General features: G+C 37.3%; 1 protein-coding gene and 1 pseudogene across 1 annotated transcript; one reads left to right on the forward strand and one right to left on the reverse strand.

The window, feature by feature from the left end:
* Positions 1-10,852: 10,852 nt before the first annotated feature.
* On the forward strand, positions 10,853-36,159 carry LOC129877224 (protein RAE1-like). Its single transcript, XM_055952712.1, has 11 exons — positions 10,853-11,012; positions 11,268-11,354; positions 12,011-12,088; positions 12,170-12,360; positions 15,325-15,466; positions 29,006-29,086; positions 30,205-30,333; positions 30,841-30,918; positions 35,276-35,347; positions 35,673-35,753; positions 35,888-36,159. Exons 1-11 carry the CDS (start codon positions 10,956-10,958, stop codon positions 35,936-35,938), a joined length of 1,047 nt encoding a protein of 348 aa, XP_055808687.1. The 5' UTR covers positions 10,853-10,955; the 3' UTR covers positions 35,939-36,159.
* Positions 36,160-67,561: 31,402 nt separating this feature from the next.
* Positions 67,562-67,683, reverse strand: LOC129877937 (5S ribosomal RNA; annotated as a pseudogene).
* Between the last annotated feature and the right edge of the window lie 4,406 nt (positions 67,684-72,089).

The following is a 72,089-nucleotide window of genomic DNA, read 5'->3' on the forward strand; positions in this document are numbered from 1 at the left end:
CCATGAATGTTTTTTTATACTTGATTTGTATGGTTTGGTGGTTGCTAATTTGTAAGTCAAGCCAATACTGCATGAACGGGTGAAAAAAGCGCAAATGTTAGATGAGAAACTCATAAAATTGACCAAAAAAGTTCAAAATGGGGAAAATAAAGATTTTACATTAAAGGAGGATGGTGTCTTGTTATATCAAAATAGGTTATGCATTCCTAATGATGACAAATTGAGGAGAGAAATCTTGAATGAAGCACATACATCACCATATGTAATGCATCCTAGAAGTACGAAGATGTACCAGACCATCAAAGAACACTATTGGTGGAATGGTATGAAGAAAGACATTGCAGAGTTCATTTCAAAATGTTTGGTTCGCCAACAAGTAAAGACAGAACATCAGGTTCCAGTTGGGTTGCTACAACCCAAGTCGATACCGAAATGGAAATGGGACAGAATAACTATGGACTTTGTTTCTACACTTCCTCTAACCCAAAGAAATCATGATGCAATATGTGTGATAGTGGATAGATTAACAAAGAGTGCTCATTTCTTGGTAGTCAAAATGGATTACCTACTTGTGTGGTTAGCAGAATTGTACATTAATGAGATTGTAAGACTGAATAGAATTCTTGTTTCCATTGTATCTGACTGAGATCCAAGATTTACATCTAGATTTTGGGGTAGCTTGCAGGAAGCCTTGGGTACTAAGTTGAAGTTTAGCACTTTATTCCATCCCCAAATAGATGGACAGTCAGAAAGAGTGATACAAATTTTGGAGGATATGCTTCGAGTTTGCGTTATTGAATTGAGGATAGTTGGGACAAACACTTGGCTTTGATAGAATTTGCTTACAATAATAGCTTTCAGGAAAGTATTGGAATGCCTCCCTATGAAGTCTTATACGGAAGGAAATGTCGGACCCCTCTTTGTTGGAGTGAAGTTAGTGAACGAAAGCTTATTGGTCCTCAAATTGTGCAAAAACAGAAGACAAGGTAAAAGTGATCAGGGATCATCTAAAGATTGCTTCTGATAGACAAAATTTATATGCTGATATGAAAAGGCGTGATATTGAGCATCAAGCTAGCGATAAAGTATTCTTAAAGGTTTCTCCATGGAAAGAGATTATGAGATTTAGCCAAAAAGGAAAACTTCATCCTCGATTTATCAAACTTATGAGATACTAGAAAGAGTGGGATCAGTTGCATATAAATTATCTTTGCCGCCTGAGTTGGACAAGATCCACAATGTCTTCCACGTTTTGATACTCAGAAGATATCATTCTTATTCATCTCATGTTCTTTCAGTGGAATCTATTGAGGTTAATCCAGATTTGATGTATAATGAAGAACCCATCCTGATTTAAGCTCGTGATATGAAGAAACTTAGAAACAAGAGAATTCCCTTAGTAAAGGTACTTTAGAGGAACCATTCTGGAAAATAAGCCACCTGGGAGCGAGAAGAAGACATGAGGACCCAATATCCATACTTGTTCCGGGACAAAAAAAAAGGTAAATTTGGAGACAATTTCTTAAGGGGGAGAGAGTTGTAATTTCCCTAATTATTTAAGTTAATTTTCACATGTAAAGTAGATATTTCTTGATGATATGATCAACTACTACTTACCGATTCCTTGACTCGGATTTTTTTACGTGAGGAAAAAACTTAATTTCATTAAATCATGACAGTATTATGATAGATTGTCTTAGGGCAGTTTAGTAACTATCCATGGCATTATAAATAAGCATATCTTCTAATAATGGTAATCAAAGTGTGATTGATTTTTTTTTAAAAAAAAAGACAAAGTTGGGCAGCCATTAAATTTTCAGCAACTTTAATGATGGATATCACTTCTATATTATATCTTGATGAAGCTCCACTAAGAAGTTTGGTTATTTTAGACTAAGGGACATTTATAAGTCTTTGACAATGAGTTATTTCACAAAAATCACAAGAAAATCAGGTACTACATAGCTGAAACTCAAGATACTCCTTAACCATCGATAAGTGATCAAATCCGTTTTTGAAACTATGTAGCTAATAGTATTTCATGCATATCTTATTGTGTAGACCTTTTATTTTAGTAAGTAAATATGTTTTGAAAATATAACACATGTATCTAAGACTCTTATGTTTATGTTGGAGCATAGATCTATTGTTATTAAGTCGAAAAGGGAGGATGAATCATAGGATAAGTTCTGTCTAGATTCTTCATTTAAAAATCTCTCATGTATAACTGTTAGTATTTTGATGATATATTTTTATACAAAATGATTTTTGCGGTTTCTTTTTTTGGGTTGCAAACTTAAGACATAGATCTAAAAGTTTCATGAAGGGCATAAAGTCCAGCTTTGTTTTTTTCATTTTCAAAATTTAGATACAACCTGAGATACTTGGCTTGCTAAATTTACTGTTTTGGTAACATAATTTATTTGAAAATATTCTAGGCTTATTTTTAATGATAAAGCTAATTTTATGTCAATATTTTGGAGATTATAGAAATTAAAGAGGGAATTTAATGGTATTTTAAAGGTTGTTTATATCGTGTACAAATTGAGAAACTTGAGACATTGGTTGATCTACGGTTTGAACTCTTGAAGTCGTGTTGGACTGTTATATGCTAAAAGGCTGAGGTTTGTGTATAAATTTGTACTTGTACTCTTATTACCTGCTGGTATATTTGAAAGCCTATCTTGGTATGTTGGTTATTTCTTTTTATTTTGTATTGTCGTGTTCGTATCTTGAGGACTTATAAGACACTTTGTTAACTTGCCCACTTGTATGGATTGCTCGATCACTTGACATTCTTGTAGACTTTATCCTTCTTGTGGCTGTGAATTTGTCATTATTGGCATGTCTCTTGATTCGGACCCTTTTCCATCTTGATTATGGATTTTTGGTTGGTCTTAAGTATGGAAGTTGTCCATTATGAGTGCGAACTAGAAAGCCATTTTTAATATGGTTCTTAGTTCTCTTGATTGTTGGGTCTTTACCCTTCTTGATATAGGGCTCCGGTCCTTCTTGATACTTGATCATATTGGGTGTGATGGCATGATGCTTCAAGAGGTGGTCTGGGTTGTTTGTTGATGTAAAAAATGGCAAGGTTATAGCCTATGCTTCTAGGCAATTGAAGGTGCACGAGCGTAACCACCCTACCCATGATCTTGAATTAGCGGCCTTTGTGTTTGCTCTAAAAATTTAGCAGCATTACCTCTATAGGGTACATGTGGATGTATTTACCGATCACAAAAGTCTCCAATCTGTGTTCACCCAAAAGGAACTCAACTAAGGAAAATGAGGTGGCTTGAACTCTTCAAGGACTATGACATGAGTGTGTATTATCATCTGAGTAAAGCCAATGTTGTTGCTGATGCACTTAGTAGTATGTCTATGGGGAGTGTGGCTCATGTTGATGAAGGGAAGAGAGAGTTGGTAAGGGATGTTCACCGATTGGAGAGATTTAGGGTGAAGTTGAATGGTTCTGATGATGGTTGTGTATTTGTGCAAAATGAGTCTGAATCATCTTGGATAGTATATATGAAGTCAAAACAAGACCTTGACCCGACATTGGTGGAGTTAAAGAAATTGGTGAAAGAAAAAATGTAGAAATCTTTTCACAAGGTGGAGATGGGGTACTTCACTACCAAGATCAGTTATGTGTTCCGGATGTGGATGGCCTAAGGAATTTGATATTGAAGAAGGTTCATAACTCTTCATATTTTATTCACCCCGATTCGACTAAAATGTACCTAGACTTAAAGGATATTTATTGGTGGATGGCATGAAAAGGGACATAGAAAAGTTTGTGGCCGAATACCCAAATTGTCAACAAGTCAAGGCCGAACACCAAAGGCCGGGTGATATAGCTCAAGATATTGAAATCCCCACTTAGAAGTGGGAAGATGTGAACATGGACTTTGTAGTAGGTTTGCCTCGAACTCAGAAGCATCATGACTCGATTTGGGTGATTGTTGATAGAATAACAAAGTCGGCTCACTTTCTACTAATCAAGACATCTTATAATGTTGAGGATTATGCTAAGTTGTACATTTGAGAATTGGTAAGGTTGCATGGTATTCCTTTATCGATTATTTTGGATTGTAGTACCCAATTCACTTCTCATTTTTGGAAATCATTTCAATGGGGACCTGGTACCAAAGTGAAGCTAAGTACCATATTTCTTTCTCAAATCAATAGATAAGTCAAACGGATAATTTAAACACTAGAGGATATGTTAAGGGCTTGTGAGTTGGAGTTCAAAGGGAGCTAGGATGACCACCTACCGCTTATTGAGTTCTCGTATAACAATAGCTACCACTCAAGCTTTGAGATGGCACTATTTGAGGCTTTGTATGGGAAATAATGTAGGTCTCTAGTTGGTTGGTTCGAAATGGGTGAGATGACCTTATTGGGTCCTGATTTGGTGCTTGATGCTTTGGAAAAGGTTAAAGTCATTAGAGAAAGGCTGAAGATGGCTCAAATTCACCAAAAGTCCTATTATGATACTAGGAGAAGGGACCTTGAGTTTAGTTTGAATGATTGGGTATACTTGAAGGTTTCACCCATGAAGGGTGTAATTTGGTTTGGTAAAAAGGGAAAGTTGATCCCTAGGTATGTGGAGCCTTATAAGATCTTGAGATGTGTTGGTAAGGTTGCGTATGAGTTGGAATTTCCATTAGAAATGGGTATGGTTCATATGGTATTCCATGTGTCTAAATGTGTAGGTGATCCAAGTTCCATTGTGCCTTTAGAAATGGTGAATTTTGAAGAAAACTTGACCTATGAAGAGGTCCCAATTGAAATTTTGGACCTACAAGTCAAGAGATTGAGGAACAATGAAGTTGCATCCATCAAAGTCCTTTGGAGGAATCAATAAGTTGAAAGTGCGACGTGGGAAGCAAAAGCGGATATGATAAAGCGATACCCTCATCTCTTTCACTCTACTCAAGCCTAAGGTACTAAGTTATTCATGCTCAATTGTTCAAAACTCCTCCATTTCAGTTGCCTAAGTCTTTCATATGCATGCATATTTATGAAGTTGGTTTTGAACTCATGTTTTATGTAAGTATGAAAGTCTCATGGTTTATGCATGTTTATGTGTCATTTCATTCATGTTGGGTTGCTAGACCTAGTTCTATGTCCTCTCTATGCTAGTCGAATCTCATTCGAGGATGAATGTTCCTAAAAGGGAGATATTGTAAGACCCCGTAAGTCGAAAAGTCAAAGCAAAGGACAAATCCTCAAGGAAATGGACTGTATCAGTTTCTATGACTCAACCCACGAGTCGTAGGACTAACTCATAGAAGTAATGCTGAGGTTTGGAATTTGACTAAGGAAGTAAGTTTACGATCCAAGTTATGACTCATAGAAGGGTTTATGAGTCGTAGAAGTGACTCGTATAAAAACTTCAAAGGCCTAGTTTTGCAGGTTTTTCCGACCCTGCAATATGAATAGGTCTTACAACCCGTACACAAGATGATGACTCGTAGAAGAAAATCGTAGAGAAAGATCAGAGGCTCAGGTTTTTAGAGATTTTTCACTCTGCAGGATGAGTCATTGAGACATTTACGGCTCGAAAGGACCAATCGTAGGGTCTGCCGGCTCAGGTTAAAGAGGGGTATTCTAAGGGCCAATCGGAGGGTATGTCGGCTTAGTTTAAAGAGGGGTATTCTGGTCCTTTCCTATCTTTTATCTGTAAAGTGTGGTCGTTTTGGGACTAAATCTACCCTATCTAATGACCCTAAGCCTTCCCAATCCCCTTATTTCTCATATTAACTCACCTACGCAAAACCCTTTCCTCTCAAGATTTCTCTCAAGGCTTCCTCCTTCACCAAGCTGATTTCTAGGGTTCCTCAAGAGCTAGTTCCTCTTCCAATTTGAAGGTATAATTCACCAAGTTATGTAGGTCTTATCCATGGTTTCTTTCATCCATGCAGCCCAAAACCTTTTCAACTCAAATATTTGATTTCAAGTAAGAATTTCTTAGGGTTTACTCTGCCTTCTATTTAATAGCATGAATCATGAATAAACCATTGATCATTGGTCTATTTTGATGTAATGTGATTTTAAATGCATGGATTGATTGATTACAAGTATCTTGTCTATTAGTTTCTTAAAGATTTTCTTGAGATTTATGGTGGGTTATTCAAAGTATGATTTTAAATTGATGAATTCCATAGTGTTTATACATGATTTCCATTACTCGCATGTTGAAAGTTGAATTGACTCGAACCCAACTAGTTTCACTCCATTTTCATGAAAGAATAATTTTAAAGTTATGGACTCCAACTCAATGTTTATGAAAGTTAATAACTATGATGTTATGGGAGTCTTTGAATGAAAGAATGAATGTTGGTGTGAGACATTCTCACCCAAGTTAATAGATTCTTTATGCGATAAGGAAAATTCTTGCATACTTGAATCACTAAAGGTTTTAAGGAGCTATTCTACTGAATGATGATTTGATGTCTCAAATTATAAGTATGTTTATGTTACTATGATATACTATTCCATGGAATTTGACTTAGCACCGAATGAGGCTTGAGGTGGGGTTCGGTAAGGGAATCCTAGTAGCAATCTCTTGTGTCATTAACTATGTGCCAATATAAGAGCCCTTGTAGGCTAGGCTAGTGTATCCACAAATGACCATTAAATGTTAAATAAATAAATGTTGACGGAGTTCTACTTGGCAAGTAGTCTCCCCTTCCAATGTAGGGAATTACGTTGGGTTCTATGTTATAACTCACATGGTCTTAATGTCGGTTATAGTCATCTTCCCACAAATGAATACTTCAAATGCTATTTACTTGATTACTCTTGCATGCACTTACTCATGTACTTTACTCTATAATGCCTTAATGTTTTTCATTGTATTTCATGACTACATATATACTTAGTACATTCAAATTACTAACATATACTTTTGCCTACATGTTATCACCATGTAGGGACTGGTGTTCCTCCTCGTTTTCCTCTACGTGGCTAGTTGAGATTTCTCTTGAAGGCTACTTTTGGTGAGTTTCCATATTTCAGGAACGATACCTCTTTATCTTTCTAGCTTATGATATGTTGAGATCTTTAGAGATTTATTATGACATTTCATTCTATTTTGATTGAGGTGAGCTAGGGACTTGTCTTAGCCCTCGCCAAATCTAAAAGATAGAGGTATTGTTGGACATATGTAAGTTGGAGGTTGACTATTATGAGCCTGTTTGGATGGATTTATTTTAAGTAACTTATAAGTTAAAAACTGCTGATAAGTTAAAAAAAAATAAGTAGGTGCAGCCCAACTTATTTTTTTTGACTTATAAGTTATTTTCAACTTATAAGATGTTAAAATAAGTCCATTCAAACAAACCTAATTATGTATTAAGGCTTATTTTAAGCATAAAATGACTTTAAGTTGGCCAGCCAAACACTCAAAAAAGCTGAATACAGCTTATAAGTAACTTATAAGCCAAACCAAACGGGTTCTATTATTCTTATTATGATGTTTTTCCTTAGTCCCTCTTCCCCCTTTTTCTTTCGCTTGTTATTGATTTTCATTACCTTGAAATGCTAAATGAATGCTAAAAGGCTTGGGTGAGGTACTGTAACACCCCCCAAATTTTTCACTAAGATTCGGACTGCTCTTCGTGTACGTATAGGATCGTACTAGACGATTGTAAAGTGCATGCATGAGTTAGGACTAATTCCTAAGAAATTAGAGAGTATTGGATGTGATTTAGGGTCATGGGGGACCTCTCGAACCAAGCCAAGTCCAAAGAACTCGTCTTGGCTATGTTTCCGAATGAGTTTGTATAAGGGTTGACTTCCAACGACCTTATCTTTTTGAATGTAACGAACTGGGTGGCCCATGACCTATTAAATTAAAGGTCTTTGAGTCTTCTTTCCAACGCCACCAAGATTGCATTTTTTGGAGTTCGGAGTCAAATGTTATGACTATCTTACGACGGACTAGTGCTGCAGGAATTTCAGGCTTAGACCATAACTGAGGAAAACCTGGGCTTGGTGCCGCAGTGGCGCGACGTGCCATTATAGCGCCAGGAACAAGCCTCAGTAGTTTGGTCCTTGGTGCGATGCGCCACTATTAGATGTGCAGGGTTTTTAAGCCCATTTTCCAGAACCCAGAAAATTTAGGCTTGGCGCTGCAAGGGCGCGACGCGCCACTATAGCACCAGGAGCAAGTCTCAGTAGTTTGGTCCTTGGCGCGACGCGCCACTATTAGATGTGTAGGGTTTTAAGCCTATATTTGACTTGGCGTTGTAGTAGCGCAGCGCGCCGCTATAGCGCCAGGAGGGTTTTAGCCCGATTTTCTAGATTTTTTGAGAAAGGGCAAATTGGACTTTTTCCTAATTAGATATACTCTAGCCTTGAACGATCTAGACCATAATTTTCAGCCTTGTGCCTCTCTCTAAAATCCCTAGACTCCACTCTCTTCTCTCTCAATCCATCTCCAACAAGAAATTGCCTTCAAAAATGTCAAGAATTCAAGCTTTCCATTGAAGACCTAACATCAAGGTTCCTTTAAAATCTTCACCAAGGTATGTAAGGCTACTCAAAGCATGGGTTGAGTCCACCCATTTGCCATACACCTTCTTTGAGGTTAAATGTTCATAAAAATGGAGTTTCTTGATAGGCTTATGTCCAAATGAGTCTTTTTATCTATTAATTTGATTCTTTTTATGTTGATGTTGTTGAGTCAAGAAATTTCTAAATTCTTCATGTTAGTATGAGTTGATGGATATGATTTGTTAAACATACTTTGTTGAATTTCTTAAATATGTTGATTATTTTAATTATGTTAATTTTCTTAAATATGTTGATTATCTTAAATTGTCTATTTAGAACTTTGGAGTCTTGATGAGTCCCGGAAAGATTTACTAAATGAATAGGGGAATGATTGGATAGGATTGTATGATGTTATAAATGCATATTTAAACTACTCTTGAAAGATACGATAGAGATTGATCGGATAGTATGATTGGAAGAGGTTTGATTGTGATAGAATTGATGATATGACAAGGTTCCAAATGAGACTTGTCGATATGATTAGATTGAGTTGATTGGATGGAGTTTTATGAGCATTGAGTCTTGGAAGGAGTATCGAGCACCGAATTGGGTAAGAGTAAGTAATAACTCGAATCCAATAACTACGTCGGCAAACATAGAAGGGGATTGAACCGTTAAAGTTGGATGCTTCCCAAATTATTGTTCTGACATGATAGGACTTGGTTGGATATGGATCCATGATTGGTTGATTCGTTCATACCCTGGCAAGGTATGAACGGATCTGGTACCAACATCGGCTTATTGTACTATCACTGGCTCATAAGTGATGGTTGTCGAATAAGAGAAACTCCTATATAGGTCTTGATAGTACTCTGAGTCAGATTGGGTTGAGTCGGATGTGATTGGTCTCGTCTAAACCATATCCTTGTTTAGACTTAGGACACTTGATTGAGTTGTTCTTTCTCCTGAGTTGAGATTTCGAGTTGATTTGATTCTTCCTTGATGTTTGTATCATTCGACCATTTTACATACTCGTACATTCCATGTGCTGAAGCCATTTGGCCTGCATCATTTCATGATGCAGAGACAGGTACTAGAGATCATCAACCGATGCACCGTTGAAGATCTATTCAGTTCCATCTAGTTGGTGAGTCCTCTCAATTTCCGGAGGATACCGAGATTTATCTTTATAGCTTTGTTTTGTTTTCTTTATTTTGATTTTTTGGTAGCCATGGACTTGTCATCGGCACCTCCTGGATCGTTGATAGAGGCTTCATAGACTAGAGTGTGGAAATATTGAATTGTTCATTTTGACTAGTTTTACTTTAGCTAGTTATTTATTGGGTATTTATTTGGCCTTTGGCCCTAAATTATGAATAGAATTCTTATGATTGAGTCTTCCGCTGATAGAATGTGAATGAATGAAAGTGTGACTGGACTAGGTGGTTCGCTTGAAGGTCAGAAATGACTTTCGAGTGTCGGCCATATCTAGGGTATCCTCCCGGGGCGTGACAGGTACCTCCGGGTTCCTCATTCACCGTGTCACGTCTAGGCCTTGAGCTTGGATCTTGACAACTACTTTTGGTGAGTTTCCATGTTTCGGAAACAATACTCCTTATCTTCTAGATTATGATATGTTAAAACTTTTTGACATTGTTATGGCATCTCATTCTATTTTGATTGAAGGTGAGCTAGAGACTTGTCTTAGCCCCCGCCAAGTCTAAATGATAGAGGTATTGTTGGACATATGTAAATTGAAATTTGACTATTATGGTTTTGCTATGACATTTTCCCATAGTCCACCTTTCCCCTTTTTCTTCTGTTTGTTATTGATTCTCATTATTATGAAAGGCTAAATGAATGCTAAGAAGCTTGAGTGAGGTACCTCCGGGTTCCTCATTCGCTGTGTCACATCTAGGCCCTAGGCTTGGATCGTGACAAAAATTGAACTCCAACTTAAGTAAATATAGCACGAGGGCCATAAGCAAACAAATTAAAAATGTAAAAAAATAAATAAATACATATTGATGTTGAGAGAAAATTTTAGAATTTTTACTATATATTATATGATTGCTTAGTTTTTTCTCCTTACTATATATTTTAGAACTGTTAATTATTAATTTTTATAATACTTTTTATCATATATTTTTCACACTTGTCAAATATTTAATTTTTAAAATATTTTTTATTATATATTTTTTAATTTTTATTTTTTAAAATATTTATAAAAATAATCAAGTTATTTAATGAAAATAATAAATGACAAGTAGGAAAAATGGAAATTATGATTTTAAAGTAATAAAACTTTAGGAGAGCAAAAATAGGAGAGGAGTCATAAGAGTCGGCAAAAACATTTTGTCCGCTTAAAGTATACGCTAATTTTCTGAATATAAGCTTAGACAGTTTTGTGTTTGTTGTTGGTTGTAACTTGTAGCTGAGCATAAACAGCTTCAATGTCGATATTCGGTGCCACTGCTGCCGCGAACACAAATCCCAATAAGTCTGTCGAGGTATTCTTTCATCAATTTTGGTTGATTTACTCCAAGTTTTTATCTGCTTTTCCAAGTTTCCCTTTGATTCCGATTTTTTTCCATGTTATTTGAAGTTTTTGTTTGAAGTTTCTAGATATGTGTATACGATTAGTACTGAAAATCAGTTTTCTTTTGGGGACGGAGGGAATGCAATTAGCTGTTAAAGTTAAATGCGAAATTTGAGAGTATTGTTTTTGCTCATGCTTGAAATTGTATATAACATTTTGGGTTAAGGTTCAACAAGCTCCTGCTGATTCTGTATCAAGCCTCTGCTTCAGTCCCAAGGCTAATCTTCTCGTTGCTACTTCATGGGATAACCAGGTTGGTTTGTTTTCTGTTGATTTAAAAACCTTCATGGGTCTTTTTACTTTTTGAGTAGGGAGAACTGTGAAATTTAGATTTTCCTTAAAAGATAAAATTATTTAGTACTGGAAACAAATGAACTTGAATAGACCGGAAACTATATAAATGATTCATATAGTTGAACTGAACTGATTGGGATTGATGCGTAGTTGATTGGTATTTCTTTTTCAGCATGAGAAATGTTTGATAGGCTCTCCAATCATCAATCCCTGTTTGTAGTCTGTCCAAATAGGTTGTTTACATAATATTAGAAAAGCTTATACATCTTTTAAATCTCTTACTTGTGTAGATAACTCTACTTGTGGATCTAATATGGAGGAGTATGTGATAATTAAGGGTGACAGGAAATCATGGTGCAGGGTTGTAGTACAGAGACAGACATTTATTTTTAGAAGTTCTCTTTTTATCTGTTGAATGGATATAGGCATGGAGGGATGGACAAGGTAGTTACACAACATATTGGGTTTTATTAGTAATATACATATGCCAGTAAAGATTTTTGGACTGGGAAGAGGGGGCGAAACAATGTTAAGATACCGCCTCTCTTCTATTTCTAGATGGTTTTGTTTGTTAGGTGGAACTGGAAATCAATCTTATTATGTGAGCTTTTCTAGGTGCGATGCTGGGAAGTGATGGGAAGTGGAGCCAACGTTGGAACTGTACCCAAGGCCTCTATATCACATGAACAGCCGGTAATATATGGGCATTTTGCTGGTAAATTTAGTCTTTTTTTCTTTATGACTTGGATTTATTATACAATCTATTTCTGGCAGGTTCTATGCTCAACTTGGAAGGATGATGGGACAACTGTCTTCTCTGGAGGTTGTGACAAGCAAGTGAAAATGTGGCCGCTATCTGGTAGTCAACCTGTAACTGTAGCCATGCATGACGCTCCTGTCAAGGAATTGGCTTGGATCGCAGAGATGAATCTCTTGGTCACAGGAAGCTGGGATAAGACTCTGAGGTAAGTGGAACGTGAAGTAGAATTTGCTGCATATTGCATTTCTCAAAAATATGTGTCTTAGGGGCCATTGTTTCAAGAGGCCTGAATCTTAATACACATCTGAATGTCTGATGTTGTCTTTAGATAGGATATGGAATGAATCCATTCTTGGGGTCAAATAAAGACAAAAAAGGGTATGTTTAAGAGTGCTTGTCTTTTCAGCATCTGAATGTGCGAAAATATATTTCTGTTTAAACATAATGAATATATAATTCAAATAAAAATGTAATTAAATATTATATCTACAAATATCCAAAAAATTCTTAACTTAAAAAAGCTTAAGTTATCATTTAAAATAAATTGTAATATTTGAGGGTAGAAATGAAATACTATCGCCACTTGAGAATTGCAGTAACCCAGATTTGATTTGAAAATATGAACTGTATAAAATCAAGTACATATGAATTTCACTGCTTGAGAAATGCAGCAACCCAAATCTGGTTTGAAAAAATCAACTATATATAGTCAAGAAAAGATGAATTTAGGCAACCAAAGCTTCTCAGTCCATGGTCAATTAACAAAAATTACATATTACATTTTTAACTGGAATTAAGGACGGAGGCTTATGCAGTTAAACCAATTATCCTGGTCATATGTCACTCCTCACTCACCAGGAAACATAAAACTTCTCAACAAACCCGAAATACTCACAATTACATTTGCAACATATTCGAAGCTTGCAAGATAAATTGAAGGGAAAGTTAAACAATTCTGCAACAGTAGATTCGAGAATTGCTTAGCTGTTGCCACCTCCAAAGAAATATCTCAAAGAATACTCGAAGCAAAACTTTTGTACCTCTCTTCTTTGTATTGAACTATAACCTACCCCATCCAAACCCGCTATTTTCTTGAAACTGATCAAACCCACTATTTTTACCAGTGCCTCCTATTTTAGCCACCGGTCTTCTCAAATCATATTTCAAAAGGGGTCTTGTTAAACCCTTATCTCAAAACTCTGAACTATCATTAAAATACAGAATCAAGGCTGGAGAATCCTGAATACCCAGCCAGGACTTTATATCCTGTCAGTTTAAGAGGAAAAGATTGGGTTGGCTGGTAGATATTTGGAAGAGAGAGATGGCGTAGCGTGAGTTTTGTGAAAAGAAAAAGCAAGCCCAACTTTGAGTGAGATGGCGAAGCGCAGTGTTGTGAAAAAGCGCCGAAGCGCTCGCTTTAAGCGTGAAGCGAAGCGAGGCGAGGCCCTAGCGCTTCAATACCGTGAAGCGAAGCGATTTCAGAAAAGCGTGCGCTTCATGGGAGAAGCGAGAAGCACGCTTCATGTAGAAGCGAGAAAAAAGCTCGCTTATTTGGAAAAAGCGGGTACTGGAAAAAATAATCTCAGTATTAAAAAATTTATAGAGAAAATCATTCATATTTTTCCTCATAATTGTATATTAAGAAAAATTATAAAGTTAACTTAGTGCTACTGCCAGGAAGGTCTAAAAGCGAAAGCATGAATCACTTGTCTGCCACAAAGTCCAAAAGGTTACACTTAGAGGATTGATAATTATGTATAGATTAATTTATTACTTTGGTCACTTCCATTTCATTTTTGTTTGAAACTATTTTTTTATTATTCAATCCAGATATAATATTAATATTTAATTAGAAAGCTAATCAAAATTACTTATAAGAATACTACTGATCTGCTCACTTTATATTACTTTTTCCATTTCATTTTATTTGACACTATTTTTCTTATTCTTCCGTCCAGATATAATATTAACATTTTTATAATTTCTTAATTAAAAGCTTTTATTTCTACACAAATACTATGATATGTTTACACTCACAGTTTCTAAAGGTTCGATTTGGTACTCCTTCCGTTTCAATTTGATTGTTTGGTTTTGACTTGATACAGAGTATTAAAAAAAACTTCTGAACCTTGTGATCTTAAACTAAAGATATATTAATTGTATTTAAATATTTTTTAATCTTGTGGTTTTAAGGGGAGTACTTTAAGGGGCAAGGAAAAAAGAGTAGCTACAGATTCAAGTTCAAGTTCAAATAGAAGTAGAACTCTTGTTGATGAGTCCTCCGATGAGGAAGAAGATGAGGACCAAGTAGAACCCTTGTTGATGGCACTTCAAGAGTTTGAGGATCTTGTTGAAGAATAGGATGTTAATCTCTTTGTGATTTGGTTATGCATTTGCTTTATATGTTGTTACTTATGAGGATTATTGACTATCCATTTACTTTTTAATCCAAGTCTTTTGAGTTTTTGATTATTTATCTATGCATATTTTTTATTTTTTATTTTTATACTAAATAGCACTTTTTCTGAAAAAAGCATGCGCTTCGCTTCACGCTTCTTGCTTCTGTGAAGCGAGCCCCCATCGCTTTTTTCCACTTCTCACTTCTCAAAACACTGGCCAAGCGTGAGTTTTGCAAAACAAAAAAAGCGAGCCAGACTTTGAGAGAGAATTTTTAGGGTCTGAATGGTGTTAAAACTTTGGGACATATCTCATTTATTCAGATCAATTAAGATGTTTTAAAAATAAAAAACAAACAAATGCACTTAATGAGTTGAGACTCAATGATTCAGATTCATATCCTTATTAAGTGAAAACAAATGAAGCTTTAGTACAACCAACTTCATTATTTTGTGGGTGACTGGAAAACTAGAGTTTCAAACCATTGTTTTGTTAGTCAAAAGAATGATTCATGTAGTAAACATATTGGCGTTAATTTACTCAAAATAATGCATCTTCCTAGGGTGGCGGTTTCATTTCAGTTCCTGCATACTCTTAAGTCATTACTCTCTTATATGTAGTCAATCAAGTGTCATCTTTCTCTAAGGTTCTATTTTTTGGGGGTTCACATGCTAAGATTCTTTTTTTAAAAAAAATATGTTGATCAACGCCAAGATTCTGTAATAAACTTTGTATTTAGCCTTTTGTAATCCTGGGCACAATTTTTTGGCAGGTACTGGGATTTGAGACAGCAAAATCCAGCATACATCCAACAACTTCCTGAGCGCTGCTACGCACTTACAGTGAAATATCCTTTGATGGTTGCTGGCACAGCTGATAGAAATCTTATAGTTTACAATTTGCAGAATCCTCAGGTATTACTCCTCATTTTTTATGGAATTATTCAAGTCATTGGAAAGATTTTAGCGGTTAGATTTCGTACTTGTGAGCAATTTGGTTAATCTTTATCTTAGTTAATTAGTATTGTTGGCTGGAAATACATACTATGACACATACTGTACTACTAACTGATGTCTCTTCCATGTGAACTTTTTTCTATAGTGTAGTGGATATTTTTTCTGATGGTACCTTTTTATTTTTGTCCACAACTCCTAAATAAGCAATTTGATGTTTATAAGACTGTTTTATGAAGTTTCTTTATTAGAGATTAAATACTTTCGTGCAACCATTTTTGTGCATCAATGTCATGTTTTTTTTTGATATAGAAATCAACAACATACCCAGTGAAATCTCACAAGTGGGGTCTGGAGAGGATAAGAGGATAAGATGTACGCAGACCTTACCACTATCTCATTAAGATAGAGAGGTTATTTCCGAAAGACCATCGGCTCAAAAATCACAGTCTCAAGTAAAAGAGAAAAACAATATATATAGCATAATGGCAAAAAAAAATGAAAAGCGATGCAAATTTACAAGACAAGAATAATAACGATAGCAAAGTAGTATGATAATCAAAGGCAATAATAACACAACTATAAAGGCACGCCTAGACGTACGACCACTCTAAACCGACACACGGCAAGACACCATTCTACCTAAACCGACACACGGCAAGACACCATTCTACCTAAACCGACACACGGCAAGACACCATTCTATCCCTACTAGCCTTCTACCCTAATCCGCGACCTCCATTCCTTGCTATCTAAGGTCATGTCCTCAGTGATATGGAGTAGCATCATATCTTGTCTAATCACCTCTCTTCAATACTTTTTCGGTCTAACCTTACCCCTCCGCATAACCCCACATCCAACCGCTCGCACCTCCTAACTAGGGCGTCGACACCCCTCTTCTGCACATGCCCAAACCATCTCAGTCTCGATTCTCTCATCTTGTCTGCCACAGATGCCACTCCTACCTTCTCCCGAATAACCTCATTCCTAATCTTATCACTCCTAGTGTGTCCACACATCCATCTCAGTATCCTCATCTCCGCAACATGCATATTTTGAACATGAGAGTTCTTTACTGGCCAGCACTCCACTCCATATAACAATGTTGGTCTAACCACCATTCTGTAAAACTTACCTTTAAGTTTAGGTGGTACTTTCTTATCACACAAGACTCTAGAGGCAAGCCTCCATTTCATCCACGCTGCCTCAATGCGGTACGTGACATCATCATTGATGTCCCCACTACTCTGGATGATGTATCCAAAATATTTAAAGCTTTCTGTCTTGGGGATAGGTTGGGTGGCAAGCCTCACTTCCATGTCCTCTTCATCCGTTGCACCACTAAATTTGCACTCCAAGTATTCTATTTTGGTCCTGCTCAATCTGAACCCTTTGGACTCCAGCGTTTGTCTCTAAACCTCCAACCTATCATTAACTTTGTCCCGAGTCTCATCAATCAATATTATGTCATCCGCAAATAGCATGCACCATGGAACCTCCTCTTGAATAGAACGTGTCAGCTCATCCATCACCAAGGCAAAAAGAAAAGGGCTCAGCATAGATCTCTGATGTAGTCCCATCTCAACAGGAAAATGCTCTGAGTCACCTCCCACTATCCTAACTCGAGTCTTGGCTCCAGCATACATGTTCTTTATTGCCTTAATATACACCATCGGAACACCTTTAGCCTCCATACACTTCTCCCGAGTCTCATCAATCAATATTATGTCGTCCGCAAATAGCATGCACCATGGAACCTCCTCTTGAGTAGAACGTGTCAGCTCATCCATCACCAAGGCAAACAGAAAATGGCTCACCATAGATCCTTGATGTAGTCCCATCTCAACAGGAAAATGCTCTGAGTCACCTCCCACCATCCTAACCTGAGTCTTGGCTCCAACATACATGTCCTTTATTGCCTTAATATATACCATCGGGACACCTTTAGCCTCCAGACACTTCCAGAGAACATCCCTCGAAACTGTCATAAGCCTTTTCAAGGTCAATGAAAACCATATGGAGATTCCTTTTTCTTTCTCTAAATTTCTCCACCAGTCTCTGCATAAGATGAATTGCTTTAGTAGTCGACTGCCTCGGCATAAATCCGAATTGGTTCTCTGAGATTGACATCCTCTCCTCACCCTCATCTCCACCACTCTCTCCCAAATCTTCATAGTGTGGCTTAGTAATTTGATACCCCTATAATTATTATAGTTTTGGATGTCACTTGTACAATGGAACCATAGTACTCCACCTCCATTCATCGAGCATCTTAGCAGTCTTCAAAATAACATTAAACAACTTAGTCAACCACTCCAAACCTGTCTTGTCAATGCTCTTCCAAAAGTCCACCAGAATCTCATTGGGCCAGTCGCTCTTCCCCTCCTCATCATGCTAATAGCACGTCTAACCTCCTCCATCCTAAAATGCCTGCGGTACCCAAAGTCTCAAAGACTATGAGAGTACGTCAAATCACCCAGTAGAATGTCTCTGTCTCTGTCTCCTTTCTCGTTTAGGAGTCTGTGGAAGTAAGCTTGCCACCTTTGCTTCATAGAGGTCTCATCCATTAACACTTCACCTTCCTCGTCCTTGATGCACTTTACTAGTTCTAGGACGTGGGCTTTTCTCTCTCTCGCTTTGGCGAGCCTATACAGTTTCTTATCCCCACCTTTTTCCCCTAATCGACATATAAGCATTCAAAAGCTGTCGTCCTAGCACTGGTGACCGCCGACTTCGCCTTCTTATAGATATCTTTAAGCCTACTCTTCTCCTCCTCATCCACGCACTCCAACCACTCCGTATAGGCAACCTTCTTGGCTTTCACTTTGCCTTGTACTTCTCCATTCCACCACCAATCTCCTTGACGACCACCAAAGATTCCTCTCGATACCCCTAGAACCTCGGTAGCTGCTTTTCTAATGCAACAGTTGTCATGTCCCACATGTTTTCACATCTCCACTACTACTCTAGGCCCCTAAACCAGTCAACTTCTCACCCATCTCCCGAGAAAGGGCGGGAGTTAGCACCCCCCCCAATTTAATCCTCGGTCAGTCATAAAGGGTCTTCTTTCTCATATCCCTCTTAATCTTCAAGTCCATCACCAAAAGCTTACGTTGGGTAGTAGTATTCTCACTCGGAATAACCTTGCAATCCTCACAAAGGCCTCTATCACCCTTCCGGAGGAGTAAATAGTCATTCTGAGTCCTAGCTACCGTGCTACTAAAGGTGACCAATTGATTATCCCTCTTCAGAAAACACGAGTTAGCAATAACCAACTCAAAAGCTTTAGCGAACTCCAGGAGCGATACCCCGCCGCCATTCCTTTCTCCAAAACTAAAGCCTCCATGGACATCATCAAAACCATCAGAAGTTTTACCGATATGACTATTGAAATCTCCATCAATGAAAATCTTTTCGGTACTAGGTATACCTCTCACTACCTCATCCAACTCCCAAAAGAGTCTTTGACCTCTTCATCCAGGCCCACATGGGGTGCATATGCGCTAACAACGTTTATAACAAGCCTGCCTATAACTAGCTTAATAAACATCATCCTATCACTGATCCTCTTTACCTCCACCACACACTCCCTAAGGTCTGCATCGACTAGAATACCTACTCCATTCCTATCTCTTGAGCCTCCTGGGTACAATAATTTAAATCCGTCCACAACCTGAGCTTTGGAACCTACTCATCTAGTCTCCTGAACATAGGCTATATGAATCTTTCTCCTCTTAAGGCTATTCACTAGCTCTATGGACTTCCCTGTAAGCGACCGTATATTCCACGATCCTACTCTCAACTTATGAAAACACGTCTCCCTCTTACCATTATTTCCCCTCACCTTCAACCCCAATTGAGGACATGACCCTAGTCCACCATCAGTAACCAAAGCCACTCACTGAAACAATATGAGCTACAAAGTAAAGAGCCTCCTGAGTACCATAATTTAAATCTGTCCACAACCCGAGCTTTGGAACCTAGTCATCTAGTCTCCTGAACACAGGCTATATGAATCTTTCTCCTCTTAAGACTCTTCACTAGCTCTATGGACTTCTCTGTCAGCGACCCTATGTTCCACGATCCTACTCTCAACTTATGAAAACACGTCTTCCTCTTACCATTATTTCCCCTCACCTTCAACCCCAATTGAGGACATGACCCTAGTCCACCATCAGTAACCAAAGCCACTAAAACAATATGAGCTACAAAGTGAAATTGATCACAAATAAATCCAGAAAATACAAGCAACAAGATAAAATGACACTATATAATGTATAATAGCAAGACAACACACACTAGCTAATAGGCAAATCAAGAACACTAAACACTAAGTGAAGAAGGAAATTGAAGAAAATAACTAAACACTAATGGTAAGAACTAAGAAAGAAGAATAATAATCAAACTATCAAAAAGTGATACTAAAATATAAATGGGAGCACAAATAATCAGTTGAGGAGAGGAAAGATAAAACCTGGCCTGGAAAATATGTGATGGAGATTTTGCAATTTGCCGGAAAAGTTGCCGGAAATCAATAGATCTAGGTCATATCTGAAGGTATTTCGCCGGAAAACGAGCAAAAGAAAGAAAGAAGAAAAAAAGGAAAAAAAAGAATTCCTCCGGAGAGATGGGTCTCGTCGGAAAAGCTGAGGAAGAAGAAGAAAAACAAGAAAGAAAGAGAAAACAAAAGCACTAACAACTGGGTCTCAAGAAACAAGAAAGAAAGAGAAAACTCGAATTTAGCCGGCCGCCGGAGAAGATCGGAGAAAACCAATATTGATGGAAAAACGATTTTGTTCAACACTCATCACCACTCTGTTATGGACAGTCGTTAATACTTACTGAGTACTTTTATGTGTGCAAATTTTGATCTAGGTATCAGCTTCTTTCCTTCGGCTAGAAAAAAAGAAAAAAAAAACTACAACAATCACTTCTTTTGATATAGAAATCAATTATTTTTTTAAAAAAGCCAGTGTATCCTAAAGATGCAGTGGTTAAAAAGCCAAATTGAAGCCCCTATGTAAAGCTTAGAGAGCTAATCAAATCCAAAAGATCATCTATACCATTTACATATGTGAATTTACACCAGAAATACATCCACTAAAAAATTGGTGTTCAAGGGGGAGTGGGGATCTAAATTACTCCATTGTAAGATCTCTGATTGTCCTTCAGGAAGGTCCATAGAATGTTGCCTGGAATAGTATGACACTTATTCTTCTAATCGATTTGCTCACCTTTCAACCACACCAACTTACGTGCATCTCTATGAGTGTAAGCATAACCCACTCTAGGCATGTAGACTCGAGAAGATGTCCCAGACAAGGTATCTAAGACGGTCTTTGCAACAAGACACAACGGAAGGAGATTCTTGGAGTCTCATCTCTACGTTACATGTGTAACACCCATTCAACAGGAAAACCCTTCTTCTTTTTAGATTCTCTGAGTAAAGAAAGCCCCAGGCAAAGCTGTCCAACTGAAGCAAGCTACTTTGTCAGGTCTTTTGTTTCTTTGCGAATTCTTAATCAAGTGCCTAGAGTTATTCAAGTTTTATTGGCAGGCCTACGCAGTGAGAAGATCTCTTTTCCACCGGTCCATCTCATGTTATCGTATGTCCATATGCATTGTTTTACCTCCTGAAAACTGCTTGACAATGCCATTAATCTTTCCACCTCCCAATCTTGGCAATTCCACCACAAATCTTCCAGCTTCCACTACTACAACCTGCAAATTGTAGAATCAGGATAAGAGATAAACTGTAAATGTCAGGGAATTCATTTTTAGTGGAGTCTGACCTATATCCGAAGATATTAACTGAACTAAAAGTACCTTCCAGCAATTGCGGTTTATTGCTACAGTTATTTCGTCTGTTCTTTATGATTTTACTGGAGAGACTAGTTTGTCAACTCTTGGTCTTTCTACAATTTTGGCAGCCAACTATTTTCTACTTTTCGTGGGCCTAAAGTAGTAGTAGAGGCCAGGTCACTCTATGGATAGAGTGATAAAACTAGTAATGTATGATATAATATGTAAAATAAATTGTTAATATATCCAGACCTTCTACGTATGATGAAAGATTGTCATATTAGTAAAACCTTTTTAGGAAGCATTTTCACTTCAAAAAATTTGAAGTTGAAGGCTTGCAATGTCCAAAATAAACATTTAGAATGTTAATTAACATTTTCATAGGTTTTGGTCCATGTTTCTCTTTTTACTCTTAGCACTCACTATTTTTTTTAAAAGAGTTAAGATAGACTAAGTTGCTCGGACTCTTCACTTTCGGTGTTGCACCCATGGGTCGTGTCGATATGATGGGGGTGTAGGTGTGAGATCCGTACTCAATCTGGTCAGCTGGATTTGGATACTTTGACCAAATTCAAGGAAGAAATTTTGGACAGATTCAATGATTGATGTGAATCAAAACAAAAACTAAGGTGATATTGAAGAAAATAGAATACCTTGTATATATAAATTTTTATTGCACTCCCTTTCCTTTTATCTCCTTCCAGGATTCTCCTCTTGATCAATTAACTCCTCAAGTTTTCCACATAATTTCTTATAATTTAGGTTTCATAACTCTATTTTTGGATATTTGAATTATTTTTATCCAAATCTCCGCACTCGTATCCATACATGGACCCATATCCCCGAATCTTAAAATTTAGATCATAGAGAATCTGACCTCTAGATCCGCACCCGTATCGGACACCCGCACTCGAGTCTGAGCAACTTAGAAGATAGGGAAAACTTGAGGATACTCTTTTTATTATATTTTTTTGAGAAGGTTAACTTGTGTTATTAACAAGAGAAGTACACCAATAGTGTGCTCCTGTAGTACAACAACATACCCAGTGAAATCCCACATATGGGGTCTGGGGAGGGTAGAATGTACGCGAACCTTACCACTACCTCATGGAGATAGAGAGGCTGAATTACATTAAAACTATATAGGAACAAACTAAAACCTATGTCCCTCATAAACTATCTTAAACTAGGGTAATCTCCCCTAGATCCTTAGGTACAATATGGATACACCAAAAGTATAAGGTTGCTAAGAAGTTCATTTTTAGGCTTTGGAAGGGAATACTCTTGTTCTCAAAACATCTTTGATTTCTCTCCTTCTAAATTGTCCACCCGATGCAGGCAGGGACAATCTTCCATCTCTCCTTGTGCCCTGACTGATTTCCATTTCTATTCCAACATGCTAGGACTTCTGGAGTATTCCTTGGCATGGACCATCTAATACCCCTCAGGTTAATGAACCATTGCCATAGTTTCTCAGCCTCTTTACGATGAAAAAAAGGTGGTTTATTGTCTCTGTCTCAGCTTCACAAAAAAAAATCTGGAGCATAATTTTCTTCCCCTTTTCATAAGGTTGTCCCGAGTCCAAATAACTTGACTTGCAACTAGCCAAGTGAAACATGCCCCCTTATATGGTATCTTCCCTTTCTAGATCATCTTCCAAGGCCACAATTCCTTGGTTTGAGTTGAGATATCCAATAACTTGTAGGCTGATTTCACCTTGAACTTGTAATCTTTGTCCATCTTCCATACAATCTATCTTCCTCACAGGTCAGGCTCTTAGCTTGTTCCAAGGTATTGTAGAATGAATCTTTCTCTCCACTTTCCAGTCAATGAGGAATCTTCTGTCGGACAGATTCCAGCCTTGTGCATTTCTGACTTTTGAGATTGTAGCTAGCTTCTGTTGATTGGGTTGTAGATGTCTATAAACTGTTGCCTCAGAGGTGTTTGTCCCACCCATACATCATTCCAGAAGATGGTCTTTCTACCATTTCCCGCTTTGATAACAAAATTACCCCACATTCTTGTGGCCACTGATTTCGAATAGTTCTCCATAGTCCCATACCATAAGGAATTTTAACTTCCTTAGTAGTCCATGGTCCTTCCCTACCATATCTTGCAATGACGATTTCCTTCCATTGGCCCTGATCATCTGCTGCCAGTCTCCATAGCCATTTTAACAGAAGGTTCTTGTAATTTCTTAATTCCCAAACTTCCCTCTTTTTTGTTGGTTATAACAACATCCCACTTGACCAAATGATACTTCTTCTCCCCTTCACCATTACCTTGACAAAGGAAGTTTCTTCTGGAATGGGAAAAAGAGACATCATGTAAGTTGGCAGACCACTGTTGATCAAAGTGACTCTGCCACCCCAAGGATAAGTATTGACTTCTCTAGTTTACCAACTTCTTGTCACATTTCCCACCACAGAGTTCCATATGTTCATGGACTTACTCTTAGCTCCCAAAGGTATGCCAAGATAGGTGGTGGGAAGTTCCCTATCTTGCCACCTAAAATGTTTGCAAAGGTAGTGATCTCTGGAACTTCATTAATAGGGTAGACAAAACTCTTTCCCCAATTTTTATGAAGTCCAGAAATTGCTTCAAAGAAGATGAAGATAACCCCTTCTCTGCATCATAGAGCACCAAGGTGTGATCAACATATTGCAAATAAGAAATACACTCCCAGAGAGTCTCCCTCAGTCACTTTGAAACCCTCAATTCTATTATTCACCTGAGCACTCTTCAGCATATCACTTAGACCTCCCATAGCCAAAATGAAGAGAAAAGGAGAAAGGGTGTCTCCTTGTCTCAACCCTCTCCCAGAGGAAAAGGAGCTAGTTGGAGAGCCATTGATCAAAATAGAGAACATCACTGTAGACTCAAAACCTCATCCATTTTATCCGGGTGTTGCCAAACCTCATCCTCCTTAGTGTTCTCCATATATATTCCCAATTCAAGTGATCATAAGCTTTTTCTATGTCTAGCTTGTATAGGATTCCTGGGACTTTGAACCTGTATCTCATATCCACACATTCATTAGCCACCAGAATTGCATCCATAATTTGCATGCCCTTTATGAAAACCATTTGCTGATCATCCACTAGCTTTGGCATAACTTTCTTGAGTCTCTCTGTTAAAATCTTTGATAAGATTTTGTAGATATTCCCAATTAAACTAATTGGCCTGAAGTCTTTCAGTTCGGATGCTCCACCTTCTTAGGGATCAGGGCTATGAAAGTGGCATTGAAACTTTCTTCAAAGTAGCCCTGATCATGAAAATTCTGAATGGCAGCTACCACTTCCTGTTTTATCACTTCCCAGCACTGTATGAAGAAGGCCATTGTGAAGCCATCAAGGCCTGGTGCCTTATCCCCTGCGCATGAAAACACAAAAATTTTAATCTCCTGATCTTCAAATTGGCCTTGCAGTGTTGCGTTGTCCTCTTCACTGACCATAGACTGAAATCTAGGGTTGAACTGAGGTCTCCAAAATTCTGTCTCTGTGTATAGTTTCTGGTAGAAAGTAGTTATTTCATCTCTGATCCCCGCTGGTTCAGTCACATTGGATCCATTGATGATCAATTTATCAATGTTGTTGTACCTCTTGTGGCAGCTAGCAGTTCTATGTAAAATATTTGAGTTCCTGTCCCCTTCTTTGAGCCACAGGGTCCTAGATCTTTGCCTCCAAGTCACTTCCTCCCTCTTGGTAATTTCTTCAAACTCAACTGTCAATACTGCTCTTAAATAAGACTCATCATCTGATGGGGTTCTCTGGTCTTGTATTGTGTCTAAATCAGCTAACTGATTGAGGATGCTCTGTTTCTGCATACCTAGGTTGCCATGTACTGTTTTGCTCCACTCTTTCAACTTGACTTTCAGTAACCTCAGCTTGCTAGCTAAATTATAATCGGGTCTTCTCACATAAGTTACAGAATTCCGCTGTTCTTTAGCTCTTTCATTAAAGTCTTGAGTCTACAACCAGTTCTCAAACTTAGAATAAGAGTTTGATCTCTCCCAGTTACCACATTCAAACAACAATGTGTTATGGTCAGAAGTTACTCTAGGTAAGATTGATTGTTTAATCTTTCTAAAGGCTACTTCCCATCCCTCAGAGATCAAAAATCTATCTAGTCTTGCTGCAATATCTTGTCTATCCCCTTTCCTCCATGTAAATCTGCCACCTACAAGTGGTAAGTCTTGTATTTCCATGTCCTTCATAAATTCAGAAAACTCTCGGATCGCCTTATTGAATCTGTTGCAATTCTTCTTTTCTGATGGGAATCTTACTACATTGAAATCCCCAATCACCACCCAAGGTCCACTGAACAAACTCCTCACTGGCTCCAATTCTCCCTATACTTCTCTATCTTCTCTATTATTTGTGGCATAGACACCTGAAAAATGCCACCCAAAATCCTGTGATTACCTTGTGAGCTCACAGGTGATGTTGTAAGCCCCTACTTCACATACTTCACCTTGCCAAATACTACTATCCCACAAAATAATGATACTCCCTCTTGTCCCACATGCCTCTAGTTGTGCATGTTTGACCTTCCTATTCGCCCGTATCTCGTTTACAATCCTGCTTATATCTCCATTGATTTTGATTCCTGGAAACAATACACATCTGCCCTCCATTTGTTCATCATGTTTTTGATCTTCAGCCTCTTACTTGGATCGTTGAGGCCTTTTACATTCCATGAAACTATGTTAACTTTCATTTAAATTGTCTATAAACAACCCCCCTACTCCTTGTACCATTGCTCACAAAATTACTCGTTGGTTCCAGTTTCTTTAGCTCTTTCGGGACCTTCCCTATTGGTGTTATAGGAACTATAGCTCCAACCCCCTCCTCAATTGTTTGTCTCTTACTATCAATCGCCATGAAAAGGTTCAGAGCCACTTCTTCACAGCCAATAAAATGCACCCCAAATTCTTTGTTTAGTCTAATTATGTTCTGTTGGATCCATGAAGGAATTTCATTCTCTGCTACTGCACCACCTAAACTTAATGGTAAGTTCTACAGAACGGTGGTTAGACCAGCGTTGTTATATGGAGTGGAGTGCTGGCCAGTAAAGAACTCTCATGTTCAGAAGATGCATGTGGCGGAGACGAGGATGCTGAGATGGATGTGTGGACACAGTAGGAGTGATGAGATTAGGAATGAGGTTATTCGGGAGAAGGTGGGAGTGGCATTTGTGGCAGGCAAGATGAGAGAAGCAAGACTGAGATGATTTGGGCATGTGTAGAGGAGGGGTGTCGACACCCCAGTTAGGAGGTGCAAGCGGTTGGAGTTGGGGGTTATGCGGAGGGACAGGGGTAGACCGAAAAAGTACTGGAGAGAGATGATTAGAAAAGATATGACGCTACTCCATATCACCGAAGACATGACCTTAGATAGAAAGGAGTGAAGGTTGCGGATTAGGGTACAAGGCTAGTAGGGATAGAATGGTGTCTGGCCGTGTGCTGGTTTAGGGTGGTCTTAGGCCTAGGCGTGCCTTTATAGTTGTGTTGTTATTGCCTTTGATTATAACATTATCACATTACTTTGCTATCGTTATTGTTCTTTTCATATAAAAATTTGCATCGCTTTTCGTTTTTTGTGCCATTATGCTATATATATTGTTTTTCTATTTTAATTGGGACTGTGACTTTTGAGTCGAGGGTCTTTTGAAAACAGCCTCTCTATCTCCTATGAGGTAGTGGTGAGGTCTGCGTACATCCTACCCGCCCCAGACCCCACTTGTGGGATTGGGTATGTTGTTGTTGTTGCTACTGTACCAGTTCCATGCTCGTTACAGTTCAGTGGTAGGATATCTTCAATTGTACCTTCCTCCTCCTTCTGTTCCAATTGCTTGTTTCTTACTGTTTGAGTCTCCAGATTTGTTCTTTCCTCTGTTTGGATGATCGACATATCGTCGTCATCCCTCAGGGCTGCTTCAAATTCTAATTTATCACCTTCATCTCCACGTTCTAGTGGAAATAGATTGCCTTCTCTGACTTGCTCCATTAGAGTTCTGCAGTTTGCTTCTATTTCATCGAGTAATGGCTCGGAAAGCCTTTCAATATTACCGGGATTCTTTTTGTTTAAGTGAGGGCCCAACATTTTAATTTCTTTTCCTTTCTGTTGCTCCAAGTCACCTGCACACTCAATGAATTCAAAAACTTTTGTAGACCCCACTGGGTGTTCCTGTCACTAGCTGGCAAGGGCGTGGACTTTGCTGCTCCACCCTTTTGTATTAACTGTTGAGTCGAAGTGTGATCCCTTTTATCACCTATGACACCTAGACCTTCTTCTCCAACGGAGAACCTTGTCGGTGTGTCATCCCATACTTGTATGATATACCCAAAACCCTTGAAAACTATCTTCACCTCCTTTGGAATGGGGTTCCGTTGTTTTTGACAAGTATTCTTGCACATTTTAGGTGATTGTGTAGTTATGTTTCCTCTGTTTTTGCCCAGCCACCACAGAAGTCTCCTACTGCTCTGAATACATTTTGTGACCACAGTTGTAAAGGGATGCCAACCAATCTGATCGAAGAATGATGTACGTCTACCCTAGGTTGAATTGCACCACTGTCGGCGACCACCATTGTAGCCGTATGCTCTGGTTCATTCAAGCGGCTCTCTTCCTCTGAGAACATTTTCAGCAACAGTAATGGAGGAAAACTCAAAAAGGAAATGATTGTGTCCCATCTTGTTGATGTTAAGGCCATGAGCTTGGTTCCAGTTTTTACTTGCCCATCTATGGACTTTCGAGAGGATTGGAGTCTCAGATCCATTTGCTGGGAAGCTACCAACAAGACTTCTGTCTAAAAGCTCGTTCCGAGTTTGATTGAAGTCTCCTTCAATAAAGATGGTGTCCCTTCTCTTCTTCGTGATGGCTGTATCCATCTCTCTAGAAGACCATTTACTACTCCTGACAGTCTCTGCATAAGGGATCTCTTTATCAATCATCTGGTAATTCTTACTAACTGTCTTGTTGGCCTTGTACTAAATGAACTTTTCAATTTTGGTGGCCAAGTCCCACCAACCAGCATTGAATGTGATTTCAGGGACTATTAGTCCAGCTCTATTCTTTCCTTGTAAGCTGATAATGCTTATATATGTCACCTTGTTATTAAAGTTTCTTGCACAAAATACATGTGATACATGCTCCTGCCTTTTCCATCTTTTAACTACGTTTCCTTTCACCTTTGATGCTTCCTTGAGGATCGAACAAATCCATTCCATTGTTTTCTGACTAAAGCTTGCTCTGCTCATCATGCGAGATACATCTCTTGCTATGTCGAAAGACTTGAAACCCATCTCGAGGAAAATCATATTTCCTCCATTATCTGATAATATGATGGAAGGAATGGTTGGGAAGAAAAGAAGGAAGAAGGGTGGATTCCGATGACAAAAGGTCACTGGAGGAGAGTTCTGCCCTTCTCTGTTAGGAGAGAGGACTTTGGGAAAGCGTGCCAGGGAATTCTCTTGGAGTAATATTTTTTTGTTTACTTACGAAACACTAGAAAATAAGTAAGAAACCAACTTGTTTTCCAAGAAAATATTTTCTAGGAAGACATTTTCTTCCTCCCTACCAAACACAAGCAAGTTTATACTTAATTTTTTTTATTGTTGTTGGATATTCAAGTATTAAGATTACTAGCATTTCCTTCAAATTGCTAAAAACTTATATTTCCTTAAAATTGTTACAGACTGAGTTCAAGAGAATTCTCTCACCTTTAAAGTATCAAACTCGGTGTTTAGCTGCCTTCCCTGATCAACAAGGTTTCTTGGTGAGTAGCTATTTTATAGTGTAGTTTTGTTACTGCATGATCTAATACCTTCTTGTGTATGCTATCTTAAATTGCTCAGTCTTATTTTTTGCCCACCTTATACAAATGTTAGAGTCCCATACAGGGAGTGAGATTAGTAGAATGATCTCAGAGCTTAATATTCTGAGCCGATACAAATTCCTTCTTATATCAAACTAAAGATGAACAGATAAAGAGAGCCTAAAAGAGTGTTATTACCTTTGTTTTGGCAAATTCTCCAACACTTGAGTCAAGATCCTTTCCTTATAATGACAGTGTTCTTACATAATTTCTTCCACTGGAGACTGGAATTGGTCTGCATAAGACACTTCCTGTTACATGAGAATTACGTGGTATTTAAAGAATTGGAAACATGCACAAATCAACGAAATCAGACTGTTCCTCAAAGTTTTAGGCCACTTGTGCTGCCTCAAGGAGGAGGTAAATCACTCAGTTGGTTCTCTCCTAAATTGGGAGATGCCAGCTGATATTGCAAAGTCTCTCTCTTTATGATGCTCGCAATATCTTCTTTATCTGCCCAATCACTTCATTCATACATGGGCCTTCTTTTTTCAATAGCTTATGAGACAGTCCTAGCTCTTCAAACTCTTTTGATCTCTCTCTAATAAATTTTCTTTTTTCCTTTTCACCTTTTCTGTTTGTTTTGGGTGGAGAGGGTGACGGAGGAAATGATTAGACTTTCTTGAATTATTCAGCAGTCTTGAGAGAAGCAACCAAGGAAGCTTTCTATCAACAGTGAACTGAACTCTTGTAGATGTTTTGTTTGTAAAGCATTTTGGATCTTTCATAAACAAGTCCAAGAAAGGAAAAAGTAATAAATGTTACAGGCTGATCCAAGAAAGACACTTCTACTAAATCTATTTTAGTTATTTTCTGAGAAGGAGTTCTATGGTGCGTTTGGGTTTTGCTGTCCAAGGCATTCTTGAACGGTTTTCATATGTTAATAGCTTATTTTCATTCTTACATGTGGTCTGTAAATAATTCCCGATATTGTGAATACATTATGTTATATCAAAAGCATCTAGGTTCTAGACTCATTGAGACACATATCATTATAATATTATACATCCTATATTTAGGTTGGCTCTATTGAAGGTCGGGTTGGTGTGCATCATCTTGATGATTCACAACAAAGTAAAAACTTCACATTCAAATGCCACAGGGAGGGCAACGAAATTTACTCAGTCAACTCTCTGAACTTCCACCCTGTAAGATCTTTTTCTCGTTTTATATTTTTATATATTTCATTCTTCCAGCCTCATTCTCTATAAATTTTGCTGTTAATGCTGCATCTTTTGGGAGGTAGAGGATGTGTAGCTGTATCTCAAATCGTTTTTCTAAAAATCTGGTGGATATAGTGTTGAAAAGAGAAATTGCCAGTCAATTGCTGTGTGGACAATTCTTGGCAAGTTATTGTTAGAAGAACCGATATGATTGTGCACCATTTCAGTTGTCCTTACCTTTAGTCTGGTATTCTTAGCTTAGGTGAAGTAGGGAGAACTGCTAAGGGTAAGAGCAAGAGTCCTGAAAATCTATAGCAAGCTTGTGTTAAACACAAACTCAACATAAAGTTGATAAACACAACACTGGAAACTGCTTCTTAAAGTTGGTCTTTAGGGTAGTTGTCATTGTCAAATAGACTTTATACTATTGCTAAATACTACTAATATTTCTACTTCAACTCATTCATCATGTGTTACATCTGCCTCACCCAGACACATGGAACATTTGCAACTGCGGGATCTGATGGTTCCTTCAACTTTTGGGACAAAGATAGCAAACAGAGGCTTAAGGTATCCTTGATCCTTTTTAAGTGCTAATTTCTATGAAGTTCAGACATTTTTTTTATTTTTTATGATTTCTAGCATGTATTCTTTATGAATGGAATTGGCATACATATAAATGCATGAAATTGATAAAGCATCTTTCTTTGTTTAGAACATCGTAGTTTCTGGACATTAAAAGCCAAATGTCTCTCTTCATTTTTTGTTTATTCATTCATTTGATTATGACAAAACTATAATGTTGCAAAAGAGGATTTCTCTATAAGAACTTACTTGGTCGACATAGACCTGTCTGAATATTAGGTTTTCGAATCTAGGAATTTCAAGGATTTCTCGAATCTTCCTCTGTATTATTAGGTACACATCAGCTTTATAACAAATTTATAACTTTATAGTCTGGATCAGGTGACCAGTAAATTTTAGCAGATAGTCATTCGTGAAGTAAAGGAAATACTATTTGTGAGTTCTTCATTTATGAGAACCATTATGTTATGTCCTCTGGTACCTTTATTTTGTTGCTTTTAGATACAAATTGTCTTCCTCTTGAAGAAACTTTTATGGCTTTCTCCAAATTGGTGATGTAAGGAGTCACAAGTGAAAAAGAAAAATATAAACGAAAAAACAACAAATTAGAGCATGTTAACACAGTTGTTCTACCATTTCCACAATAATGAATTCTATCAAATAATAATCCTAACTTGGAAATCAATTTCTTCGCCTGATAGAATTAGTTATGTTCAACTCTGGGTTATAGAGTTCATAGCAGCTTGAGGAACACTCCAATCTGATTTGATATCGATAGTCTAACAAAATGTGGACTCCCTATACATAGTGGACGACTAACCTCTTTTAATTGTTGATAGAAGCACATTGCTTCTTCACTGGGTATTTCCTCGAAATACTGTTCGGGTCTCATCCCTAGTGTATGCAGAAAGTATCATTGACCATTTCATGCACCCTATCATGTTGAACACTATTTTCATGTGAAGACCTACTACTTTCACCCACGATCAAATTATAAAATATATACAATTCACCCCTCGATCTCTCATGATTGGTCCACACAAAGTATTTAGGCTTAAATCCATTACGATAGATATGAACCTTAACTTTTTTCGATTTAAAAGCTTCATGTAATTGCATCACTCACAAGGACACCTAATCAACCCTTGACTTTGAAAAGGGTAAAGTGACATTGCATGGGTGATAAATACTCTCGACACCTTGAACAAATTCATCTCTCATGCCCCCCCAAGTTTCACTAGTTCTATCATAAATCCAAAAACGGTGATTCATAATTCATTTACAAAAGTATACATATTCAATATAAATTAGATTACATATAAATTTAGTTTATTAATTTGATAGTTAAATTTTATTATTTAATGGTTAATAATTATTCGACCAACATCCTCCAAAAAAAGTAAGTTGGATTTCAATGTAATTATATATTGAGTATTTTAGATTAATTACTAAAATTATATAAAGCACTAAATTAATGGATAAAATCATTTTATTTTAATTTTATTCTCCAGAATATTATTCATTTCTAAGTGTTACTTTGGATGGATAAGTAAATAGGATATGTCTGAATTAGTGGAGACTTGGGATTATAATTTAGTAAATGAAGATATATATAATCCCTTATTGTGGTGATGAATATGGATTTACTTTATCTTTTTAGTCAGAAAGTCTTGAATTCGAGCTCTTGAAATAAAATCTTTGCGGTATGCTTTTCCTATAATGATCTTATATGGCTCAAGTACGAATTAGTCTGGGTAAGGGCAACACTTAGTTTAAGGAACTAACCTTGATCTGAACTTTGTATTTGTTTTTAAAAATTATTTCATATTTACACATTATAAATTTAAAACTCAATCACTTAAAATGTCCAGAATCTCGAATGTATATGTTTCAATTTCAACTTTTCTTTCAACAATTTTACACTATCTTCCTACCCAAAGGAAATTTTACTAAGGAAGAAATCTACTCTTGTCTTGCATCTTAAAATTAACCACATCGCAAAGTAAATAAGAAACACAAATTCCTAACTTCAGAGGCAATTTCGAACGAATTCAAGGACAAACATGAATAAATTCTCAAAATTTAAGAACAAATGAATCCAACAACAAACATACAAACAATGAAATCTAACAAGAACATAAACAATGTGATTGAAAATTTAAAATATCCTAACCTCTTAATCTTGGGCTAAAAACAATGGAGATGGAGGAGGGAAGAGGGGTTCTGGGAGGGACGGCGGAGGTGCACCGGTGGCCTAGGAGGGTGAGGAATCACTGGAAAATTGAGAGAACAGAAATGGGAAGAAAAAAACGTGAATGGGTCCAATTTAATAAGAAAAACCAACGGACAGGGTCAGGTTGTCAGTCACTTTTTCTATTATATGAGTTGACCAGATCTTGACCATAAAACCAACGGACAACCCGACCCGAAAAACTGACATACAACTTGACCTTGTCTGTCGGTTGTTCGAATTAAATAAAAAAATTATTTCTATATTATCTTTATATTTTAAGAAAATTAATTAATTAAATAATACGACAAACAGGGTGGGGTTGATAAAACATTTTTTTTACATCGGTTTACCCAATTTCATCCCGGTAAAAATAATCCGCGCCAAAATGTGTGGAAAAAACGAGGGATGAACCGAGGGACAGAGTAGTTGTAGTATGAAAATAATTGTAAAACAAACAAAAACTAAAGAAACCAAGGGACGGGGTCGGTTTCCCTTCGCTTTCTTTGATCGACCCAGTCCCTCGATTTTTTTGGGTCAGTTTTGAACTTGTTTTTAGTAGAGTCCGCTTAACCCGTTTCATTCGAATACTTGATCATTTTTTCTTTTAGGGCTCGTTTGGTACGACAGATGAGAGAAAGTAATATTGGGATTAATTTTAAAATAGACTTATTCCATGTTTGATGGGATAAAATAGTGGGATAACTTATTCCGGGATTGTACTGATATTTTTATCCCACATTGAGGGTGGATAACAATACTAGAATAATTAATCTCGAGATAATTTGTTCCCTTACCAAACGAGCTCTTACAATTTTATCCTTACTTTAGATGACACTTTTTATTCTAGGATATCCTAAATGTGTCGGTGTTTGACACATTTCAGTCTTATTCAACTTTCACAACTTTCAAAAATTAAAATTCGTTTGCTATTCAAATTTTTAACCTTGGATGTATATTTTCTCTATCAAACAGCTTTTTAATCATTACTATACATACTTTTCATTATCAAATTTTTCCACTTAAATCTGTGTCAATGAAATAGTGATATGAAATGTGGAATGTTGGCATGCTTTTCGATAACGCTAAGCATGTTTTGACACCGGCTCATTCTTCATAGCATGTTTGAATCTTTAATAGTGCAATAACATAATAATATTTTAATACAACAACAACAACCCAGTTTGATCCCACAACGTGGGGTCTGGGGAGGGTAAATTGTATGCAGACCTTACTCCTACCAAGGTAGGACGAGTGTTTTCGGGAGACCCTCAGCTCAATAAAGTATAAAAAGACGTTAGATAAGGCTAAAAAGTGAAGTGGTCAATAAGTTCAAAGCTATATGATAAGGCACAGAACGGAGACGCTATAAATAAAATAGAGTAATCAAAGTACGGAAAGTACGGTAAGTAAAAAGTAATAAGATAATAGCAGACATTAGAGAACAAAAAATTATAGTGTGCTAAAGCGTCTACAAATACGATAGACTTCCGTGACTATGTACTAACCCTCTACCCTAATGTGGGTCCTCCACACCCTCCTATCTAAGGTCATGTCCTCGGTCAGCTGCAGCTGCGCCATATCCTGTCTAATCACCTCTCCCCAATATTTTTTCGGCCTACCCCTACCTCTTTTGAAACCATCCACGGCTAACCTCTCACACCTCCGCACTGGGGCATCTGAGTCCCTCCTCTTCACATGCCCAAACCATCTCAGTCGCATTTCCCGCATCTTGCCTTCCACCGAGGCCACTCCTACCTTGTTCCGAATAGCCTCATTCCTAATTCTGTTGCTCCTGGTATAGCCACACATCCATCTCAACATTCTCATCTCGGCAACTTTCATCCTTTGAACGTGGGAGACCTTAACTGGCCAACACTTCGCCCCATATAACATGACCGGTCTAACCACCACTTTGTAGAACTTGCCCTTAAGTTGTGGTGGCACCCTCTTATCACATAGCACACCGGAAGCGAGCCTCCATTTCATTCACCCTGCCCCAATACGGTGTGTGACATCCTCGTCAATCTCCCCGCTTCCTTGCATGATATATTTAACATTTATAGCTGCATTTGGCATCTTCCATTATGATTTTTATGTGTGTTTTCTCAGGCAATGTCAAGATGCAGCCAGCCCATACCTTGTAGCGCATTCAACAATGATGGTTCAATCTATGCATATGCGGTATGTTTTTGGTTACTTTTTTTTTAGTAGAACCTTTACTAGGAATATCTTTTGTCGTTCATGCTCACCCTTTCGCGAGGGAGTGTTCTCTGTGCCACTAAGAAAATCATTACTAGGATAGTTACCCCAGTTCCACTTTAGCTTTTTCTTACAGAATTAATGCAGAATCCCCCCCCCCCTCCGGCCTTCTTTTTTTTCTTCCTCTCTTCTTCCCTTTAGTTCTTGAATCTGCTAACGTCTTATTGTTGCTTAAGTATCTGATCTTCTCTTAGTCTTGCATGCATATTTGCTTCAGTTTTCAATATTTTTGTCTGATTTTGTGTAGGTTTGTTATGATTGGAGCAAGGGTGCAGAAAATCATAATCCATCAACTGCAAAAACATACATTTACTTGCACTTCCCACAGGTATATTCCATAAACTGCATGCTCGGTTTCTTTATATTTGAACCATATAAACTCATCAATCCCCAAATGAAAGAAAAAGACGTATATTAGTGTTTACAGCTATAAGCAATTAACGTATTGTATTTTTCATGGAGGATTCTGAGGTTAAAGGCAAGCCACGAATTGGAACTAGCGGTAGAAAGTGAAGTCAGCAGGAAAGCTTCTTCTCACCATTTCAGAGAGTTTGTTTTGTTCTGTACATTGCATTTTTCTGTCTGCAGTCTTGCAATTAATTTGTGGGAGTAGGAGTTTGAGCTTTTGAACACTCAGAAGATAGTGATTTGAGTCTGATATTCCTTATTAGTAGGAGCTTGCTTGTAGCAATACTTTAATCTCCTTAGAGAATTAGATAATTGCTTAGTCTCCATCTCTGCTTCACTAACATGTAGCCTCTGAAACGTCCTGGTGGTGATTGATAGCCATATCTGTACTTTCTGTCTGAAAAGTCGAATTCTAGCTGTTTTATTTTTTGAAATACGTAATTACTTCATAAAGTAGAGTCGTCAATGTGTCTTGAAGTTAAGGGGTGGCAAAGGGGGCATTTGAACTGAATTTGGGTGGTTTAAGAGTTGTTACAATTGCTCAATCCTGTTCGAAGGTTTCATGGTTGAGATCGCTCGGGTCAAGATGTTACACAATGGGTCATAATCTAATCTGTCTAACTAGGCATAATCTAACCTCTCCTCGTAGAAATGAGGGTAGAAATGAGGGTGAGGTTGTGTACAATGTCTTTGTAGTTTGGTCCTTTTCTAGATGTGCATAGCGGGAGCGGGGAGTTTAGTGCATGAACTTTTTCTAAAGTCCTATGCACTATTTAGTTCGTGCTTCACCTCTTTCCACTCATCCATATGAATTAGTTTTAGGGTACGTGTGTTGTGTGTTGTGTGTGTATCTTATTTTAGGGAAAAGGGCTAAAAATACTTCTAAAACTATAGGAAAAGGTTTAAAAATATCTTTTATTCCTCTTTTGGTCTAAAAATATCTTTTTACTCATCTTTTTGGTCTAAAAATATCCTTTCATTCACTTTTTTGGCTAACTATAACCATTAAAATTAACAATCCGTTTTTTATTTTTAATAATATTTATCATGAGTTATTTTCTTATTGGATGAAATAAAAATTCACTTTCACTAATTTATTTATTTTGATAATTTATCTAAGTCAAAAATAATATACCTCCTCAAGACTCAATTTTTTTTAAAAAAATCTAATAGTTTTTTATTGCTATAGTTTTTTTTTTTTTTTAAAGTTTGTTTTGGGATCATGAAGAAGAATGTTGTTATGATTTGGATAAGTTATGAGAAAAAATATAAAAAAATAGTTTTTTTAATTTAGTTTTTTATGGTCATCAAGCATGTATATTGTTTTGGTTTGAATAAATTATAAAAAAAAAATTAAAAACCTTATTTAAATTTTTTTTTAGTTATATGTATTATTACAAGATAATTTACAATAACTATCTAAAAATTATTTTGTAATAAATAAAAAAAATTATTTAATTATTTTTAACTATTTTATAATAACTAATTTAGTTTAAAATATTTTTTTACTATCTTGTATTAACTAAAAAATAATTTAGTTATATGTATAATTAAAATCTTTTAGTTATTTTATTTATACATATTATCAAAAAATCAGTATTATTAAACAGAAAAGAAAAATCAAGTGAAGAACTAAAAAATTTAGTCTTTTTTTTAGTTAACCGGATAAAAAAAAATTAGTCTTGAAGAGGTATATTGTTTTTGGCTTAAATAAATTATGAATTTTTTTTAGTGGAGGTGAGATTTTTATTTCATCCAATAAGAAAATGACACATGATAAATTATTATTTTTTTTTTAAAAAAGAGGGTTGTTAGTTTCAAGGATTATAGTTAACCAAAAAGGTGAATGGAAGAGTATTTTTAGATAAAAAAGATGAGTAGAAGAGTATTTTTCGATCAAAAGGTAGATGAAGGATATGTTTAGACCTTTTTCTATAGTTTAGAGGTATTTTTGACCCTTTTTTTTGCTTATTTTATGACTCAATTTTTTTTAAAAATAAAAATATGTAAGATTTTAAAAATGATGAAGTATGATATAATTTAGCTGGCATTAAAGGGGGGGAATTCTACTCTATATAATCCCTCAGATGCCTTACTTAATATTATAACAGTGATCCAATTTTATCAAATGTGCGCAAAGTGACCCCAAATATTATATTAAGTTTATAGAAATAATCAAAGCAACATCTAGTAATTAGCCCTTTTTGACACTGAATCAACATCATCAAAACAACGGAGAATGACCTAAAATGCTTTTTTAATTATTTTAATTGATATAAAATTACTCTTCATTCATTTTTTAATTTTTGTTGGCTCAAAAATATCCTTGATATTAATTCTTTGGCTCATATTGATCCTTATTTTTAACACATTTTCTAAAATAAAATTATTAAATATTTATTTATTTTATTTCCTAATTTGATTGGTCCAAATTTTAACCCTTCTCAAATAAATAATAAAAATCTCATATGATTCATATTTTGACCCGATATGCTTGAAAATAATATCAAAAAAATTATTAATTTCATGATATCTTCCTATTGGTCTATTTTAAATCAACCCCAAAATTTATTATATAAACACACTCATAATTGGAGATCCAACTAAAATTCATACTTGCCCCGTCTAATTATCCATCTATAAAAAGATTTTTTTTATTACTATAACTAGTATATGTAGCCGCGCATTAAACGGATATTTTAAAAAGTATTAATCTTTTAAATTAAAAATAACTAATAAGATTTATTATGCATTATGTAATATATTTTAAAAACAATGATATAAATCATTAACTTATTCATTTTAGCACATTAAATTAATAATATTAGAATACAATTTATTTTTATAATATTAAATTTTATTTCTATAGCTATAATCATCTACAATTTTAGTTTTTGATATATTATGTTTTAATTTTAATAAGGATAATATTAATTTTCAAATAATTTTTCTTTGATAAAAAAAAATACTTCATATATGTTTTTACATGTTTTCCTACTATTTTTTTATTTAGTTTAATTTTTAAAAAATATTATAGCCATGTAAGCAAGTTTTAAATTCTAACTTTTCATATAAATTGATTATTGATTACTATCATAAGATTAAATGACATTTTGATACATTTTACATATATTTTATTTGACATCGAAAGATTCAAAAATATTCTTTATGGTCTTAAATTTTGTTTTAATTAAAATACAAAGACAACAACAACAATCCAGTGAAATCCCATAACGTGGAGTATGGGGAGGGTAAAGTGTACGCAGACCTTACTCCTACCAAGGTAGGACGGTTGTTTCCGAAGACCCTCGGCTCACTAAAAGCATAAAAAGAGGTTAGATAAGGCTAAGAAGTTCAAAGCAATAAGAAAAAGCAAATAGCGAGAGCGACACAGATAAAATAGAGTAATCAAAGTATAGAAAGTAATAGATAATAACAAAATTCAGAGAACAAAAAATTATATTGTGCTAATGCGCCTACTAATAAGGGAGAATAACGAGACTATGTACTAGCCTTCTACCCTAATGTGGGTCCTCCACACCCTCCTATCTAGGGTCATGTCCTTGGTAAGCTGTAGCTGCACCATGTCTTGTCTAATCACCTATCCCCAATATTTCTTCGGCTTATCCCTACCTCTTCTGAATCCATCCATTGCCAACCTCTCATACCTCCGCACTGGAGCATCCGTGTCTCACCTCTTCACATACCCAAGTCATCTTAGTCGCATTTGCCGCACCTTGTCTTCCACCGAGGCCACTCCTATCTTGTCCCGAATAGCCTCGTTTCTAATTTTGTCGCTCCTGGTATGCCCACACATCCATCTCAACATTTTCATCTCGGCAACTCTCATCTTTTGAATGTGAGAGACCTTAATTGGCGAACACTCTGCCCCGTATAACATAGCCGGTCTAACTACCACTTTGTCGAACTTGCCCTTAAGTTGTGGTGGCACCTTCTTGTCACATAGCACACCAAAATCTAGCCTCCATTTCATCCACCCTGCCCCAATACGGTGTGTGACATCATCATCAATCTCCCCGTTGCCTTGCATGATAGACCCAAGGTACTTGAAACTACTTTTCTTTTGGATGGCCTGGTCACCAAGCCTAACCTCCACGCCAACCTCCTGAGGTGTCTCATTGAACTTGCACTCTAAGTACTTTGTCTTGGTCCTACTTAGCTTAAACCCTTTAGACTCCAAGGTATGTCTCCAATCCTCCAGCTTAGAGTTAACTCCACTACAAACTTCATCGATCAGGACTATGTCGTCCGTGAAAAGCATACACTATGGTACCTCACCTTGAATTTGTCGCGTCAATCCATTCATCGTCAAGGCAAATAAAAATGGGCTGAGAGCTGATCCTTGATGCAACCCCATCACAAGTGGGAAGTGCTCTGAGTCCCCTCCTACTGCCCTTACCTTGGTTTTGGCACCCTCATACATGTCCTTAATCACCCTAATGTATGCCATAGGTACACCTTTAGCCTCCAGACATCTCCATAGTATCTCTAGTGGAACTTTATCGTAAGCTTTTTCTAGATCGATGAATACCATATGCAAGTCCCTCTTCCTCTCCCTATACTGCTCCACCAGTCTCCTCATAAGATGGATGGCTTCTGTAGTTGAGCGTCCCGGCATAAATCCGAACTGATTCTCTAAAATAGACACGCCTTTCCTCACCCTCATCTCCACCACTCTTTCCCACACTTTCATAGTATGGCTTAGAAACTTGATACCTCTATAGTTGTTGCAGCTCTGGATATCCCCCTTGTTTTTGTATATGGGGATTATTACTCTCAACCTCCATTCTTCGGGCATCGTAGGCGTCTTAAAGGTAACATTAAATAACCTAGCCAGTCACTCCAAACCTACCGATCTCGCGTTCTTCCAAAATTCCCCAAGAATCTCGTCAGGTCTGATCGCTCTTCCCCAACGCATCCTACGAACAACATTCTTAACCTCCTCGACCGTAATACTCCTGCAACCCCCAAAATTGTGACGCCTTCCTGTATGTTCTAAATCTCCCAACACAATCTCTCTGTCCCCTTCTTCATTCAAGAGTTTATGGAAGTATGACTGCCATCTCTGTTTAATGAGGGTCTCCTCTAGCAATACTTTTCCATGTTCGTCCTTAATGCACTTCACTTGATCCACATCGCGTGCCCTTATCTCCCGCGCCCTGGCTAGCCTGAACAATTTCCTATCCTTGCCTTTCTCTTCTAGTTTAGCATAAAGACATTCAAAAGCTGTCATTTTTGCCATCGAAACCGCCAACTTTGCCTCCTTCCTCACTATCTTATAAAGTTTCCTATTCGTTCACTTCTCCACCTCATCCTTGCTTTCTATCAACTTCTCTTCTTTGCTTCCACCTTCCTTTTTACTTCTCCATTCCACCACCAGTCCCCTCGATGCCGAATACGACTACCTGTCGAGACTCCCAGCACTTTCCTTGCTACAACCCTAATATAATTAGCCGTCCTATCCCACATACTGTTTGCATCCCCACTACTATCTTAGGCCCCCATATCCTTCAATTTCTCTCCCATCTCCAAGGCACTAGCCGTGGTCAAACTCCCCCATCTGATCCTAGGTCGGTCATTCCCAACCCTTTTCTTCCTCGTCATCTTGATCCCTAAATTCATCACCAAGAGCTTATGTCGGTTTGTAAGGTTGTCGATCGGAATGACCTTACAGTCTTTGCACAGACCTTTATCATCCTTTCTAAGGAGTAGAAAATATATCTGATTCTTAGCCACCAAACTACGGACCACCGAACTACGAACGGTTACCAAGTGGTCCTCCTTCTTTGGGAAACTCGAATTGACTATCACCAACTCAAACTTTCTTGCGAAATCCAAAAGTAAAACTCCTCCTCCATTTCTATCCCTGAAGACAAAGCCTCCATGCACATCATCATACCCTCCCGAAATAGACTCAATGTGCCCATTGAAATCCCCTCCGATAAAAAGCTTCTCAGTAGGCGGTATGCCTCCCACTAACTCATCCAAATCCTCTCAAAAATGTCTCCTATCCTCCTCACCTAAGACCGCTTGCGGCGTATAAGCACTAATAATGTTCAACGTGATTCCTTCAATGACCACCTTAATCGACATCACCCTATCAGTGACTCTTCTAATCTCCATCACCTGATCCCTTAAATTATTGTCTACTAAAATGCCTACCCCATTCCTATACTTCGATCTAATAGAGAACCAAAGCTTATACCCGTCTACCTCCTTAGCTTTTGAACCTACCCATTTGGTCTCTTGGACACAGACTATATTAATCTTCCTCTTCTTTAGAATCTTAACTAGCTCTATGGATTTTATCATTAACGTCCCAATGTTCCAAGAACCTACTCTCAGTCTAGACGCTCCTTTAACTCACTTACCCCTCCTTACCCTCATTCCCGTCCCCTTCCGTGAGCGAGAACATGACCCTAGTCTACCATCACTATCCAAAGCCACGAAAACGCGTATGAACTAATAAATTATTCAAATGTCTAAAGTCAGCAAAATGCAACTACAAGTGTATGAACAAAGAATAGATATGGAAAGATATGGAAACCGGAGGTACCAACTCCAGTTGAAATGAACCTGGTTACCACCGAAAAACACTGTTCACTTCGGAGTGCTGTTCACGTCGAAGTTACCATTACGTCGGCTTACCAACAAGATCCTTTTCCTCTTAGCAATTTATCGAACAGATGGGGTGCATTCAAAATCAAAGTTGCACGGTCAACAACTCCAAACCCAGCAAGCTAGAACTGTAAAACTTGCAGTAGCAATTCCGAAATAAAAAATTTCAATAAAAAATGAGAAAAGTTAGCTATTGAAATCGGATCGTATAAAAGCAGATATTCAGGTCCACCGCCTAGCAAAGCAGAGGAGGCACCAAAAATGGGTAGCGGCAAGGAGCAGAAGCAAGCAGAAAAAGAATGAGTAAATTAATATATTCGTATATTATATAATTATAATTAGTTAAATATAAATAGTGAAGCAATTCCTTTACTTATACTTTATTAATTTTTTAAAAGGGGAATTGGGATAAGTTCAATTTAACTAATTAATTTAAATAATTAGTAAACTAAATATGCTAAAGGAAAAGAAAAGGTAAATTAAGCTTGCAATTCTTTTATGTATACTAGTGTTTGTATATTTCAGTATCCAAATAATTTTTGGGTATAACATTTTTATAATTCGCTACAACTTTTGTATAATTCGCTACAACAGTTGTATAATAGCAAATTTTATATTTGCCATTATAAGTAATTAGAAAAACTATATCCATATGAATTAATTATGCTTAAAAGGTTTGTCATACCTGAAAATTTCCCAAAGGAAATGGTAACATAACAATTATTACGTTTTTCTGTTTATATTATGAAAAGTTATCTTTATTTAATATTTTAATTGCAATCACGTTAATTAAGGTAAATTAAAATATTTTTTCCAACTTTATATATCACTTAGAACTGCTTTAAAGTTATATCACATTATTTTTAAAAACTGTTTTCAATCATATCATGTTAATTTTAAAAGCTGTTTCAAATTTCTGTTTGTTTTTAAAATTTAAATTAACTACAAATATATAATTTTAATTGTACAGAAATTCGGGAAATTATGTGGTACGGACAAGTGGAACTTGTTGCTTCTCATATTATAAATAGATAGATTTTTTCTATCAATTATCCAATTGTCTTGTTCATTCCTTCTTTTTTTTTTAATTTCTTATTATTAATTAGGATATCATGGATTCAAATTTAAAATGAACTTACTTGTTCATATTCTTTTAATTTATTTTTATCATGGTGGGGATGGAGATAGGAGAAAATGTTATTTTCCTTCTTTTATTTTGAATTTTGCATACACACATAAGAAAAACACACATAATAGAAAAATGCAGTATATAGACATAGTTTCTTAATTAAATCATCTTTCATCGAACTAATTTTTTCTATATAAATGACATTTTTATTTTCTTCCTTTGTTCTCCCTTGTTTTGTTATAAATTGAAAAAAACTGAAATTTAAAATCGTGGACAAGATTCAAAAAGAAAAAAAAATGAAAGAGAGAGGTGAGTCTAGAGAGTAGAGGACTACTTTTTTTTAATTTTATATATTTTTAATTTTTTATTGAAACCAAATTATGTTAAGTATTATTTTCATAAGGGCCTAAAACATCTTTAAACTATGAAATTTGGTACAATATTGCCCTCCATCCACCTTATGAGTGTGGTCGGTTTGAAATAAGGTTATTTTTTAGCCAAAAGGTTGATGTTAGGAGTATTTGGGGGTCGAAAGGAGGATCAATGGTAGTTTTGTAGCAATTCAAATAGTTAAGGGGCATTTTAGACCCTTCTCCATTAAAACAATAGAAAATGATTATATTTACTCGTATAATTAAACAAAGTTATATTTATTACTCGTCATATATTTTGATATAGTTGCTATTATCATTTAACTTTGAGTACAAATTTGCTCTTGAACTTCTAACTCCCGTGTCTCTATCTTATTATCTAACGTGATGCCTTAAATATTATTTTCAAGATAATTTTTCTACATGACAAATATGAATATCCCGATCCAACTAACCCAATAAACTCATTGTAGAAAATTATTTGCACATCGAAAACATTTTAGAAATATATTGTTTATATGAATAATAGATAACACAACACATACATTTATGCTAAAATGCACGTCATCATGCTAGAAAACATAAACTTACTGAAATTTAATTCGAGAAATACCTCTAGAAGCGTAAGTAGACATCTTCAAGAATGTCCGCAAGTCTGACTCTAATTTTGTAGTCTTCTGCAGTAGTTCTGAATTAACCGTTGTACTCTTTCAATACTTGGGTGGGCAAGTCTAGTGGAAAAACTTCCTTTTTTTTAGATAGAAGGGCCCTATATATAGACACATTTTTCCTTGTGCAAAGCCTATAATGAAAATAATTCAAAAATATGATTTGAATTATTTTTACCATTACAAATTACAAATCATTCTACTAGAAGTTCGTAATTATACTCTATTTATATTTTAAATTTTCCTATTAAACACTTATATAATTCCTCACATTAAGATTACATATCCTAATCAATAAATTAAATTATTGATGAATTTAATTTAAAGAATAATTTTCTTTAGAGAAGCATTGCTTAACTTATTTTATGTGTCAGATTCATAAATCTACCTGCATGGTTCGACACAGTGAAAACTTGTAAGCTTCTGAAAAGGCATATCATTAATCTCTACATCGAGATATGGATTTTTATCAACTAACTTATTATTTCGCCAATATTAGTTATAACATCCAACCTTGATAACGAAGCACACTATCTTCCTATTTGGGAGAAAGCTTCAATGGCTTTTTCAGCAACCGACCTCTTTAACTTAACTAACATTGGATCTTGGTCTTGCTTAGCCTTAACATCCTCTACAAGAGAGGATTCCAAACCATTATGCATTAGAATACCTCCATCATTAGAATCAACCAACCGCACACCTAAACGTGCCAACATATGAACATCCTTAACCAATTCTCTCTTGATTTCTTCAATATGTGAAACACTACTCATGGACAATCTACTAAGTGCATTAGCAACAACATTGACTTTACCTGGATAGTACAACACACTCATGTCAAAATCCTTTAATAAGTCTAGCCATCTCCATTGCTGAAGATTCAACTCTTTTTACTTAAACACATATTGTAGAATCTTATGGTCAGTAAACACATCTACATGGACACCATAAAGATAGTGTTTCTAAATCTTCAAAGAAAACACAACTGCCACTAGTTCAAGATCATGGGTTGGATCATTCCGTTCAAGCACTTTGAGTTGCCTAGAAGCATATGCTATCACCTTACCATATTGCATCAAAATACAACCAATACCAATCCTTAAACAATCACAATACACAACAAAACCATCAGACCCTTTTGGTAGAGTCAAAATAGGAGCGGTAGTGAGACGATATTTGAATTCTTGAAAACTATTTTTACAAGCTTCCGACCATTAAAACTTTACCTTCTTTTGAGTCAACTTAGTCAAAGGTAACGATATTGATGAAAATCCTTCCACAAATCTCTTATAGTATCTAGCTACACCCAAGAAACTTCTGATGTCCGAAGGGGACAAAAATCTAGGCCAATTCTTAACTTCCTCGATTTTTTTAGGATCAACCATAATCCCTTCACCGGACATAATGTGAACGAGAAAAGCTACCTCCCTTAACCAAAACTCACACTTATTGAACTTGGAAAATAATTGACTATCTCTTAAAGTTTGCAACACAATCCCCAAGTGAGTAGCATGCTCCTTCTCATTCGATAGTAAACCAAAATGTCATCAATGAACACAATTACAAACATGTCCAAATATTACTTAAACACCCTATTCATTATGTCCATAAAAGTTGCGGTGGCATTGGTCAAACCAAATGACATAACAAGGAACTTATAATGGCCATACCTTATTCGAAATACCATTTTGGGAATGTCACACTCCCTCACCCTCAATTGCTGATTACTAGAATGAAGATCTATCTTGAAGAAGTAACTTACCCCTTGTAATTGATCAAACAAGTCATCTATCCTTGGAATTGGGTAATTATTCTTGATGGTTACTTTGTTCAATTACAGATAGTCAATGCACATATGAAGTTAACCATCCTTTTTTCTAACAAATAGAATGGGAGAAGCCCATGGGGATATGCTTGGTCTAACGAAACCTTTTCTAACAAATCTTTCAATTGATCCTTTAACACTTTTAGTTCTGTCGGAGCCATTCGGTAATGAGGAATAGAGATAGGTTAAGTACCCAAAAGAAGGTCTATACCAAAATCAACTTCCCTTTTGAGAGGGACACTAGGTAGATCATTGAGAAACAGATCCGTAAACTCGTTAACAATTAGGACTGACCCTAAAGTAGGGTCTTCAGAATTTTTATCCCTAACCCTCATAAGATGATAAATACAACCTTGGAAATCATTTTCTAATCTTTAAGGCACGAAAGAATTGACCTTTGAACATCTAATTACTACCTTTATATTCTAGAATCGGCTTATTTGGGAATCTAAACTTAACCCTCGGGTTCTACAATCAATAGAAGCATAACATGCATATAGCCAATCCATACTAAGGATAACATCAAAATTGGTTATCTCAAGATCAACTAGATCACATAGAGTAACTTTATGGAAGATCGTAACTATACAACTTCTATAGACTCTATTAGCCGTAATCGACTCACCCATGGGAGTATAAATGAAAAAAGGCTCTAACAATTTTTCGGGGCTAACATCAAAGCCTCATGGCCACATAAGGTAAACGAAAGATAAATTTGCACCTAGAGCAAGTAAGGAATAAACATCATAGAGAAAGACTTATAACATACTGGTATCAACATCGAGTGTCTCCTCCACCTCTTGCCTACCATGGAGAGCACAAAACCTATTATCGCGTTGACCACCCTTTGGTTGCACTTGAACAACTTGGCCTTGAGGATGACCATCCTTGACCTTGAATTTCTTAGCATGTTGAACCAGATTACCACACCATTAGCACATATTCAAACCTGTTAAACACTCACCCTTGTAGTTCTTACCACACTTTTTGCATGCAGGAGTAGCTTGGCCGATAGAAGCACCTCCTTGAGGCTTAGGGTTGGGCACCCTATCCTTGTCAAACCTTGGAGTAGTGGAATTAGAATATCCTTGTTCAGAGTACTTTTTGGCAAAAATAAGGACGTCCACCACCTTCGGACTTACCATGTGGAAATCACCACCATCGGTCCTAGGCCTCTTCGACTCCCTATTCTTCTCCTTTAGATTCTCACCCTTTATTTTCTCCATATAGATCATGAGTCTAGATATGTACATCACCCGAATAAACATGTCCGTATTCCACTCTTTTGAGATTATATCTGTCACGACCCAACCCCGTAGGCCGCGACTGGGTCCGACATGGACCCCTGTTTACGTATTTGTCAATTGTAGTCAAATTGAACTATGAGCGAAGCGATACTACTCACAAAAACCCGAATGAGTTAAAACTTTTTCGTGTACTTATGGCCTCTTTCATTCATATCGTATCATGGAAGAGAATGGAAGCCGACAAGGCTACCATAACGTAAAAACATTTACAATGTGTCATAAAGGCACAACCGAAATAAACTCATAAAAAACCCACACATACATGTCTACAGACCTCTAAGAATAGGAACGACAACATATGGAGGGATAGAGCCCCCGCCGTACCCCTGTGTAACCAAATATATACATCGGTGGTTTGGTACCAAAACTTGGCTCCAAATAAATGAAGCTTCTTCTAAACTTGCTGAGTGGAATCTTGAGCTGGTGGACTCCCAAAATCTGTATTGTACCTGCGGGCATGAAACGCAGCCCTCCAAAGAAAGGGGGGTCAGTACGATACATGTACTGAGTATATAAGCATAACATAACTTGAGATAACAACTGAAGCAGGGATGTAGGAAACCAAGTATAGCATTTAATAGGGTACTATACCTGCATCTCATAAAATAAAGTCATGTATACTATTATCACGTACCATATCCGGCTCACTCGGGGACCCGGTGTTACAAATACATCATCTATCATGATAGGTATATATATGCCATTAACGCTGTGGAATGTACAGTCCGATCCCTGTATATAGAAAATGCATGCCGAGGAACGACGGCCCGATCAATGTATCATATAATAATGTCGAGGAACGATAGTCCGATCCATATATCGTATAACAATACCGAGGTACGATGGCCCAATCTATATAATGCATAATAATGCTGAGGTACGACGGCCCAATCCGTATAATGCATAATATTGCCGAGGTACGATGGCCCGATCCGTATAATGCATAATCTGTCGTGGAACGTACGACCCGATCCTTACATAGCAAAATGTGTCGAGATACGTTCGACCCGATCCATATATATATCATAATGCATATACATACACGTAAAACTCTGTAACATATCAAACATCCCTTAGATATCACCATACAACATGTTCAAGAGCCCCTAGGTATAGGAGCTTACACATTCCAACACTATTCAACCTATAGAAGGTTTAAGGGTGGTAGTTCAACTATTTCAAGGCCCTTATCATTCAAAAGTGGGTACAAGTCACGAGTTACATCCAGAGTCTATAAATGGGGCTATATCCAAATCCATGTACTATAGTACCTTTAGTCTAGTCTTTCTAGAAGTAGGAAAAGACAAGCTTTCCATGTACCATTTCCTATCACATGGAAACTTTGAAATTACAGGAGTTCTAATCAGTAGGAAGTGAACAAGAGCCTTAACTCACACCCAGAGTTTTAAGAGTGGAATAAATTCAAACTTCATATATATAATAATTACATCTAAGTCATGCTAAAAGAGAGTAAGAATAACTTTACATACACTACTTCTCAGCATATAGAAAACTTGACGAATGGAAGCTTAACTACTTTAAGAGTCTTAACATTCAACATAGAACAAGAATTATGAATCATGAATCATGTTTAGAGCTCATGAATAGAGTTACCCAAGCTTCATTCACATATCACTTTGTCATATAGATCTAACACATGCCCAAAAGAAAGAACAGATAGGCTTTACATATTTATACCAAAACATGCCAAAAGAAGGAATGGCTTTACATACCTCTGGACTTTCCTTCAGGTGATCTTCATATACATATTTCATACCCGACCCTTCATGGGGCTCGGTGAACCACTATGGAATCGTAATCTCATTTTTATATCAAATACATCTCACTGGGAATGAGAGATAGCTTCCCACACATAATATTCTGACACATAGAAGCCCTACTAGGCAATACTTAATCTTCACAGGAACTCCAATAGTGAACAATGGATAGGGGTTATGAGGCATACTCAAAATTCTGGGAATGGAATTATCCCCGCACTTCGTATACAATCCACTTAAGGCTAAACATTGCCAAAAGAAAAGAAAGATAGCTGTACGAACTTATACCAAAACATGGCAAGAGAAAGCTTCACATACCTTGTCTGAATTATTCCTTATCCCGCTTGCCTCGCCGTCCTTTGAACCTATTCAACATGAAAGTAGTATGAATATCAACCCCTTTTAATTTCCAGCACCCTAGGTTACATCTTAGTATTAATGGAATCTATTTCCTTAGTCGTTTTCCCGACTAGTTCTGTTATTCGCTAAGGCATCGACGAAAATTGGGCAACACCTCCCCTATAATGTGCCCTATCCAAATTTCCAATTTGGTCCCTAAGACCTACAGCCAACCAACAACAACAACCTGCATCAATTCACACCAATATGAAAGTAGTATGAATATCAACCCCTTTTAATTTCCAGCACCCTAGGTTACATCTTAGTATTAATGGAATCTATTTTCTTAGTCGTTTTCCCGACTAGTTCTGTTATTCGCTAAGGCATCGACGAAAATTGGGCAGCACCTCCCCTATAATGTGCCCTATCCAAATTTCCAATTTGGTCCCTAAGACCTACATCCAACCAACAACAACAACCTGCAGCAATTCACACCAACAATATACAACATAAACTCCAAACGACTTATTCAAAAATGCGTTAGCACAATAGGGCATCTAGCCTTTATTTTGTAACGCCCTTCATTAATGCAATGAGGGGTCATGTGGATTCAACCAGCATCACCGTAAACCACATTAGAACATATTTAGGCCCTGCAACAACACATCAAACCCCTGCAGCAGCACCTCACACGAACAACACTATCCTTCGACGACAATTTAACTATAGCGATTCTAATTTAGTTTATTTCAAAAGTCGAGCAATTCTACGGCATTCTTAAAATTCCAGTAGCATAAAAGGGGTGTAATACACCATATAACAATACCATAAACTCCAATTTAAAAGGAAAGGCCTTACCTTACGTTAAACTTGTCAAACTCGCCAAAACTATCCAAGATGTGAAATCTGGACAGCCCACTATCTTATATTGTCGCTTAGTGTCGGAGGGGTAATTGAAGGAAATAGAATTTTTGGCCTCAATGAAAGTTATATACATGTGTATAAAGGTCGCAAACAATTTTGAATTACCCCTACAACAATTTTGTACGAAAATATATGACCAAAATACTCACAGTTGTCCGTGTAGGATTTCCAAAACACAATCTGGGCAGCAGCTCCCCCATGCTTCACCACCATTTTTCGAGGAGATAAAAGCAAAACTGGGTTGTAGAGTCTAAATTAAAGTTATATCCCTATGAAATATCTTTCCAAAACATCTTGAATCACTTAAAACGAAGCCTTACACAAGGAGTTATACTCATTTTACTAACAGCAGTGTTTGTCCAAACCATGGCTGCCTTTGCTTTCTTCTCCATGTTTTTCTCTCTATTTTTGTTCAAGGTTTTGGCTAAAAATAACTTAATAGTCATCCATACATAGATATATATCTTTTTGGAGAGTGACACATGTCATCCCCTAAGGGTGACACGTGTCACACCCTTAGGCAGCCACCTCAATTATGCAACCAATCCATGGTTCGCATGTGGCAGGTGGGGGTCCACCCCATGATGTGTCACCTGCTTCCACATGTCACTTTCCGGAGCTGCCATGTGTACCTATCACGTGCTTCCATGTGTCAAGTAGGTGAGTCACCTACTTGCTTCAAGTAGGTGAGTCACCTACTTGCTTCAAGTAAGTGCGTCGTTTCCTTATTTCTCTTCCGTGGGTTCGTAATTTTGTCGCACTTTAAGAGCCTATGTATTCTTTGCTACTTAGTCTCAACACGCACTCGAGTAGCTTAAGTACGTAAGACCTCCAATTTGGTAGCTTACGCGAGTCAATCGAGTCCTACGTCTCATTTCTCGGCCTCCAACTCCTTTTGAATTTTTATAACCCTATTTCCAATCTTCCTTATTATGAAGCATTTCGTTCTCCTTTCCTTGGAGTTATCTGATAGAATTATTAACTATCCGACTCACATAACGACTTTTAAGAACCTTAAGAGCCTTCCCAGAAACTTGAGAAGTTTAAGAAGCATTCTAAGGTATCAAAGTACGGGGTGTAACATCCTTCCCCCCTTTAGAACATTCGTCCCCGAATGTTAACTAGCCTCATAAGGTCTTACGAGTGCTTCAGGATTCTTCTGTACTGGCTGCCGTTCATAGGCCTTGTATTAACTCATATGGTCTATTTAAGAATGTAGATTACTTGTAGGCATAGGGAACAAGTGATATTTCTTTTCCATTACTTCTTTCCAGTTCCTTTACCACACATCATATTGTACCCTTTACACGAACATGTGTAGGAGGTTAAAGTAGCCCGAAAGATGCTTTAGCATCACCATACTAGTTTATACGTAAACCTGTATCGTTTCTTACTTCCTTCCTCTACTTACCCTTGAGTTTCCTCATATTCCAGTATAGGAGAGATCTCTCGTCCTTTCCTTGTTTTGTTGGTTGTACACCACAATACTAGTAGTCAGTAACTTTGTTACCAACATCTCACCTTCAGCCGAGTATAGCCTGGCTATTCCTTACAGTATGTTTAAGTTTTCATCGTAATTCTCTTGTTGTATTCATCCCCTTTGTATGAACCTATTCTTTGATGTTATACTATTCAAGTCCTTATTATTAATTCCCCTCACTGTCTCCGGTATCATTGCTTTTATTCGTTTATTGCTGTCCTTTAGATCTTATTAACTCGTGCCAGTATGGGATCTCACTTGAAGCCACTTCCCCCGTTTAGGGTGTACCCATGTCACTATCTGTTGTGTTCTACCTTACACCCTTATTTCTAATTTTCCAATACGTATGATTCTTTTCTAACACATTCGTTATACTGCACCATATCTATGCCTTCCTTTATATCTTCCATACCTTTGGTTGTCTAGGTACGACAACTTAACACAATCATGAGGTGCTAATCCAGTCTAATTATGGGTACTCGAGTCACATAGCAATTTATTCGAAGCCACTTTCTCACAAGGATTTACTTATTTTCATAACTATCCTCATTATATTCACATCATATCCTGTTCGCATTCTACCCCATAGTATAACACTTCTTAATCTTTTTCACGATTCTTACTGTGGGTTACTTACCCTTCTTAGTTAGTCTTATCCTTAATATATTGTTCTATCCAGAACTACCAGTCTTTCCTAAATCATTTTCCTTTTATTTCAAGGAAAATTTGGGCAGAGTTTCCTCTGTATTTCTTACTATCTCAACACCTGAACGCAGAAAATGCCAATAATGCCTCACAGGGGCAAACACATAAAGATACATATATACGTATCATATCACGTCATATCGCAGCCTCACAAGGCGCCCAATATCAACAATGGTATAAACTAATGGACTTACCTCGTATGTTCAACTCGAACTGCACCTGTTTAGACTTTCCGTCTACTTTTCCTTTTAATTTTCAACTTTACATGTCAACCGTAATTCAATACCTTACCTGGCACCTATCATTCGTGCCTTACTTACCTGCGTGCTGTGTAACTTTCAATATCATCAGTACCCTTCTTCTATTGATGTTGCCCTTCTGCTGAAATCACAAGTTAGTATGAGGAATTTCATTCCCTATGACTCGGCTCTATCGCACGATCGTAGATATGAAAGAAAGGTAACATCCTAAATGTCCTGTAGCCTCTTGTCTATAGATGTGGTGCACAACACACCGATAAACAAGACTTTACTAGACACGGTCAGTAGACACTGCAAGGACGAACTGCTCTGATACCACTTCTGTCACGACCCAACCCCGTAGGCCGTGACTAGAGTCCGATATGGACCCCCATTTATGTATTTATCGATTGTAGTCAAATTGAACTATGAATGAAGCGATACTGCTCACAAAAACCTCAATGAGTTAAAACTTTTTCGTGTACTTGTGGCCTCTTTCATTCATATCATATCATGGAAGAGAATGCAAGCCGACAAGGCTGCCATAACGTAAAAACATTTACAACGTGTCATAAAGGCACAACCGAAATAAACTCATAAACAACCCACACATATATGTCTACAGACCTCTAAGAATAGGAACGACAACATATGGCGGGATAGGGCCCCCGCCGTACCCCTATGTAACCAAATATATACATCGGTGGTTTAGTACTAAAACTTGGTTCCAAATTAACGGAGCTTCTTCTAAACTTGCTGAGTGGAATCCTGAGCTGGTGGACTCCCAAAATCTGTATTGTACCTGCGGGCATGAAACGCAGTCCCCAAAGAAAGGGGGGTCAGTACGATACATGTACTGAGTATATAAGCATAACATAACTTGAGATAACAACTGAAACAGGGATGCAGGAAACCAAGTATAGCATTTAATAGGGTACTATACCTGCATCTCATAAAATAAACTCAAGTATACCATTATCACGTACAAAATCCGGCTCACTCGGGGACCCGCTGTTACAAACACATCATCTATCATGATAGGTATATATATGCCATTAACTCTGTGGAACGTATAGTCTGATCCCTGTATATAGAAAGTGCATGCCGAGGAACGACGGCCTGATCAATGTATCCTATAATAATGCTGAGGAACGATAGCCCAATCCATATATCGTATAACAATACCGAGGTACGACGGCCCGATCCATATAATGCATAATAATGCTGAGGTACGATGGCCCAATCCGTATAATGCATAATATTGCCAAGGTACGACGGCCCGATCCGTATAATGCTTAATCTGTCGTGGAACGTACGACCCGATCCTTACATAGCAAAATATGTCGAGATACGTTCGAACCGATCCATATATATATCATAATGCATATACATGCACGTAAAACTCTGTAACATATCAAACATCCCTTAGATATCACCATACAGCATGTTCAAGAGCCCCTAGGTATAGGAACTTACACATTCCAACACTATTCAACCTATAGAAGGCTTAAGGGTCGTAGTTCAACTACTTCAAGGCCCTTATCATTCAAAAGTGGGTACAAGTCACGAGTTACATCCAGAGTCTATAAATGGGGCTATATCCAAATCCATGTCCTATAGTACCTTTAGTCTAGTCTGTCTAGAAGTAGGAAAAGACAAGCTTTACATGTACCATTTCCTATCACATGGAAACTTTGAAATTACAAGAGTTCTAATCAGTAGAAAGTGAACAAGAGCCTTAACTCACACTCAGAGTTTTAAGAGTGGAATAAATTCAAACTTCATATATATAATAATTACTTCCAAGTCATGCCAAAAGAGAGTAATAATAACTTTACATACACTACTTCTCAACATATAGAAGACTTGACAAATGGAAGCTTAACTACTTTAAGAGTCTTAACATTCAACAGTGAGCACGAATTATGAATCATGAATCATGTTCAGAGCTCATGAATAGAGTTACCCAAGCTTCATACACATATCACTTTGTCATATAGATCTAACACATGCCCAAAAGAAAGAACAGATAGGCTTTACATATTTATACCAAAACATGCCAAAAGAAGGAATGGCTTTACATACCTCTGGACTTTCCTTCAGGTGATCTTCATATACATATTTCATACCCGACCCTTCATGGGCTCGGTGAACCACTATGGAATCATAATCTCATTTTCGTATTAAATACATCTCACTGGGAATGAGAGATAGCTTCCCACACATTACATTCTGACACATAGAAGCCCTACTAGGCAATACTTAATCTTCACAGGAACTCCAATATTGAAAAATGGATAGGGGTTATGAGGAATACTCGGAATTCTGGGAATGGAATTATCCCCGCACTTGGTATACAATCCACTTAAGGCTAAACATTGCCAAAAGGAAAGAAAGATAGCTGTACAAACTTATACCAACACATGCCAAGAGAAAGCTTCACATACCTTGTCTGAATTATTCCTTATCCCGCTTCCCTCGCCGTCCTTTGAACCTATTCAACATGAAAGGAGTATGAATATCAACCCCTTTTAATTTCCAGCACCCTAGGTTACATCTTAGTATTAATGGAATCTATTTCCTTAGTCGTTTTCCCGACTAGTTCTGTTATTCGCTAAGGCATCGACGAAAATTGGGCAGCACCTCCCCTATAATGTGCCCTATCCAAATTTTCAATTTGGTCCCTAAGACCTACATCCAACCAACAACAACAACCTGCAGCAATTCACACCAACAATATACAACATAAACTCCAAACGACTTATTCAAAAATGCGGTAGCACAATAGGGCGTCTAGCCTTTATTTTGTAACGCCCTTCATTATACGCAACGAGGGGTCATGTGGATTCAACCAGAAGCACCCTAAACCATATTAGAACATATTTAGGCCCTGCAACAACACATCAAACTCCTGCAGCATCACCTCACACGAACAACACTATCCTTCGACGACAATTTAACTATAGCGATTCCAATTTAGTTTATTTAGAACGTCGAGCATTTCTACGACATTCTTAAAATTCCAGTAGCATACAAGGGGTGTAATACACCATATAAAAATACCATAAACTCCAATTTAAAAGGAAAGGCCTTACCTTACGTTAAACTTGTCAAACTCGCCAAAACTATCCAAGATGTGAAATCTGGACAGCCCACTGTCTTATATTGTCGCTTAGTTTCGGAGGGGTAATTGAGGGAAACAGGATTTGTGGCCTCAATGAAAGTTATATACATGTGTATCAAGGTAGCAAACAATTTTGAATTACCCCTACAACAATTTTGTTCGAAAATATATGACCAAAATACTCACAGCTGTCCGTGTAGGATTTCCAAAACACAATCTGGGCAGCAGCTCCCCTATGCTTCACCACCATTCTTCGAGGAGATAAAAGAAAAACTGGGTTGTAGAGTCTAAATTAAAGTTATATCCCTATGAAATATCTTTCCAAAACATCTTGAATCACTTAAAACGAAGCCTTACACAAGGAGTTATACTCATTTTACTAACAGCAGTGTTTGTCCAAACCATGGCTGCCTTTGCTTTCTTCTCCACGTTTTTCTCTCTAGTTTTGTTCAAGGTTTTGGCTAAAAATGACTTAATAGTGATCCATACATAGATATATATCTTTTTAGAGAGTGACGCATGTCATCCCCTAAGGGTGACACGTGTCACACCCTTAGGCAGCCACCTCAATTATGCAACCAATCCATGGTTGTCATGTGGCAGGTGGGGGGGGGGTCCACCCCATGGTGTGTCACCTGCTGCCACGTGTCACTTTCCTGAGCTGCCATGTGTACCTATCACGTGCTGCCATGTGTCAAGTAGGTGAGTCACCTACTTGCTTCAAGTAGGTGCGTCGTTTCCTTATTTCTCTTCCGTGAGTTTGTAATTTCATCGCACTTTAAGAGCCTATGTATTCCTTGCTACTTAGTATCAACACGCACTCGAGTAGATTAAGTACGTAAGACCTCCAATTTGGTAGCTTACGCGAGTCAATCGAGTCCTACGTCTCATTTCTCGGCCTCCAACTCCTTTTGAATTTTTATAACCCTATTTCCAATCTTCCTTATTATAAAGCATTTCGTTCTCCTTTCCTTGGAGTTATTTGATAGCATTATTAACTATCCGACTCACATAACGACTTTTAAGAACCTTAAGAGCCTTCCCAGAAACTTGAGAAGTTTAAGAAGCATTCTAAGGTATCAAAGTATGGGGTGTAACAATATCCGACACATCCGACATAAATATACTAATATGGGCTCTTGAGTTGGCATCCATGAATAGAGCATATTTTTACAATTGAGTAAACTTGAGGGAATACTCCCTCATGCTCATACCACCTTGCTTATGGTTGATAAACTTGTAATTTGGCCTCCCTCAACTATAATGGGAAAAAATAATCAAGAAAACCCCTTTGAACTCATCTCAAGTTACGGGATCCACCTCCCTAAGTCTCTCACTTTTCCATTGGTCATACCAAATACGAGAAACACCCTTCAGTTGTTAGGGGGCTAACTCTTCCCTCTCAACTGGGCTAATCCCCATAATGTCCACAATCTTATGGATACTATCAATGAACACTTATGGATCCTCTTCAACTTTATAACCCTAAAATGCGAGAGGATTTATTCTTATGAAATCACGAACTCTTTTCACTTCCTTACCAACATTCGAGTTTATGGGAGAAACCACTTTATGATTAACTTTGGCCGAACGGCTTGAAAAAGTACTTGAAAAGCCACTCAGAACTTAACATTTGAAACTTCATTATTCAAAGGCTCATTCGGAGCTTGTGGTTCCTCCTCAACCACATTCCTTCTAGAGGGCTATCTTTGTGGAGGCATGTTGTGAATATTGCAAAGAACAAGCGTTAGAGGGAAAGACTTAACCACTCTACCGCACAAAATAAATCATGAAAGAAGTGAGACTTTTCCTAAGATGTTTCGTAGCCTCCTATTCATGGATGTGGCATGCTTCACACCAATGAATAAGATTCTACTTAACACGATATGTTAGACTTCCTAGGACTCTCTTAAAACTTTTGCTCTGATACCAAGTTTGTTATGACCCGAACTAAGGCTATGCTGCGATATAACGATCAGGATTTGAGGGACCCCAACTAAGCCATGTTATCATACATTGCATTCATAAGGTAAAGAAATCTATTGATATAAATGGAAGTAATCAACTCAAGGGCATGGGACTAAGGGATAACAACTCAAAGATGTCAAATTATGACTACATCATATAACATCTAACCATGCCTTTAGTCTTGTCTTTGATGGGGCCTTAGTACAAGTTCCTTGCTGACCCAAAAAACAATAAAAAGTCAAATAATAAAAATAAGAAACAAAGTCATTTCCCTCATTATAAGATCTTTTCTACGAGTCATAGAAAAAATGATGAGTCTTTAAAATGACTCATCCTACAGGCTTTGGAAAAGGCCCAAAAATCAGGTCTCTAAAATTTGCAAATAGGTCATCTATATGAATCATTTTTAGGTCTACATGTTATAACATGGACTCATCCTGCAAGTCCCAAATCCTACAATTGTATAGATATTTGAAGTTTTATTATGAGTCATTCTTATGGCTCATAAAATCTTCTATGGACCGTCCTATCAAGTCATACACTTGACCTTGAGAGACTTCTGAAACTTGCCCTCTGAAGTCTATCTATGAGTTGTGTCTATGTATAATCTAGGGGATTACAAGTCATTAACTTAATTCATAGGACCTTACTCATAGTTTGGTCATGATCAGCTACCAAAACTCCCTTTACGACTCATTTATAAGGGTCGTAGAAACCTCTACAACTCGCGGAGATGCTCGTAAACTTAGGTCCACTCAATATTTTGAAGAGTTCTCTTTAGGTTCCAACTTTCCAACTTCTAGGTTCTTACATGAGCTAAGCACCGCATTCCATCCTTAAACTAATAGGCTAGCCGAACGGATAATTCAAACACTAAAGGATATGTTAAGGTCTTGTGTGATAGAGTTAAAAGGAAGTTGGGATGATTATCTACCGCTCATCGAGTTCACCTATAACAATAGTTACCACTCAAGTATTGAGATGGTAACATTTGAGGCCTTGTATGGAAGACGATTTTGATCTCTGGTTGGTTGGTTCAAAGTAGGTGAGATGACCTTGTTGGGTCCCAATTTGGTGCTTGATGCTTTGGAGAAGGTGAGAGTCATTAGAGAAAGGTTGAAGTTGGCTCAAATTCATCAAAAGTCCTATTCCAATACTAAGAGAAGGGATATTGAGTTTAATGTGGATGATTGGTTATATTTGAGGGTTTCACCTATGAATGGTGTAGTTCGGTTTGATAAGAAAGGGAAATTCAGCCCTAGGTATGTAGGGCCTTATAGAATTTTGAGACGTGTTGGCAAGGTTGCTTATGAGTTGGAGTTGCCTTTGGAAATGACTATGGTTTATTCGGTGTTTCATATGTCAATGTTAAGAAAATGTGTGTGAGATCCAAATACCATTGTGCCTCCAAAAGTAGTGAATATTAAAGAAAACTTGACATATGAATAGGTTTCGGTTAAAATATTAGACCGACAAGTTAAGAGATTGAGGAATAAAAAAGTTGCATATATCAAATTCCTTTGGATAAACCAATAAGTTGAAAGCACTACATGGGAAGTGAAAGAGGATATGATGAAGCGATACCCTTATCTATTCCAATCTACTCAAGCCTAAGGTACCTAGGTATTCATTCTCAAATGTGTAAGACTCCTATGTTTCAGAGTTTCCTAAGTCTTCATATGCATGCATGTTCATGAAGTTGAATTTTAAAGTCATGTTTTATGCTAAGTTTAAAGATTTTAAGTTCTATGCATTTCAAGTGTCATTGTATTCAGGTTGGATTGCTAGTCCTCGTGCCATGTTCTTTTCTATGCTAATAAGTCTCATTCGAGGACAAATTTTCCCAAAGGAGAGATATTATAAGACCTCGGAATTTAAAAAGACCTAGACTGAGGAAAAAAGGATGAAATCCCAAAGAAATGCAGAAAACTGGCACCAGTGATGACCATAAGAGGCATTCATGGGCTGTGGTGAGCACCACGCCTTGTGGTGACTACCAATCTTCGTGATGAGCCACCGTGGTGGGGATTTTAAGACTCAGACCTACAGGGAAGGGACCACAATGAGGAACTATAGACCGTAGTGCCCTCCGAGGTGACCCCTCCCCAAAGGGCCCGAGAAAATTTCCAAGGCGAGGACCACAGACAACCACCACAGGCCATAGAGCTCTACACAGATCGTGGTATGTTTTTGTGGTGGTTACTCTATAGGTCTCCTAGAGGAGCTACACAATGACCAAGTTTCACAGGTCATGATACCTTCCACGGATTGTGAAGGTCTCCATGGAGGAAGTTCAGAGACTTTTCTTAAAACCCCAAGATTTTTCCTTCCAATTCAGTCATCACAGGACACCACCATAGGCTGTGGTGAGCACCATGGGCCATGGTGAGAAACATGGACCGTGATGGGTCCTCCGTGAAGCCTATCCGACTAGTTTTAAAAAGGGACATTTTGGTTTTTTCCTCTATTTTATAATCAAGGTGTGTTCGTTTTGGGGACTGAATTGAGCTATATAAAGGCCCTAAATTCTCCCAAACCCCTCATTTCTCACACTTAGACTAAAACACACAAATTCTTTCCTCTCATGTTCTCTCAAGGGTTTCAATCCAAGTATAGGGTTTTACTTCAAGGTTTTTCAAGTCTCCATTGTCTCCAAGCTTTCATTAGGGATTTATTTCTCCAAGGGATGTGGGTTTCATTCATGGGTTCGTCCACCCATGGAGCCCAAGTATTTTTTCCAAACCTAGAAATTCAATTTTAAAGTATGATTCTTATGGGGTTTTTATAGTATGATTCCAAATGCATGGATTCTTGTCCTTTTAAAGTTTTATTTACCTATCTGTCTATATTGACTCTTAATAGTATGAAATTGATGATTTTAGTAAAGCTCCTTACATGAAGGAATGAAAGGGTTTCGAGGTATTTTGGTGGGTTGTTTCAAAGATATCTTAATTGATGCATTTCATTACTTTCATGCATGCTAGCATTGTTTTAAATGATTAAAAGGTTGAAGGAATAGAACCCACCTAATTTTACTATATTCTCAATGAAGTTGAATTGAAAGCTTTGATTCCAAAAATGAACGTTTATGAAAGCAAATGTTTATGATTGAAAGGAGTCTTATGAAATAAAACAATGATGAAATGATTTATTCCACTTGTGAAAGGCCAATTCTCACTTGTGTGAATGAAATGAAGGGGTTTTATGAGCTATACTACTGAATGATGTTATGATGATCTAAAGCTTTGTAAATGATTATGTTCTTATTATATAAACTGTTCCGTGGGAATGAATTAGCACCGAATGAGGAATTGAGGTGGGATTCTATAAGGGAATCCTAGTAGCAATGCGTTGTCTCATTAACTATGCACCAACGTAGGAGCCATTTTAGGCTTAGGTTAGTGGATCTACAAATAAATCTTAGAGTTAAAGTTAAAGAAATAAATAAAGTTGATGGAGTTTTATCCAGAAAGTAGGCTCCCCATGCCAACATAGGGTGTTATGTTCTTAAATGTTGGTTACGGTCATCTTCCCACAAATGAAGGTTTTAAATGTTCATTACTTGATTGTTTATGCATGCATTCACATACATACTTTACTTATACATGTATTAATGTTTTTCATTATAATGCATGCATACATACTTAGTACATTCAAAGTACTAAAACATACTCTATTGCCTACATGATATTACCTTGTAGGAACCGACATTGCTCCACATTCACCTCCATATGGATTGTTGATTACATTTAAGGATACTTTGTTGATGAGTTCCCATGTTTCAGGAACAACATCCTTTCCTTTATAGCTTTGTTATGTAAAGACTTTTGGGATACTTATCATGACACTTATTTCTATTTATTATGAGGGTGAGCTAGGGACATGTCTTAACCCCCGCCAAGTCTAAAGTAGTAGAGGTATTGTTGGACAAATAGATGATGTTTGGTGTTGCTAATTACTCTTATGCTATGTTGTTTCCCTTCGTCCCATTATCCCCTTTTATTCTGCTTATATTGAATGCCATCACCTACAAAAAGGTTAATAAAGGCAAAGAGGCTTGGGTGAGGTACCTCCGGGTGTCTTATTCACCGTGTAACACCTAGGCCTTAGGCTTGGGTCATGAAACATACATTCCTTGGCATGATGAATCGGTTTTCCATATTGATAGTAGACATTCAAACCCGCTAGACACTCTCCCTTGTGATTCTGTCCAAATTTCTTGCATATGGGGGTAACTTGGCTAATTGGGGCTTCTTCTTGAGGCTTAGGGTTGGAAATCTATACTTTTCAAAGCTTGGAGAAGTAGCATTTGAATAAACTTGACCAAAATACCTTTGGCAAAAATGAGGATGCCCACCACTTCTGGTCCTACCATGAGAGGAATCACCACCATCGATCCCTGCTCTTTTGGACTCCATGGTTTTCTCCATTAGATTCTCATCCTCTATTTGCTCCGCATGGGTCATAAGTCTAGATATGTCCATTTCCCGAATCAACATAGCCATCTTACATTCCTTAGAAACAAAATTTGACACACCGGACAATAACTTGCTTATATGAGCTCTTGGGTCAGCAACCATAAATGGAGCATATTTTTTCCAATTGGGTGAATTTGAGGGAATACTCTCTCACACTCATACTTCTTTGCTTAAGATTAATGAACTCTTGTTTCTTGGACTCCCTTAACTCCAATGGGAAGAAGCGATCTGGAAACACTCCTTTGAACTCTCCCCAATTTATGGGACTCGCCTCAATCGGCCTCTCAGTCTTTCATTAGTCAAATCAAATCCTAGCCACACCGGTTTAACCCCCATTATGTCAACAATCTTGTGGATACTCTCAACAAACTCTTGTGGATCCTCATCTACCTTAGAACCCCAAAACTCCAGATGATTCATCCTTATGAAGTTACAAACCCTTATCGCCGTTGTACCCACATTTGTGTTCGCTGGAGAAACCACTTCACAATTCACTTAGGACATCATGGTTTGAGCATGTTCTTAAAAGGCTACTTGTAGCTCGAAATTACCCACTTGTCATTCAAAGGATCATTCAGATCTTGTTGCTCCTTTTCAACAACGTTTCTTCGAATGGGGTATCTTCTTGGAGGAATTTTCTAGAAATTGCAAAGAACAAATGTTAGAGGTAAAGACTTAGAGTACCACTCTACCACACAACATAAATTAGGAAAGAAATAGATATTTTTCGAAGATACCTCATAGCCTCCTATTCATAGATATCGCACGTTTTACACCAATGAACAAGACTCTACTTGATGCAATATGTAAGACTCTTTAGGACACTCCCAAACCTCGTGCTCTGATACAAAATTTTCCATGCCCCAAGCTAGACTCGAGGAGTGACACGATAATCGGGAACCCAAAGGATACCAACCAAGACATCTTAGCATACATCGCATATATAAGGTAAATGAACATAATAAATGTCATGACCTAACTTCATAGGCCGTGATAGGTGCCCGAACAAGACACTTGCGCATACCCTTGCCAACTATAAGTAAACCTGTCTCCTATTTGAGTCATAGTGTGCCAACAGGCAAGATAATATATAAGTCGATGAGGCTATCATAGTATATCAGCACAACTGTACATATATACATATACACAACCCATATACATGTCCACAGACCTCTAACAGTAAGAACAGTAACATAAGGTGGGACAGAGCCCCCGCCGTACCCGTGAACAAATAAATATATACATCGAGGGTTAATACCAAAACTAGGCTCCGACACTATGGAGCACTTCTGAACTGCTAAGTGGAACTCCTACGCTGACGGAGCCCCAAAGTGTGCATCTGTACCTGCGAACATGAACACTGCCCCCCAAAGAAAGGAGGGTCAATACGACATATGTACTGAGTATGTAAAGCGTAGACATAATAAGGAAATTACAGTTGGCGTAGAGATGTAGGAGCAAGAGTGACATCTAATCATTTACTGTACCTATAGCTTATAACATAAGGTCGTACATACTATCATTACATACTGTACCCGTCCTATTCGGGCACTTGGTATAACGACTATGTCACTCTATTATCATAAGCATCTGTATACTATTAGTGCTATCTCATATAATAATGTCGAGGAACGTACGACCCAATCCATATACCATATAGTAATACCGATAAACATTTGTTCTGATCCATATATAATATAGTAATACCGAGGAACGTTTGGTCCAATCCACATATCATATAGTAATGCCGAGGAATGTTTGGACTAATCCATATATTATATAGTAATGCCGAGGAATATTTGGCCCGATTCGTATATTATATAGTAATGTCGAGGAACGTTCGGCCCAATGTGTATATTATATAGTAATGCTGAGGAATGTTAGGCTTGATCCATATATTATATAGTAATGCCGAGGAACGTTCGGCCTGATCTGTATATTATATACCATACCCGACACTTTATGGGACTCGGTGTCATCATATCATCATATACCGTACCCGACCCTTTATGAGACTCGGTGAAAGATGTATTATAGTATACACGAGTAAGGTAGTGAGTAACCATATACAATCTAAATCACTATCAGAGACTCGACAATGTAAGAAGATTATGCTATCATCTGAGGACCAGAATAGTAGTGTAGCCATTTCAAGTGCCTTCTAAATGCCATTAAGGCCTATACCACTTAGGATCTTGGGGACCCTAGACATGTACTAAAGTAATACTAACAGTTCATCAAATCTGGGATACCCATTGTCACATCGTCCTTAGAAGTAGAAGCTTATGTATCTAGTACTTCTCAACCTATGTAGTTAAAGGAAAGTAGTTCAACCTACTACAAGAGTTTGACATTCAGAAGTGAATACGAGATTCAAATTACATTTAGGACTTAAGAGTGGAGTTACCTCAGTGCTCATATCACATTTTACTTACAATTAGGACATGCCAAATAAAGAGAAAGAATAAGCTTTACCTAGTCTCTACTTTTCCTCAAGGAGTCATCATTTACATATATCATACCCTGCTCATCATGGGCTTGGTATCATAACCTTATTATTGTATTACCTTACCATCATAGCACCATAGTTATGTCAAAGACATATAAAGAGGAAAGAAGGGTAGCTCTGCGTACTTATGCCAAAACATGCCAAGAGAAAGGAGATAACTTCACATACTTATTACTCTCCATCATATAGAAGCCTTGAGAGGCAATAACTCAACTATTATAGGAATTCTACCATCGAGAAGTGAATAACACTTATGAGTCATACTTGGGGTTCTATGAATAGAATTATCCCCACATTTCATATATCAATCACTTAAGGCTAAGACATGCCAAAAGAAAAGAAAGGGTAAGCTTCACATACCTCTTACGGATTACTCTTACACGTTCCCCTCGTCGTCTCTTGAACCTATTTAACATGAAAGTAATACTAAGGTTAATGAACTTTCACTTTTCAATTTCCAACTCTACACCCAAGTAATAATAGGAGTTATTTCCTTATCCATTACCCTAGACTAGTTTGTTACTAGTTCTGAATCTACCGAAAATCGGGCAGCATGTCCCCTATAATTTCAACATCTCTGATATTTCAACTCGTCCAAAATATCAATAATCATACCAACACCAAAAACAATCAGAATATTTACAAGTAAATCACTTCAACCTTACACAATACAAGCTCCAAACGACTAACTCCAAACTACGATACGAAAATAGAGTTTTTACTCTTTATTTCACAAATTATTTAACCATACCAAACGGAGGGTCATGTGGATGCAACCAGAATAAAACAAACCCTTTTTAAAACACTTTTAAGACCTACAAAACGAAACCCAACCATCTGCACCCGAAGCATCACAATGACAACCCACTACTTGACTTCGTTTTAGCTATAACTACTTCAATTTAGTTTGTTTCTAACGTCAGGCATCCTTATCCAATTTTTACACTTCCAACCTTATTTAAGACATTTAATATAACTTATAAAACATCAAAAACTCCAATTTGAAAGGGAATCTCTTACCTTGCGCAAAACTCGTCAAACTTATTGAAACTTGCCTCGGATGTTCCTTTAGCGCGCCTACAACTTTGTGACTGCTTGCTAACGTTTTTGTGCTGATACAAACCATAAATTTACATGAATAAAACCATTATACCCTTGTGTTATAACCTAGATAATTAATTCACGGAACGGAATTGGAAAACTTACCTTTTTCTCCCTAAAACCGTAGCTCTCTCTCTAGCTCAAGGTTTCCTTTTCTTCTTCTCTTTTCTAGAACTCTCTTGAAGAAGATGACTTATGGGATAAGGATGACGGAAATAAGTTGTAAAATATATATATAGGCCACCTTACGGGGTGACACATGTCAACCCCTCATTGGTGGCACGTGTCAATCCCTCATAGGGCCAACACACTATGTCCTCCACTTAGGGGCTGCCATATGGCATGTGGGGGCCCACCCCCTTGCTGCAAATGCTTCCACATGGCACTCTCTCATGGGATACCACGTGGCACTCTCTCATAGGCTTTTACATGTCACTCTCTTCTTCTTCTCGTGGGTTTGTAATCTCGTCTTCTTTTACGAATCTATGCAATCCTTGCTACGTAAGCTTGTTACGCACTTAAGTAGCTTAACTATGTAAAATTTCCAAGTTGGTAGCTTACATAAGTAAGTCGAGTACTACGACTCATTACTAGTCCTTCAACTCCTCTTTTTTTTCCTTTGTTCTTCTCCTTTCTCAATTTCTCTTGAAGGTTCTAGAGGTTTATGACTAAGTGCCCTTTTTTATTCATTCATCACATGGATGAATGAATATGGCTTGGGTATTTTTTTGGGCCTCTCTTGTTTTTTTTTTGATTCTTCCAAGCCCAATCACTTAGTCCATAGGTTTTCATGAAACTAAGTTTTTTTTTTGAAATTCCAATTTTGCCTTAACCTTTTCTAGTATTTCCACATCCAAAATTTTCATAACAAACTTATGTATCGAACAAGATCAAAACATAGCATTATCCTTAACTTGTTACAATTATCCCAAAATGTCCAAATATGCAAAATACGGGTTATAACATCCCCCCTTTAGAACATTCGTCCTCGAATGTTAACTAAAACCTTCCTCAAGATCTTACATAAACCATATGGAGAGTTTTTCTATTCTATTACAATAAGATATACTTTCATCAAGCAATCAATATTAGAGTTCCAAAGGTTAGGATTACTTGTAGACGTAGGAAATAGGTACGAATACTTGTGTTTCATTTCCTCTTTCACTTCCCAGGGGGTCACCCATCCTAGTACTACTCTCACCCAAGCAAGCTTAACTTCGGAGTTCTAATGGGATCCAGTGCGTTAGTGCTGGTATGATCGCATCCATCCCTTAAGGTCTCCACCAATAGTTCCTCACACAGTCTCAGATACCGTGGCTTCTATCTGTTTATTATTGGCCACGAGATCCATCCATCCTTTATGGGATCTCGTTAGAAGTTTAAGCGTTCCCAACCAATGGTTGAGGGTTTTGTACTTTGCAACAAAGGGGAACTCAATTGCTGGACATTTGGCCTTACGATAAGAGTTTTCTTCCGAAATATGACTCCCCAAGTAAAAATGGTGCTCCCTTTTCTGACAATGTAGAGAGATCCTCTTTTAGTGTTAGTCCAACATTATAAATTTTACCCTATCGGTATCAACTTCCAAGACATCTTATAAACTTATGTCTCGGTCTTTTCCTTATCTTTATTCCATTCTCAGAAAACAATTTGGGCAGAGTTTCCTCTGTATTTCATACTATCTCGAAATCTGCACGCAGAGGATAGCAACCATGCCTAACAGGGCCAATAGATATATATATTTATATCCCTCATAACACAGCCACACAGGGCTTTCAACATCTTCTCATCTCACAGCCGCATAGGGGATTCAATATCAATAACCGTATGAAAATAATTGACTTACCTCATGTGTTCCACTCAAACTGCATTTGTTACACCTTCCTATCTACTTTTCTTTCAATTTTAAACTTTACATTTCAATCATATTTTAATCTTCTTACCTTATCCAGCATGCCTCTTTCACACCATTACTTACCTATATATTGTGTCACTTCTAATATCATCCACCACTTTTTTTTATCGACGTCGTTCTTCAGCTGAAACCAAAGGTTAGAAAAAGGAATTTAATTTCCTATGGCTGGGCTCTATCGCACGATCTAAGGCAAAAAAGAAATGTAACATCATAAATGAGGACGCCCACCACTTCCAGACCTACCATGAGAGGAATCACCACCATCGGTCCTTGCCTTTTTGGACTCTCTTAGGTTTTCATCCTCTATTTGTTCTGCATGGGTCATGAGCCTAGAGATATCCATTTTTTGAATCAACATGGACTTTTTGCATTCCTTAGAAACCAAATCCATCACACTCGATATGAACTTGGTCATACGAGCCCTCGAGTCAGCATCCATGAATGGAGCATATTTTGACAAGTGAGTGAACTTTAAAGCATACACCCTCATACTCATAGTCCCTTTTTTAAGGTTGATGAACTCTTGTATCTTGGCCTCTGTTAACTCCAATGGGAAGAAATGATCAAGAAACACTCCTTTGAACTATCCTTAATTTACGGGGCCCGTTCTATAGGCCTCTCACTCTTCTATTGGTCAAATCAAATCCTAGCAACACCTTTTAATTGATATGTAGCCAACTTTTCCCTCTCATCCAGGATAACTCCCATTATCTAAATGTTTTTTTGGATACTCTCAACAAACTCTTATGGATCCTTATCCACCTAATATCTCTAAAACTCTGGAAGATTCATCCTCATGAAGTCATGAACCCTCGTCGTCGCATACCCATATTATGGTTCATGAGATCTACTACCACACGATTCACTTTAGCCATCATAGCTTAAGCAAGCACTTGAAAAGCCGCTTAGAACTCATCATTAGTCACTTGGTCATTCAGGGGATCATTTAGAGTTTGTTTCTTCTCTCCAACAACATTTCTTTGAACAGGGTATCTTCATGGAGGCCTTTTTTGAAAATCGCAAAGAATAATCATTAGAAGGGAATGACTTAGAGTACCACTCTATCGCACAATATAGATCATGAAAAAAGTGAAATATTTCTAAGACACCTCATATCCTCCTATTCATAGATGTGGAGCACTTCACACCGATGAAAAAACCTCTACTCGATACGACATGTTAGACTCCCTAGGCTACTCTTAAACCTTATGCTCTAATATCAAGTTTTTCATACCCTAAGCTAGACCCTAGTAGTGACATGGTGATCGAGAACCCTAAGGACCCCAACCAAGCCTCTTAGCATACATCACATTCATAAGGTACATAAACCTAAATATACTATCAGAAAAAATAACTCAACATAGATGTCTAAGAATGAAATAAACTCAACTTAATGTTCAAAGAGGATTACATCAACTTGATCGTTTGAACATGCCTCTAAGACTAGACTTGATGGGGGCTTAGAACAAGCTCCTAGCTCACCCGAATCATAAAAGAAATTCAAAGTAGCAACAGAAAAGCAAAAGCCATGTCCTCGGTGAATAAGGACTCACCAACTCTCAAGAAACCTATATCAACTCTAGACACGAATATGAGGATCCTGAGTATCATTCGTCCCTACATTATAAGACAATGTAGGCAAAATATGCATTAGTATAGAGAAGGTACTATGTATATGAGATATGAATGAACAAGAAATAAAACATGAGCAATATAGAATAGGATGCTTGACCAATATAATGAAGCATTAATAAGGCTGAAAAGCATTTGAAATAACATGAAAACTTATGGTCAATGCATCAGTAAACTTCATAGTAAAACTTACATCTATACATATAACTTGTGTGGGATAAGACCTTTAACTAATATCTAAGACCATGTAATCTATAACATGGAATCCGATGTAACTCCCACATCGAGAAGAGAGTGGCTACTTTTCAAGGTAGAATCTGTAAGAACATTGTAACTTCATGAGCTATATGTGGATCCACTAGCTAATCTATAAGGCAACCTATAGTGGCAACATAGTTTGGGACTTTAGGTTGCTACTAGGATTCCCTTGGGTAACTAACTACATTTCCAAACTAAACCCCACCTAAAAGTCCTCTCAGTGCTTAGTCAATATCCCAATAAAATTTATTAAAAAATTAAAACATCATCTTATCATCATCATAAAAATAATCATTAGAGTAGCTCATTAACTTGGTGATTCATAAAATTCCATAAACATTTGTGAGAATTGCCCTTATTACCATCTAATCATGATTTGTGTGAGAATTGTCCTTGTCACATCATAATATCTTTCTTGAATCATCTTTATAACTTTCATCATTCAATCATAAATTTCAAGTTCATTCATAAAGCTTTCTTTAAAAATCATTGAACTTCATGATCTTAACTCATTGAAATAATCATTGAAACTAGCTTTGTGCATGGGAATTTATAAATCAAGTTGAAATCATGCAATTATTGCAAAATCTTGTTTGCAATGATTATTGGAAACAATTAAGAGCATACTTTAAATACCGCAATGCAATTCATCAATCTAGGTGTTATATCTTAACATCCCGTACTTCTGTACCTTGAGACCTGTTCTTAAGCTTCTTGAAAATCTCCATGTGATCCCTATTATCTATCACGTTACCAAATAACTCTAAGGAAGGGAGAATGTGATGCCCCGTGAAAGTAAAGGTTGGAAATATAGTTATAAGTATTTGAAAGGAGTTGGAGGCCAACTAACAAATCGTGGAACTTGACTTGCTTGCATAAGCTACTAACTTAGAATTCCTACACACTTAATCTACTTGAGTATACGTCGAGCTTAAGTAGCAAGGAGTGCATAGACTCTTAAAAAGATATGAGATTACGAACCCACGAGGAAGGGAAAAAGATGACACGTGGTAGACAATGAAGAAGCGACATGTGGCAGCACCTCAAGCAAGCAGGTGAACCACTTTCTTGGGGTCAAGTAGGTGACCCACCTGCTTGGGGGGTGGACCCCACTGCCACGTGGCAGCCCCTAGTTGGCAGCATGATACGGTGGCCAATCATGGCTCGACACATGTCACCCTAAGGGGCTGACACATGTCACCTCCAAGACAACCTATATATACATGTTAAAATGACTCTTAGTCATTTACTTATCCAAAATTTCATCCAAAAACGTGAAAAAAGGAAAAAAACAAACCTAAGACTAAGAGAGAGTATTATGGCGGCAATAAGGAAAACAAAGATAAGCTTCCACTTTTGCTCCATAAAATAAGTATATACAGTGTTCCTTAAATATGTGGAGGTGTATATATGTGTCTTAGGATGCCTACGGAACCATGGCTTTAATTTTACACTTGGAACAAACAAGAAAAATTTGAAGGAAAAGTTAGAAAGCCAAAAAGAGAGGGTTACGGGTTTGGTCTCCAAAAGGTGAGCCCCTGACTTTAGTTTCGTGAATTAGTTATTTAAGTATAGAACAATTTTTAATGATGTTTTATATCAAAAATTCCAATTTGGAGAAGCGGAGAAGTGGCACAAACAGTCCGCAACTTCCAGCACATTAAGGGGATTTCCGATGTTAATTTTCAGCAGGTTTGGGAAGCCGTTTGTTAAGGTATGGCTTGGTTCTATTATCCCACGTTTTTGTAAGGGATTTTAAATGATATGAAGGTGTTAATAATGAAAAATTATGGCTTGGGCCAGCACCAAATGGAAAACAAGCAGTCCGCGCGATTTCAGCAAGTTTGAAAAGTTTCTGAGTTGCAAT

Source organism: Solanum dulcamara, chromosome 12 (assembly GCF_947179165.1).
Source record: "Solanum dulcamara chromosome 12, daSolDulc1.2, whole genome shotgun sequence".
In the NCBI taxonomy this organism is placed as follows: Eukaryota; Viridiplantae; Streptophyta; class Magnoliopsida; order Solanales; family Solanaceae; genus Solanum; species Solanum dulcamara.

Bases quoted from the DNA above. Each gene is read 5' to 3' on its own strand.
- LOC129877224 (XM_055952712.1), top strand. From the start codon at position 10,956: ATGTCGATATTCGGTGCCACTGCTGCCGCGAACACAAATCCCAATAAG. The intron at 11,013-11,267 runs GTATTCTTTCAT...TTTTGGGTTAAG, and splicing joins ATCCCAATAAGTCTGTCGAG to GTTCAACAAGCTCCTGCTGA. The intron at 35,754-35,887 runs GTATATTCCATA...TTTTTCATGGAG, and splicing joins TTTACTTGCACTTCCCACAG to GATTCTGAGGTTAAAGGCAA.